The sequence below is a fragment of the Schistocerca serialis genome, chromosome 2, assembly GCF_023864345.2.
Source record: "Schistocerca serialis cubense isolate TAMUIC-IGC-003099 chromosome 2, iqSchSeri2.2, whole genome shotgun sequence".
Lineage (NCBI taxonomy): Eukaryota > Metazoa > Arthropoda > Insecta > Orthoptera > Acrididae > Schistocerca > Schistocerca serialis.
The window spans coordinates 38,510,621-38,582,709 of record NC_064639.1 but is presented as its reverse complement, the minus strand read 5'-3'; the positions used below and the strand labels follow the sequence as shown (position 1 = coordinate 38,582,709).

At 44.8% G+C, this 72,089-nt stretch overlaps 1 protein-coding gene across 1 annotated transcript; it reads right to left on the bottom strand.

Moving 5' to 3' along the window:
* Positions 1 to 49,828: 49,828 nt before the first annotated feature.
* LOC126455424 (uncharacterized) lies at positions 49,829 to 70,261 on the bottom strand. Its single transcript, XM_050091174.1, has 2 exons — positions 69,442 to 70,261; positions 49,829 to 50,025 (listed from the first exon to the last, which is right to left on the bottom strand). The coding sequence occupies exons 1-2, from the start codon at positions 70,259 to 70,261 to the stop codon at positions 49,829 to 49,831; spliced, it is 1,017 nt and encodes a 338-aa protein (XP_049947131.1).
* Between the last annotated feature and the right edge of the window lie 1,828 nt (positions 70,262 to 72,089).

The window sequence follows — 72,089 nt, the reverse complement described above, 5'->3', positions numbered from 1 at the left end:
ACAAAACATTAAAACATATTCGTGTTCAGGTGCTTTACACAGAAATACATCATGGACAAAACATTTAAACAAAGCAAATAAAATCATTTGTAGTAACTTTACGTATGACTAGTGAACAAGAATCAATACAGAGTACATGAAAAAAAAATTAAAACTTTTTTTTACATAAGTGATGTCATTGTTTGTCGAGCTATATATAATCATCGTCGGTAGACTCTACTCTTTTGCTGGTCAGGTACACTGAAATGGTAGGTTTTTGTGACATGGAGACACCGCGTTTCAGACGGGGGGAACACTTTGTTTTGACAAGGTGGGACTGGCATGAAACTGAATGTGACCTTACACGACTACAGACGTTTCAGCCTGTACTCGACGCCAAGAGGAGCTAATGCACTAGTGTTTCGAGTGCATACTGCGTTCTAATGGTTCAGGAATGATGGTAGATCAACCCAGATGGAACCAGTATACAGTCTGCTGCAAATATTCTGGGTTATTATGGCTGTTGCTCCCGTCGGTGGGTTGGTGCGGGAGACAAGAGGATGATGTCGAGGGTGTGGTGTCAGGAGGCGGCACGAGACCAGCGCTGTTGAAGAACCTCATTATTTTGGAGACTACGTCAGAGAATGAAGCATAATGTGACTGTGTATGCATTTAACAGTCCTTATCTTTTTCTTTCGCTGTGGTTGCTTAATTTTGTTTTTCTATACATAGACATCTTCTTTTGTTTGTACTCTTCTGTGCTTGTGCCTTGAACCTTTTCTCTTCAGTTTCTTCGTTTCTTGTGTCTTCAAAAATCTTCTTACTTGTGCTTTTCATAGCCTTCTGATCTTGTTCTGCTCTAAGATTGATTATCAGGTGGTCCTACTCTTAGTTGACAGTTGGTTAGGGCTACCTCCCAAGTACAAATGTTTTTAAATATCTTGTGCCGATGTGTGGCGGCAATAGCTACTGCGGAAGAGTTGTGTTCTAGTGTCGTCACGCCTTGAACAGTGGCTAGAACTATATGATTTTGTTTTGGATGGCAGTGACACAAATCGTGCTCGTCTCCTGGTACTCGCAATAGCACCTGTCTCCCCACGCAGTGAATCTCAGCTGGGGCCTACGTCATGGGGTAGTTTTCCGCCCGACCAGTTTCATATACAGCTCTGGGTACCTGCTTCCAAGAGCCTGGATCTGCAGGCGCCATCGCCTCGGCAGGTTGCTCGCTGTCAAACGTGACCTCTTGGGTCAGGCCTGCTGTGCGTATGCCCTTTCCTTCCCCTCTAGCACTTCAAGCTCCCACCAGATGTTGGCCCCCTAAGCGGCACGCGCCAGCAAACACCATAACGTAAGAAAATGGTATATTATGTGATCAAAACGTGGCTGAAAACGACTTCGTGGCGCCCTCCATCGGTAATGCTGGAATTCAACATGGTGTTGGCCCACCCTTAGCCTTAATGTCAGCTTCCACTCTCGCAGGCATATGTTCAATGAAGTGCTGAAAGTTCCATAAAATTTCGAGGGTGCACACGCAGAAATTCAGCTTCTTCTTCTAATATTTCGACTGAATACCATCCAACCATCTTCAGAGTGAACCGAGGTGTTCAACGCTCCAGCACTTGCTCCGTTCTCTTTCACCCGAGGATCGAACCACTGCGTATGCAGCCGAAGATACACAAGGCGCCAGAGACGTTGATAGGCGGCAAGTAGGTGTAACAAATGCATGGGAATTAAATCTATGGCTGCGCAGTCGATTTACATGGTGATATCGATGTGTCAAGGAGAACTGCACCGTCGCGACTTCTTTGAGATTCAATTGCAGAAATTGCCGGGTTCCATCATCTATCCAATCTGAAGCCGATATCTCTATTAATTACATTCTTCACCAACCGAAATTTAATTGCTTCTTTCACGCCAGAAATTTTATGGAACAATCTTTACGCCGCGAAAACTTGAAGATGCACATCAGGTGCTGGAAGGTTTCTTGGGGAATTGGCAGCCCATTCTTCACGGAGTCCTGCACTTAGGAGAGGTATCGATGTCGGTCGGTGCATGGGACGAAGTCGGTGTTCCAAAACATCCGAAAGGTGTTCTTTAGGATTCAGGTCAGGGCTCTACGCAAAGTCAGTCCATTACAGGGACTTTATTGTCGTGTAACCACTCCGCCACAGGCCGTGCATTATGGACAGGTGCTCTATCGAGTTGAAAGATGCAATCGCCATTCCCCAATTTCTATTCAGCAGTGGGAAGCAAGGAAGTGCTTAAAACATCATAGCAGGCCTGCGCTGTGGTAGTGCCAAGCAAAACAACAAGGGGTAGGAGCCCCCTCAATGGAAAAAGACGACCACACCATAACACCACCGCCTCCGAATTTCACTGTTGGTATTATACACGCTGGCAGATGACGTTCACCGGGTATTCGCCATACCCCACACCCTGCCATCAGATCGCTACATTATGTACCGTGATTCATCATTCTATATAACGTTTTTACACTGTTCAATTGTCCAATGTTTACGCTCCTTACACCAAGCGAGGCGTCGTTTGGCATTTAGCGGCGTGGTGTGTGGCTTATGAGCAGCCGCTCGACCATGAAATCCAAGTTTTCTCACCTCCCGCCTAAGTGTCATAGTACTTGCAATGGATTCTGATGCAGTTTGGATAGATGTCTGCCTATTACACATTACGACCCTCTTCAGCTGTCGGCGGTCTCTGTCAGTCAACAGACGAGGTCGGCCTATACGCTTCTGTGCTGTACGTGTTCCTTCACGTTTCCACTTCACTATCACATCGGAAACAATGGACCTAGGGATGTTCAGGAGTGTGGAAATCTCGTGTACAGACGTATGACACATGTACACCCAGTCACCTGACCACGTACGAAGTCCGTGACGTTCGCGGATCGCCCCATTCTGCTGTCTCACGATGTCTAATGACGTACGTTTCTGGGGGTGTCCGGATAGATTTGATCACATAGTGTAAATGTATCGAGAAGAGAGACCGTACGCTGTTGGTTTAACTGGTTCATGTGAACGACAACAGTTGCAGTGCTACATTGATACAATATCGTCGACTGGCAATTCTGAGGACAGGCTCGATGTCATTAAAGAAGATGATAATGAAATTTGGAAACACAGCTGAGCTTTGTGTGGCTCCTGAAAGACGAAGGCGTCCTATCTCTGTGGAAGTTATTGAAATTTTCAAATGTGTGTGAAATCCTAAGGGACCAAACTGCTTAGGTCATCGGTTCCTAGACTTACACACTACTTAAACTAATTTAAACTAACGTGTGCTATGAACAACACCCACACATATGCCCGAGGGAGGACTCGAACCTCCGTCGGGAGGTAGTCCTATCGCTCGTGCAGTGTCGCAGGAATTTTCCATCCCACGGTTGTTGTTGTGGTCTTCAGTCCTGAGACTGGTTTGATGCAGCTCTCCATGCTACCCTATCCTGTGCAAGCTTCTTCATCTCCCAGTACTTACTGCATCCTACATCCTTCTGAATCTGCTTAGTGTATTCATCTCTTGGTCTCCCTCTATGATTTTTACCCTCCACGCTGCCCTCCAATGCTAAATTTGTGATCCCTTGATGCTTCATAACACGTCCTACCAATCGGTCCCTTCTTCTAGTCAACTTGTGCCACAAACTCCTCTTCTCCCCAATTCTATTCAATACCTCATTAGTTAAGTGATCTACCCATCTAATCTTCAGCATTCTTCTGTAGCACCACATTTCGAAAGCTTCTATTCTCTCACTGTCCAAACTATTTATCGTCCATGTTTCACTTCCATACATGGCTACACTTCATACAAATACTTTCAGAAAAAACTTCCTGACACTTAAATCTGTACTCGATATTAACAAATTTCTCTTCTCCAGAAACGCTTTCCTTGCCATTGCCAGTCTACATTTTACTCGTATATCTTCTCTACTTCACGGTACGGAAAGTTTTCTGATCTATTTTATACTGTTATCCGTACAATATCCAGACGGTGCATTAACTGAAACCTCACGATCGTCAGCAACTCTTACTCTTCGGCGTCTGGCATGGAGTGCAAGTTGAGGGCCTACAGCCGGACGCTAATCTGTGGAGGGACGAGGAACATATTACAGTACAAGGTGCAGTAAATACACAGAACTGCCGAATTTCAGGCACTGCAAAACTGAGTCTTGTGCACGAAGAACCACTGCACTCACCTTGTGTGACTGGTGCGGATTCACATCACCTTTGTTCTCGGTCCGTTCTTCTTTGAAGAGAATGCACCCAGAGAGCCTGTCAGGTGTACTGTGACGTCTTCACATTATCGAGACCTCCGGAAACAGCATGTGATTCCTGCTTTGAAACAGCTTAACTGAGTGGAAACCTCTGGTTTCAGGCAAGACAGGGCAAAACCTCAAGTCGCTCCTCCAATGAAAGATCTGCTTAACTCAGCCTTCGAGAAACTTATTATCTCCACAGGTTTACCGGTTACATGGTCTGCTAGATCACCTGATCTGAATCCATGTCAGTTTTCGCTCTGCGGATACCTAGAAGAACGCGTTTACTAACGACACTTCGGTCTATCTGATATGAAGACGTTTATACAGGAACACGTTGCTCGGAATCAATCGGAGCTGCTCCATGGAACTCCTACGTCGTTTTACGAGTGCAGCATCTAGCCGATGTCTCCAGTGTTCTTACTGAACAAACTGTGTAAGCATTTGTTAATAATAAAATCAACATTAAGTCTTTTTCACCTGTCTGACCTTTTCTGTCCACATCTAGTTCCAATTTCATTACATGTGGAAACATTTCTATAGGAACTGCTTTATTTATTAATTTTTTTACTTACTTAAACTGAAATGTCTTAATATAATTCTGAAACTGCTGAGTGAAATTGAATTCAAGTGAACCTGCTTAAACTGCTGAGTCAAACTGAACATATTGCCTCTTTGCTTGTCTTCACCATTTCAACGTAGACCTAGAGAAATTTCCCTGACAATACAGCTCAAAGTTATTCTACTCATTTATGACCCACAATATACAGCGATACACAGTCTGGCTGCTCAAATAATTAACACAAAAGAATGGCCCTGAATTAGGAGAAATCTTAACAATAACCCATACATTTCATAAGTCACTTATCTCACGGAAAATCTTCATTACACGAACTACAGCGATGCAGCAAGCACCAATACAGCCAGCTAAATAAAAGATTCTAACTACTGTAGGATCTAACTACTAATAGGCATGTTGTTAGCAAAGGAAAGATTTTGTTGCTGAGCAAACAATGTATTTAGCAGATTTTACCATAATAATGTGACAACCAGTTCAAAAATTATGTAATCGGACGTGAAATCCAGTTCCAAAAAATTATATAATCGACAATCATTTTAAATCTCTATGACGGACGCGACCAGACCGTCCACTCGCGCTAACACTTCAGACCTCTAACCTCCATCGCTGCTAACTATAAACTTCCAGCTGTCATCACAGCTGGCTATTCACTCCTAAACTGCCGTTACCGGTGGCTGTTCACATCCAACTGCGAGTCCGAAAAGCCACAGAGTCTCTTACAGAGGGCGCACAGAGCTGTCAGAGTTATTAATGCAGTTAAATGCAACAGTGTTTTAGAAATTAATTTTTGATTTATTTATCTAATTACTTTAAAGAAGCGAGATTATATCCTCATGAATTATTCGTTGTAGGTACATGAGGTCTAGTTCGTCTTGGTGTGGCTGTGGTTGTTCCTTCCTGTTACCGCTTCACAATGACATCACAAGCTTCAGAAGGGTTGAAGTTTCCTAGATGGATCTGTCACTTAGGCGACATCCACCGACTAATCCACGTTCGAAGTCACTGAGTTGTACTGATCCATACACTCTGCTGTGACTGCTTCGCTACTGGCAGCACAGTAATTTCTGTTTTGTTTCATACTGGCGGGCTCGCCTCTCGTGATATCTAGTAGTCAGTATTGCAATCCGGACACTTTTGATCAGACGAGGTGTGTGTACCACGGAACTCCTCGAACTGTTCCAGAAGAGTTTTTGTCTCATCCGACGCTTACGAAAGTGTACTTAATGGCTGAAATGGCTCTGAGCACTATGGGACTTAACTTCTGAGGTCATCAGTGCCCTAGAACTTAGAACTACTTAAACCTACCTAACCTAAGGACATCACACACACCCATGCCCGAGGCAGGATTCGAACCAGTGACTGTAGTGGTCGCGCGGTTCCAGACTGTAGCGCCTAGAACCGCTCGGCCACCATGGCCGGCGAAAGTGTACTAACCTTAAACTGCTTTCAAACAGTTCTAGTATGACTGGTGAGTTATGAAATGATGTACATAATTATTTTGTTTAGCATGCTCATCGTATCGGACACAGGGTATTATCACCGATTGTTATAAATTTGTTTAAACATCAGCTCCACTTGAAGAAAACTACCATTGTGACACAGCCGTTTTTGACGAAAACAGTTATGATAGTAAATACTGGAGCTGCTATTTAATTAAGGCGCAATTTTTGTCTGATGTGTTCAGTTACGTTTGCATGTGAATCTGGTAGACGAAAGACAGATCATACAAGAAGGTTTTGCCTATCCTTGATAGCCGCGCACACATTATTTTATATGTAGACCCAATTTATAGTTCAGTAACCTCATGTTTCCTCTCTGTTGCTGTTGATTTCCCTTTCGAAAAATAATTTTGTTCTAAATATTTCACCGCTACCAACAGTATTTCATGAATATTTCTAATTTGTCCAAAAGGATTAAGCAAAACTTCGAATAAGTTCTTTAAGAACTCGTGGGTTGTTATGTAAAATACGTTTGTCTCCAAACTGGGGACGTCCATTTTGTCCATAGGAAAGAATTTAAAAACTATGAGCTTGAGTGTAGTGTTACATATATTTGTCTTTATTTCTAACGCTATCCTTACTAATGCTGTATATCAGCCACTTCATAGACGGTATGTAGAATGTGCACGGTAACTACCACACACACACACACACATACACACACACACACACACACACACACACACACACACACCAGCGTCATCCAGTTAAAATGCGGAGCCAGCGACGGCCACGTGCGTTGCGTGTCGCTGGAGCGCATCATAATATTCTATGACGAACGCCCATCGCTCGAAGAGCAGATCGTTGGCTGAGATAACACACACGAATTAAGGGACACAATTCCCCAAGCTGTCCTAGATGACACGTGCGACTTGAAACGGCACGTAGCGTGACGGAAATGACGGATAACCCCTGGCAACACATGCGTTCACGCATCGCTGACGCACAGTGGAAGCGAAACAGTAGTTGATGCTTTGAATAATTTATTCCTTGAAATGGTACGCTCATTTGAAAACTGTGTTTGTTTAAAGCCTGTAAACATGGTGTTAAAACATACACAAACTAACGAGAGTACTATGGCGGCCCGTATTATGTTGTCTCGTTGGAGGACGGTTTGACATCCAGCGTTTCTTTACAACGATCTGGAAATTGAGCAATTGGGAAAGTTCAGGGGGGATTTTCTACTTCCAGCGTTTAGAATTGAAATCCCTAATCACTGTATTGGGTGGACAAGGAAAGCATGGAAGGGCAAACCTACACGAACAGCGTCATTTGTCGTTTGAATGTTTACATTTATTTAACCACCACATAATAGCATGAATAAATAAATAAAATAATCACAAATAATTATGAGTGATAAGGTAAGGCTAATTAGTGGCTTACAGCAATAATCGACTATAAGAAATGATTTTTACCTCAACAAACATCAAAACACAATACCAGAATAAATATAAAACAGTATTTTTTTAATCAAACACGCTGTTAACATACAAGAGGGCAAACACACTGCTAAAACCAGCATAGAACCTACTGAAAGTCTTGTCAAGTAGCAAAACAGCAATATAGGTTAAGGTTATCCACACGCGAGGCAAGTACAAGCCAAGTTTCAGCTGAAACCAGTAATTGTGGTTAAATGATTTGAAAATATTCACGAAACATAATAATCGAGACAGTACCTTGGGTTTAATCATGTTTAGGAAAAACATAGCTACCCGAAGTTCATAACAATGACAATGCAAGCATATTCTAAAGGAGATGCACAACTTTAAGTAAAACTTTAAATAAGGTTCCATAGATCGGAACATTCAGTAATATAGGTAATATTAACTTAAAATTTATTAGGAGGCAGCGTCAACAAGTGGGCTAAGGCAATTGTGGAGCCACCTCAAAGGCAGTCAAGCGGTGCATAACAGCAACAAGCCCCTACAGCTTAGAGCCACTGAAAAACTGGTCGCGATGCTCAGGAGACTAAGTAGGTTATAAACGCACTATTAGCAGACATCTCATGGTCCTGGAAATATCCAGTGGGGCTCCCAGCACGCAGTTGCCCACAGCATGGAATATCAAAGCTGCACAAATTATCGGGCGCGGACAGAAAATCGCCTTACTCAGCTGAGTGTCGTAACTCTGACTTCACGAATTAACCAAGTCTTGACATAAACAGAACTAAAGGCCGACTAACCCACTATGTCCGAAACTCGACCCGTGATGTCCTCTAGTCTGCTGTCACTTGCTGCATGGCTCTTACTGTCTCACCAACGGTGCCGAAGATCTACTTTAGGACTCGCTCTGTCTACGATAATCAGCGACAAGCTACAATCCATCTCGCTGCCAATAGTAGCGTCAGTGAAAAACGCAGACGAAATCGAATGTGTGCCGCCCAAGGCTCGAGGGCCGAGGGAAACTTTCCAAAACCCTTAGCAATAAACGAGGGATTGGTGTTAGTTTTAAATTGTGCCTGGGAAAATATTTCACAGACAAAATTTCGAATCTATACAATCATTCGTTCTGCAGAATCACCATTCTTGCGATGTAATCCAATAAGGCACAATAAATCGAAACTAAACGGTTAGGATTAACTACGAATGTCTATTTGTGTTGCTTCTATAACATCTGTCTATGTGATCAGGTCAGTGCTTCGTCACACCGAATTAGGACGGTTGCAGCGAGACAAATTACACATGAGTTATGCAGTTCATCAGCTCGTCAGCTTGCACACTCACCCTTACTTCCCACTAAAGATCACGTCCCTATCATGTGATCATAACCGTTACACAAGGGCTCCCTAGATAGTGTCCTAGTTGTGACCATCCATAAAACAAAAATTTTTACAATCTCTTTCTCTGTCGCTGCTGTCCGCCTCTGCAACAAACTGCCGTTTTGCACAATCCAGTACCTTGTTATAATTTACAAGAAGCTAGAGCACTTACTTTCGTGAACATCATAACTTTCCCCAGTGAAGTTAATACATACGAAAGTTGGAACTTACACACTGTCAACTATATACACACATCAAAAACTGTTTTGTATCACCTCGGTTCCGCGAGTTCCGGAACCTATACAGAAAATTGGAATAGATATCAACATAAAAATCATTTCCGCTCCTTTTTATTGCTCACTAAAACCACAGATTGTATGTTATAAGGCCATACAGCCACCTCCTTCAGAGGTGGTGCTCCAGATTGCTGCGCACACCGTTACCTCTAATACCCAGTAGCACGTCCTCTTCCACTGATGTACGCCTTTATTCGTCGTTGCATTATATCCACAAGTTCATCGAGGATCTGTTGGTCCCGATTGTCCCACTCCTCAACGGTGATGCAGCGTAGATCCCTCAGAGTGGTTGGTGGCTCACGTCGTCGATAAACAGCCCTTTTCAATCCATCCCAGGCATGTTCGATAGGGTTTATGCCTGGAGAACATACCGGCCACTCTGAAGAAAGTGACTAACAAGATGTGCACGATGGGGGCGCGAAATATCGTCCATGAAGGCGAATACCTCGCGAATATGCTGCCGATGTTGTTCCACTATTGGTCGGAGGATGGCATTCACATATCGTACACCCGTTACGGCGCCTTCCATTACCACCAGCGACGTACGTCGACCCCACATAATACCATCCCAAAAGAGCAGGGAACCTCCGCCTTGCTGCACTCGCTGGACAGTGTGTCTAAAGCGTTCAGCCTGACCGGGTTGCTTCCAAACACGTCTCCGACGATTGTCTGGTTGAAGGCACCGGCGCCACTCATCGGTGAAGAGAACATGATGCCAATCCTGAGCAGTCCATTCGGCATGTTGTTGGGCCCATCTGTACTGCGCTGCATGGTGTCGTGGTTGCAAAGATGGAATTCACCATCGGCGTAGGGAGTGAAGCTGGCCATCATGCAGTCTATTGCGCACAGTTTGAGTCGTAACATGACGTCCTGTGGCTGCACGAAAAGCATTATTTAACATGGTGGCGTTGCTGTCAGGGTTCCTCCGAGTCATAAACCGTAGGTAGCGGTCATCCATTGCAGTAGTAGTCCTTTGGCGGCCTGAGAGAGGCATGTCATCTACAGTTTCTGTCTCTCTCTATCTCCTTCATGTCCGAACAAGGACGTTGGTTCACTCCGAGACGCCTGGACACTTCCCTTGTTGAGAGCCGTTCCTGGCACAAAGTAACAATGCGGACGCAATCGAACCGCGGTATTGACCGTCTACGCGTGGTTGAACTACAGACAACACGAGCCGTGTACCTCCTTCCTGGTGGAATGACTGGAACTGATCGGCTGTCGGACCCTCTCCGTCTAATAGGCGTTGGTCATGCATGGTTGTTTACGTCTTTGGGCTGGGTTTAGTGACATCTCTGAATAGTCAAAGGGACTGTGTCTGTGATACAGTATCTACTCTCAACGTCTGCCTTCAGGAGTTCTGGGAACTGGGATGACGCAATGTTTTTTTTTTTGATGTGTGTATTTACAGCTTACACAAGATACATGGTGTTTCACTGCTTTACTGTCCTTCAGAGTAGGCAGCAGCATGACGTCTAACTCGTCCCCAGTGATGTGGAAGTCGTAGGGTAAGGTACCCTCAGCAGCGCCAGTAGCGTTGATAGTTCTAGTTCCAGCGAAGCGGTCCGTTGCGCGTCGGATCTCTATAACAACTCTGAAGCGAATGACATGAAGTTCATCATTCATCTTAGGAACCAAGTTCAAGTCACAAGCGCTTAGGTCCAGGGAATGTAGTGGGTGGTACAGCACTTTTCAGCACATCGATCGAACAAATGAGGCACAACTTGCGCCATATACGCCCGAGTATTGCTGTATCAGCTACCTGGCGCTTCGTGCAGGAAGTGTCCCCACTTCTTTCTCTCGGCTGGTCGCATGCTGTGTTCCAAAAATGAATAGCGTAATGAAGCAAGCGGCGACGAGTCCTTCCCTCTGTATGTAAGGTTGCCCTAATCTCCAGTGGCGTTACGGTTTGTACATGAATAATACCGATCCTATGCTTAGCTTCTTAGTTCCATTGATGTTAACTGCATATGAGACACTTTTTCAAATGTATTAATACTCTGTATTTTGTAGCCGGAGGATATTTTTACAACTATAAATTTCTAGGCTCACCTGTAAACCATTAAAAGATCACTGCAGATTCAGTTCGGCCAGTCTCTACTCTGTACGACGCGGTCTTTAGCATTGCTACAGTAAATTAATGACAGAGTTTTTCAACCAAACAGGAACCACAATAATTCATTTCCTTTTAGTGAAGCTGTCTGACGTGATATTAGCTTCGTTTATTTTATGACCTGACATTTTTAACTATGACGATCCAGCTACTACAGAAGACAAAAATTGGACATTTGATATTTCTTGTTATTTAATGTTATTTAATTATCTGATGAAATTTTAAATGCAACTACATGTAAGTAACACTAAGCGCGCCTGTTGTTGTTGTTGTGGTCTTCAGTCCTGAGACTGGTTTGATGCAGTTCTCCATGCTACTCTATCCTCTGCAAGCTTCTTCATCTACCAGTACCTACTGCAACCTACATCCTTCTGAATCTGCTTAGTGTATTCATCTCTTGGTCTCCCCCTACGATTTTTACCTTCCACGCTGCCCTCCAATACCAAATTGGTGATCGCTTGATGCCTGAGAACATGTCCTACCAACCGATCCCTTCTTCTGGTCAAGTTGTGCCACAAACTCCTCTTCTCCCCAATACTATTCAGTACCTCCTCATTAGTTATCTGATCTACCCATCTAATCTTCAGCATTCTTCTGTAGCACCACATTTCGAAAGCTTCTATTCTCTGCTTGTCCAAACTATTTACCGTCCATGTTTCACGTCCATACATGGCTACACTCCATACAAATACTTTCAGAAATGACTTCCTGACACTTAAATCTATACTCGATGTTAACAAATTTCTCTTCTTAAGAAACGCTTTCCTTGCAATTGCCATCCATTCCGTTCAACTGCTCTTCCAAGTCCTTTGCTGTCTCTGACAGAATTACAATGTCATCGGCGAACCTCAAAGTTTTTATTTCTTCTCCATGGATTTTAATACCTACTCCGAATTTTTCTTTTGTTTCCTTTACTGCTTGCTCAATATATAGATTGAACAACATCGGGGACAGGCTACAACCCTGTCTTACTCCATTCCCAACCACTGCTTCCCTTTCATGTCCCTCGACTCTTATAACTGCCATCTGGTTTCTGTACAAATTGTAAATAGCCTTTCGCTCCCTGTATTTTACCCCTGTCACCTTCAGAATTTGAAAGAGAGTATTCCAGTCAACATGGTCAAAAGCTTTCTCTAAGTCTACAAATGCTTGAAACGTAGGTTTGCCTTTCCCTAATCTTTCTTCTAAGATAAGTCGTAAGGTCAGTATTGCCTCACGTGTTCCAGTATTTCTACGGAATCCAAACTGATCTTCCCCGAGGTCGGCTTCTACTAGTTTTTCCATTCGTCTGTAAAGAATTCGCGTTAGTATTTTGCAGCTGTGGCTTATTAAACTGATTGTTCGGTAATTTTCACATCTGTCAACACCTGCTTTCTTTGGGATTGGAATTATTATATTCTTCTTGAAGTATGAGGGTATTTCGCCTGTTTCATACGTCTTGCTCACCAGATGGTAGAGTTTTGTCAGGACTGGCTCTCCCAAGGCCGTCAGTAGTTCCAATGGAATGTTGTCTACTCCGGGGGCCTTGTTTCGACTCAGGTCTTTCAGTGCTCTGTCAAACTCTTCACGCAGTATCGTATCTCCCATTTCATCTTCATCTACATTCTCTTCCACTTCCATAATATTGTCCTCAAGTACATCGCCCTTGTATAGACCCTCTATATACTCCTTCCACTTTTCTGGTTTCCCTTCTTTGCTTAGAACTGGGCTTCCATCTTAGCTCTTGATATTCATAGAAGTGTTTCTCTTTTCTCCAAAGGTCTCTTTAATTTTCCTGTAGGCAGTACCTATCTTACCCCTAGTGAGATATGCCTCTACATCCTTACATATGTCCTCTAGCCATCCCTGCTTTGCCATTTTGCACTTCCTGTCGATCTCATTTTTGAGACGTTTGTATTCCTTTTTGCCTGCTTCATTTACTGCATTTTTATATTTTCTCCTTTCATCAATTAAATTCGATATTTCTTGTGGCCCAAGGATTTCTACTAGTCCTCGTCTTTTTACCTACTTGATCCTCTGCTGCCTTCACTATTTCATCCCTCAGAGCTACCCATTCTTCTTCTACTGTACTTCTTTCCCTCATTCCTGTCAATTGTTCCCTTATGCTCTCCCTGAAACTCTGTACAACCTCTGGTTTAGTCAGTTTATCCAGGTCCCATCTCCTTAAATTCCCACCTTTTTGCAGTTTCTTCAGTTTTAATCTACAGGTCATAACCAATAGATTGTGGTCAGAGTCCGCATCTGCCCCTGGAAATGTCTTACAATTTAAAACCTGGTTCCTAAATCTGTCTTACCATTATATAATCTATCTGATACCTTTTAGTATCTCCAGGGTTCTTTCATGTATACAACCTTCTATCATGATTCTTAAACCAAGTGTTAGCTATGACAATACAGTTAATAAAACGAGAAAACTATACATACAAAAGGCGATAAGAAAGGGACATAAAAACAGAATAATCGGAGACAATGTGGATTAAATATATACTGACACGGATACTTCATTGTGGGACAGTTACAAAAGTCGACATAAAGTTAAAAAAATACACTTGGGGGGCTTGTGGAGCACATAAAATACACTGAAGTCACACGCACAAGTTAAAAGTTGGCCACCATATTAAAATATTCCAGAATAAAGACATTTTAAAACCACTGTAGCAGACGCAGCACACACGACGTAACTGCTAGGAGATGATGAGGGGAAAAGAGGGGAGAGGAAGGTGCAGCAGGGGAGGGCAACTAGAGGGGCTTGGATGAAAAGAAAAGCGGGTTTAGGGGTGCACCAAGGGGCAGGAGATGGGGGGAGAGGGGGGGGGGAGAAGGAAGGCAAGTCAGGAGGGAGTGGATAGACACAAAGGGGGTGCACTGGAAAGGGAAGGGGGTGGAAGAGGGGGGAAAATAGTTCAGGGAATGGGAAGATTAGGGCAGAGGGAGCCCTGAGGAGTGAGAGAGGTAAGGTTAGAGTTGGTAGGATGGGTGGATATCAGGGCGAAGCCCTTCATCTTGGAGGGGTAGGTGATGGAAGCTGCATTAGGAAAGGCAGTGGAGGGTGTGGAGATGGACAGGGCACTACAGTAAAGGCACAACAATGGACTAGGGACAGAGAGGATAGAAGACATAAGGGGGTGGGAACATTGATTTTGTGGATGATGTACAGGGTACTGATGTATTAGAGGAAAAGGAGAACATGTGGGAAGGGGATGAGATCATAGAGAATCTGCATGGGGGACAGGATGGTGGACGGGGCTGATCAAGGATTTGTAGGTGTGAAGGATGGTGACAGGATGCAATACCCATGTATGGCTGGACAGTAGTTTTAGGAGGCAGTGCCTATTGTGGACTTTGTGTTGGACCATAAAGAGATGGAGAGTCCATGTGAGTTGGGTTGATGATGAGGCCAAGCTATTTCAGGGTAGGAGTGAGGTGGATAGGACGAGAATAAATGGTGAGGTAAAAATCGTGGAGCCAGGAGGAATGGGTGGTAGGACATATGATTACTGCTAGGGTCTAGGAAGGGTTGATGTGAAGAAACCACTGTTTGCACCAGGTGGTGAACTGGTCGATGGAGGTTTGAAGGGTAGGTTGGAACCAATGAAGGGTAGGATAAAGGTCCAGGCAGGCAGTGTCATCAGCAAATTGGAGAAGGAGAACAGGCATAGGGATTTTGGGCATATCTCGAGTTTACAGGAGAGAGGGGAAAGGATGGAGCCTTGGGGCACACTGGTGGTGGGATAGAAACTATAGACGTTGGTACTGTTGATAGTGATATAGGAGGGACGACAGGAGAGGAAGGAAGCAACGAGATGGACGAAATTGATGGGAAGATCATAGGTATGGAGTTTAAATAGGAGCCCAAGTTACCAGACACAGTCATAGGTGATTAGGAGGTTGAAGGAAACAAAGATAGCAGAGTGACAGGAGTTAAGTTGGAGGGAAAGAACATAAGGTTAAGGAGCTGGTTGTCAACTGAGAAGAAGGGCCAGAAGCCACGCTGGGCAAGAGGAAGGAGGTAGTGATGGTTAAGGTGGTGATGAATACGGTGGGAGAGGATGGACTCGAAGACCTTACTGAACAAAGATGTGAGACAAATGGAGCATAAGAAAACGTGTCACGGGGGTGTTTGTTGGGTTTGGGGAACAGCAGGAAGTCTTCCACAGGTCAGGGTAAAAGCTGGAGAAGAGGCGGACATAATGCAGGGTAGCAAGGGCAGCCAGGAAGGAACGTGGGGATTCCTTGACGTAGGTGACACTATCATGACCAGGGGCAGTGTTGCATTTGGAATGAAGGACGAGTTCAGTGTCTTTTGCAGTAATGGGAACGTGTATGTCTGAGAGTCACAACTAATTCAAGTAGAGGTGTGTATATGTCTGGCACCAGTTCCAAAAATTCTTTGCTGTGAGGATGTTATGGATGTGTCACTATAATTGTTCGTGGCAGAGTAGTGTATCATAGTCACGGGTGCAGAGGAAGGAGTGGTGAGGCCTACAGGACTCATGGAGAAGAAGGATGGCCTGTGGAGGAACAGTAGGACAGTGAAGGTAGATTAGTTTGGTAGGAACTTGGGCCTCTATGGCGTCAGTGATGGTCTTCTGGAGGAAGAAAGAGGCATGGGTGATGTCAGTGGAATACTGAATGGTAAGGAGGTGGCTTTCGACCTGCGAGGCGATGGATTCCCGGTAGGTACCCCAGTTGGCATGGCAATAGTCATGAATGGACTTTGGAGGAGCAGCAGGGCAGAGGGCTGGAGTGATATGATGGGCTGAGGACATTGTGAGAAGGGCTGGAAGGTGGTCACTACCAGTGGGGTCGAAGATACACACAGCTATATGACCAAGGAGTTTGGGGGAAGTGAGGGCAACATCTTTGGGCAGATGTGCTGTAGGAGGGGAACAAGGGCACTGTGGAGGGTGGCAAGGAACAGATGCCACCCCCATAAGGTAGCAGTCACGTCTGTGGATGTTGAAGTTGGCAGCAGTCACGTAGGTGGAGAAGGTGCAATCAATATGGGAAATGAAGTTATAGGGGAGATGAGCTGTGGGAAGGACATAGATAGTGGCACAGGTGATGGTGAGGGAGGGAAAAAAGATGCTGAAGAGAAGGTGTTCGTTTGGGTCATTGAGTAGGAGTTGTAGCTGGACAAGGATATGCTTGAGGCAGCCAGTAGCAACCCTGCCTGATGCAAGGGGAAGGGGGTTGTCAATGCAGTGAAGGAGGTAGGGGGAGGTACAAATGGTGAAGTTGGAGAAATGCTTCATTAATGATGGAGTTGCCCTGGTGCTGGGACAGGGTATGCATTAAGATGTATTGTCGGCAGGGAGGGAGCAAATGTTTAAGTATAGGAGACGATAATGTTGGTGTGCCAGGAGGTGGGAAAGTGGGAGGGAGTGGAGAGAGGAGGAGAGAGGATTAAATGTGGTGATAGTATGTGGCATAGGTATTTAAACGGAAAACGGAGCAGTCAGCAAGGGAGATCTGCTGGAGGGTGTGGGGGTGTTGGAAGGGGTGGATATTCTGGAGGATGATGGTCAGTAACCGGATGATATCTGTGGCTGTAGGGGGGGGGGGGGGGTGTTGGAGGAAATTATTAGGGTGGATGGGTTAGGTGATAGGGTGGACGGGAACAGTGAGCTTGGGTTTGGTGGGAGTTAATTACAGAGCTTCTGCAGGGGGTAAGTTGAGCAATGGGGGCACTAGGGATACATTTAGGGATTTCGAGGGTGGGGTTATGAGCATCTAGGAATTTAAGATCAGGGTTGGGAAGGACAAAGATATACAGGGATATATGTGGGAAGAAGGGTGGTGTCCATGGGGGGATCAGAAGGAAGAGGGGCAGGCAGTAGCTTTTTGGAGCATGGGGTGGCAAGGCTGACACTTGGGTAACTAAGGGGCTTTTTCGTGGGGGTGTCATGGAGGAGGGATGAGGGCCTGGTGGGACTGGTTGGTGGTAGGAGGCAGGTCCCTTGCGTGAGGCAGAGGCTCTTGGAACGGAGGGCAGGTGCTCTATGGTGGCTACTGTGGTGTGGTAACTGGTGACTCTAGGGGAAGCCGGGGCAGTTGTATCAGGGCGAGTGGGGATTGGGGGAAAGTCTTCCTGATGAGTGGTAGGGGCGGGACAGCAGCAGGAGCATGAGAAGACACAGGAGCAGCATGCAAGTGAGGATACAGGGATGGGGAGGAGAAAGACGGAGGGGGGGGGAGTGTGTGAGGAGGGGAGGTGGAGTAGATGGGTGAATTCCGGAGGAGGCATTCTAATATGTCATGGTGGGTACAGGGGGAGGCGAGTTGTATATGATGGCGGTAGTGGGGTGTACATGGCGGACTGTGCTGTGGGGAAAGAGAACGAAAACGGGGCAGCGGCGAGCATCACGCGGCGACGGCCACTGGGCGGCAGCAGCGGCGGCGGAGAGCACTGGGCGAGGATGCTACAAGCGGGAAGTGTGGTCCGTCTGTCAACTTGAATTCTGGCGGCTAATCTTCGTCACTCTTCGATGGCTCACTTGAAGATGACTGGCAGGTGCTGAGTCAAAATATCGTGCAATGAATTAAACGACGATCGGCTGCGAGACAGAAACTTTTTTGAGCATACATATGATGTACCAACGAAGGCAAACTGTCACGTAAATAACAAATGTGGAACTAAGTTGTAAAAATATAACAACATTGAAATATATTTGGGTCAAACTAGAAACAAGAGACTATATGTCGCCCAAGAGCGCCAAACTAATTTATTTAGAAAGAACACCATTTACAATTAATATACTGATAACTACACTGAAGAGCCAAATAAACTGGTACACTTGCCTAATATCGTGTAGAGCCACCACGAGCACGGAGAAGTGCCACAACACGATGTGTCATGGACTCGAGTGATGTCTGAAGTGGTGCTGGAGGGAGCTGACACCATGAATCCTACAGGGCTGTCCGTACATCCGTTAGAGTACAACGGGATGGAAATCTCTTCGGAACAGTACGTTGCAGGGGATCCCAGGTACGCTCAATAATGTTCATGTCTGGGGAACTTGGTTGTCAGCGAAGTGTGTAAACTTAGAAGAGTGTTCCTGGAGCCACTCTGTAGCAATTCTGAGCGCGTCGGGTATCGTATTGTCCTTCTGGAATAGCCGAAGTCGGTCGGAATGCACAATGGATATGTATGGATGCCAGTGATCAGACAGGAAGCTTACGTATGTGTCACCTGTCAGTGTCATATCTAGACGTATCAGAGGTCCAACATCGCTTCAACAGCACACGCCCCACACCATTACAGAGCCTCCACCAGCTTGAACAGTCCCCTGCTGACACGGAGCCTCCGTGGATTGACGAGATTGTCTCCATACTCGTGCACGTCTATCCGCTCGATACAATTTGAAACGAGACTCGTCCCACCAGGCAACATGTTTCCAGTCATCAACAGTCCAGTGTCGCTGTCGACGGGCCCAGGCGAGGCGTAAAGCCATATATAGTACAGTCGTCAAGGGTATACCAGTGAGCCTTCGGCTCCAAAAGCCCATATCGATGATGTTTCGTTTAGTGGTTCACACGCTGACATCTGTTGATGGCCTAGCATTGAAATCTGCAACAGTTTGCGTAATGGTTGCACTACTGTAACTTTGAACGAGTCTCTTCAGCCCTCGTTGGTCCCATTCTTGCAGGATCTTTTTCCGGCTGCAGTTTTGAAGTTTTACCAGATTCCTGAAGTACACGGTACACTTGTGAAATGATCATATGGGAAAATCCCCACTTCTTTGCCACCTCGGAGATCCGTGTTCGATCGCTCGTGCGCCGACTATAACACCACGTTCAAACTCACTTAAATGTCGATAACATGCCATTGTACCAGCAGTAACCGATCTAACAACTGTGCCAAACACTTGTTGTTTTATAAAGGCGTTGGCGACCACAACCTATATATTCCGCCTGTTTACATATGAAGGGCTTTTTTCAGTAGTGGTACGAGTCCATTTTTGTTCATTTAGAGATACAGAGTCCTAAATTTAAATGAGCGCTGAAAAATCTGCAGTTGAGATACCAGAAATATTCAAGCATGTGGCTGAGCTAGAGATGAACCTTTCTTTCTGTTTGTTTGGATCATTAATTTCAGAAACATTATAGGCAGAAAAGTGGAGTTAATGGACTTGTACCACTACTGAAATAAGCCCTTCATATCTCTGTATGATTGTGCCTGCCTATATCAGTTTCTTTGGTGCTTCAGTGCACTAGGATATTGATGATGATGTTTGGTTTGTGGGTCGCTCAACTGCGTTGTCATCAACGCCCGTACAAAGTCCCAGATTTAAACAGTCCAATATTTTTATACATAGTCCTACCTACCCACTGTCACAGATTATGATGAGAATGATGAAATGATGAGGACAACACAAGCACCCAGTTCCCTGGCAGAGAAAATCCCCAACCCGGCCGGGAATCGAACCCTGGACCTCTTGATCCAGAGTCAACAACACAATGTATTATGGCGTAAATATTTCTGTATTTACGGAATTTATAAAGTCAGAAATGATGGAATTTGTTAAATATAAAGAATACTTTAACGTGCATTCACACGAGAGCCACTGGATATTATCAATTGTTTCTACATAATTAAATCATAAAATTTATTGTTAAAGACAAACGCTTTAAACAAGGTTATGCTGCCGTCATTTTATCTTATTGAACTTGTTAAAAAGTGCCATGTATACTAGTGGAGTGCCTTGGGTGCTTTGATTCATGTAACGTAACACAGCATTTTTATAACAGATTCCATATCATCAGATGATTGCAGCATTAAACTGTTGCAACCTGTCATCTTGGAACAATAAAATTTTCTACAGTGCGATCATAGAGTACAAACTACGTCCTTCATTTTCAACCATATAGATCACCACACACCTGTCTATCTTGTTATTTCATAGCAATTGCAGACAAATGTTTAGTCTCTTAAAGCAAATGAATCATTGTACTTCACTGCTACGTCAAGTCGTAAATGTATTTCCAGACTAGCGCTGGTGCCATTCTGCAATACATCAGATCTCCGACGACGACAGGGAGAAACTGCCATACAGACAAGGTGGAGGCAGGTCTTGCACACTGCACGCACGCGCCTACATTAAGCGACGACACACGGCAACAACACATTATTGTCTCAGAAGTGCTGTAGCAGTTCTTTTTCCACGTGTTTGTTGCTCGTTTTTGTCGGTGTTAAGAAACTTCCTTAAAACTGAATGCCGGACTGAGACTCGAAATCGGGACCTTTGCCTTTCGTGGGCAAGTGCTCGACTTTTTTGATGGTATTACAAAATGTGATTAACAATTTCTTTACATATATACATACATAATCTGAAAGGATAACTATAAACCAGAAGGACGTCAAATTAATATTGTGATAATTAGTAAGCTTTGGAAGATAAACATACGTCAGAAATTAAAAAAATACGGTAAAATTACGTTAAAAAGAAATACTTCTCCAACTATGCTTCAAATTCCAATGAATACCTTTCACAGATTAAAGAAAATCCTAGTTCACATATAACATTTAAGCAAAGTTAAATTTCGGTGACAACCATTGCTTTGTAATACCACAAATAATATTTCTGTATTACTTGAAGCTAGTAAACTGAACATTATTCTCGCATTACATAAAAAAAAAACACATATCACAATGGAGAATCGTATTTCCAATCGCCCCCGCTGTCTGTCCGGGTGTGTCTTCTCGTAAGTACACTGTAGGCACCGATTCTTATCTTCCCCTACCATGGACGTTCCAGCTATGCGGAGGCTCTTGAAACGCACTCCATAGAAAGTTAGAGAAATACTGTTGATGTTTCAGATTGTTGACGATCTTTAGACGTCGTTCCTGTAAAAAAGCCCAAAAGTCCATTACATTCTTTGGGCCATCTCTAAACAAATAGAGCACCGTCTGGCCTCGAAGCCACGTCACGGCATTCGTTTCGGTACGTGGGTAGTAAGTCCCGTCTGGGAAGAATATAATCCCTGGTTCAATGTTGTTTTGCCCCATTCGGAGAAAGAAAGCGATCATTCGTGTCGTCAGACACCACACTTCTGCCGAGGGGCCGCATATGAGGCGGTGTTCATCGTCGTCCAGAGTTTGGCAATGAGGGCACAATGGTGAATCTGTCATACGAACCGCACGGAGTCTGGATCGGATGACATTTTTACAATTAACTGTTAGGTACCACGTTGGACGTGTCTCTGTGTGTAAGGACACATTGTGTATCGATCGCCATACTACTTGCCAATTGATATCTTAATGCTTCCTCTCAGTAGGACCGCTGTGCTGTCCGGTCGTTGTTAGTATCCGATATGTGTCCCGCGCCGTTGCAGGTCTGGTTGCCGACAGAGCCGTTGATCGGTCTGACGTAGACCACACTGCTGGTGTAGAGCAGTGGATGCCAGTCATATCTTGTGTTTCAATTTTAATTTCTTGACGTATAAATCGGTCTATTTTAAATACCTTCGGTCGTGTAAATCCATTATTAAAGCTGACCTTGATAGTAGATTGTCGGTACGAATGAGCCATTCTAGTTCGAAAGCGCAAGCACTAGCGAAGGCTAACACGAAGGAAACAACCTTGTAAGCGCGAAGCACTGCGGCAGGGATGTAACCAAAAAAATTCAGCAAAGGACAGAAATAGAGCAATATAAATCAGTTACCAATGAAAAAAGTAGGCATTATGTGGAAGAGAAGGCGACACGGCTGTAGGAAAACATGTCAAGAAATCGAGTAAGAAATGATCGTTGGAAGGACTGATTTAGTGTATAGGAAATTCAAAACAACCTTCGGTTAAATAAAAAGTAAGGGCGGCAACATTAAGAATGGAATAGATAATTCTGTGCTAAATTCAGAGAAGAGAGAGCATAGGTAGAAATAGTACACTGAAGGCCTGTAAAGGGAGAGGATTTTTCTCATGACATATAGTTATATCAAGTATTGGAATCAGTATTTAAAAGAGCTTTGGAAGACTGAAATTCAAATAACGCGCAAGGGATAAATAATATACCATCCAAATTTCTAAAATCATTAGGGGCCGTGACAACAAAGCAACTGTTCGCGTTAGTGTGTAGAGTGTATGAGACTGGTGATATTCCATAAGACTTCCGGAAAACTAAATCATCCATACACTCCCTAAGATGGAAACGGCAGCTACCTGTGAGAATAGTCGCACAGCAGCTTAACAGCTCATGCACCCTAGCTACTGACATGAACTATATCCAGAGGAATGAAAAAAGGGATTATTTATTAGATGGCGAACAGTTTTGCTTTACGAAACGTAAAGGTACAAGAGAGGCAGTTCCGAAGTTGCGCTTCCTAGTAAGACTTAAGGAAAACCAAGACACGTTCATAGTATTTATCAACTTCGATAATGCGTTGATGAATATAAAGTGGTCCAAGATGTACGTGATTCTGAGAAAATTTCCTATAAGCTGTAGGAAAAGACGAGTAATATACAGTGCATGCAATAACCAAGAGAGAACAACAACACAGGAGGACCAAGAGCGAAGTGCTGGGATTACAAAGGGTGTAAGACAGGGACGCAGTCTCTCAACACTACTGTTCAGTCTACGCATCGAAGAGCCAATGACGGAAATAAAAGAAATATTCAAGAGTGGCGTTTAAACTTAGGAAGAAAAGCTATCAATGATAAGGTTAGCTGATGACATTGATACCCTCAATGAAAGCGGGGACCAATGCAGGACCCGCTGAGTGGAATGAAGAGGCTAATGAGTACAAAATAGCGATTGCAGTAAACCGCAAAATAACGAAAGTTGTAAGGAGCAGCAGGATTAGTGACGAACTTGGCATTAAAATTGGAAACCATACAGTAGACGAAAGTACGGAATTATGCTAACGTGTACGCAAAATAACATGTGACAAACGGAGTGAGAAGTACGTTGAAGGCAGCCAAGACAAAGATGACATTCCTGTCCAAAATAAGTCTACCGCATCAAACACTCTCCTTAATTTGAGGAACAAATTTATGAAAACATACAGCTGTAGCACAGCATTGTACGGTAGTGAGTCATGAACTGTGTGGAAGTCGCAAAAGAAGAAAATCGAAATTTTTGAGATCTAGTTCTGCAGAAGGATTTTGAAAACTGAGTGGACGGATGCGATAAAGCGTGAGGAGGCTCTCAGCAGAATAGTCGAAGAAAGGTAAAACCTGTAGAGGAGTACAGAGAGTAGAATGCATCCAACAAGTAACTGAGAACATAGCGTACAAATGATACTCTGAGTTAAAGAGTTGACTCCACACGCTCCACATCCTCTCCCAATGAAACTTTAATCGCCTCCACTTACCCACCCATGGAATCTGCCATGATATATACCCGTCCTACCAGATCTTGGAGAACTCACTCCTCTTCCCCTTGTCAGGGCTCCCTTCCTCTCCTATCCACCCAGAATCTAAGCCTAGTCTGGAACTGCAGCCCCCCTCACTGTTCTAAATCTCTCCTCCAAGCATCCGACCACACGAACCCCTCCTATGCATTACCCTGATAGCTACGGTCCAATACCATCCCATCCCTGACAGTCTGCAGCCTTTCATCACTTCACTCTGCTATGTATCTATTTTAACCAGTCAACAAGAGGGCTTTTTACCTTATAACTTATGCTACTGTCCATGTGTATTAAATATTGTGCGAAATATTAACTTATGCAACTGACTTTCTGCCTCTTTATTGTGGGAAAGATTTCTTCTTGTGCCTCCATATTCAGTTTTGTAATCGCTCCTACAATTTTTAACATCATGTAGCTGAAGAGCGGCGAAATGTATCCGCCGAAATAACAATAAATGAAAATAAAATCCCGGAGTGGACGAATGCGTAGGCGTGTAAATTTTTATGTATGTATATTTCATATTTCATTTTGTTTGCTTCTTGAAGTTGTCATATATTTTAGTATTTTGTTTGTACCACCAGGCAGTTTGATAATGCCCAAACAGGCGAAATTAGCTGGCCACTAAATAATGAAATAAAATGATTATTTCAAAATAATGCACGCTAAGCAGTAAATGAACTTTTCCGTGTAACACGAGAAGCTGAGCGATGGCTGGATACAGGGGGCATAAGGAAATGTCTGTTGGAACGTTACAAGAAAAATAATATTTGTTGACAGTATAGGAACAATTTAAAACGGTCTAACAGAGACAATATGAAACACAGAATTAGCAAGCTCCATGCTAACACAAACCTAAAAACAGTCTATTTTACTATTTACCTCACGTCTTTGCCGTCATATTTTAACACTGCTTAGCTTTTGTGTACCATACCTGTGATATCACCTCAGCTGTTGATACTAACGCAATGCATGCATAATAAACTGCTTTATCGAAACACCGTTGGATATAAAATTGTTTATGTTATTAATACTTCGCAAAATATGTCTGAAAATAACTGATTTTTTTCTGATGGAATGGTATACTAACTCTTTGAACATAGTCTTCAACAACAACAATAGCGAATGTACGATATTTCTTAATGGGCCCCTTTTCTTTGATTGGGGCGCAAAGTAAAATCAGACTTGCAATCAATCGTAACCAGACAACAGAGCAGTGCAAGCGACAGCTTGTGTGCGTAACAAAGGATACTGCATACTAGATGGACACGTCGATTTGTTATATTTACAATAATAAGCCGTCTCAGTTACGACATCACCTTCGATAGAAACTTATTTCGAGGCTAAATACAAGCTGAAGTTGTTCGCACCTAAACTCCAGAATGCACTATGGTCAAGAAATGCTATACGGCGAGCAGTAACTGCACAACTGACATGTGACATGAATGTACTGTAATGTGTTTACTGCTCACTGCTTACTGATTACATATCTGTGCTTCATTCAAAAGACAGGAAGTTTTTTGCTGTATTAGAACTGGAACAGGTGGATCAGTGAAGTCAGTAAAAGTCGTTTTTTATTATGAACAACACATTGACATGACCAGTAATAACGGTGGAATAGTATAACTTTGAAAATTGACATTTACTTTCTCCTCTAGAGTGTTCTGGTATTATGTTGTTAATTGGAAAGTAATTCTAAGCTGTTCAGACGTTTGTGCAGTAACGTTAACGTTACGTAACAAAAGTATTAATGCAATGTCCTCATCATATAGTAAAGGTGGTTAGTTAATTTCTTAGAGCAAGTTGTTGTTACTGTGGCACTGAACGGTAACAGAAAAAGTTATCGCTTAAGAAAAATATAGTATTACTTATTTACCTGAATGGTCCAGTCGCTAAGTTCACGGTTAGTTGACGTTTAAAGTCTTCCAAAATTAATGTGAAATAGTCAAGATAACTACTGCTAACATTGCCCTTTGAATGACATCAGTAATGTTGGTTGTACACGTGATATAATTCCACTAAAGTAATAAAACTTCATGACAGATTCTGTAAATGAATTTAAGTAAAGGTAGAAAGACAATTCTCAATTTTATAACTTCAAGACTGTAGACCGAATCACTTAACAAACAGTTTTCAGATGGAGAAGTCACAAAGTGAACTTGTTCTGATTCTCATCCCAGTATTGAACACAAGCAACCTGGTTTACATATGTGTCCTAGCCAAATGCGTGATGTCTAAGGTAAGGAGTACATAGTGTGTAAAGTGTTTTATTAGAATGACGCAACTTAGCATACACTAAACACTTCGGAACAATACTATCGCTTGTTTAACAGTTTAGTCCGGTTTAGATCACGGTTAACCATATTATAAACCAAAATTCATTAAAATATCATTCAAAAACATGTGGAGTTGTCTGTACTATTTCGAGCAATGAGATTTTTTCGAGGCACCTGATACCAAATGCAGTTTCCTTCGTAGTGTTCACTCGGAAACTGATTGAGATGGACGTACATTCACTAACAGAAGCACTTCCTGTCGCATTTGACCCTGTCCGCCATTGACAAGCCGTCACACTCGTTTCAGATCCCTGTCGGTTAGATACGAATTAACATGTTAAACCCTCCACTTCTTTCGAAACTGAACATGAGTGTTTATACAAGATTATGAACCTGGTGTCTGCTCTGAAGTACACCATAGACATTGGAAATGACACATTAATAACGCAATGAGACTGTTATAATGAAGTTTCGTTGCTGCCAAAACTTCCGCAAAGTGCAACCAAGAGGGGAGACAGGGTTACTAGGAAGTAATACATCTGACATTTGACTTAGAACAGTGACTGCAAATCTCCTACTAAAATGCTTCAAGTGTAGTAAGCTGCTCCTTAAAGGTTCAATTTGTGCAGGACAAATACTGTATATCTGTCATTCGAATAAACAATTACGGCGATACAGCCAGTGATCTCTTCAGTACACTGGGCACGAACTCTTACGGGAATCGGCGAAATGCCGAAAGTAGTGAGGGTAATGGACAAACGGAACTACGTTAGTAGTGTGTGGATATGTTGAGAATTTGGATCTGACAGGAGGCATGCACTTGCAATGAACACTGTGCCCGAATGGCTTAACACTTTGCTGACCAGTGGTGTCGTGCGCGAAATAGCGGTCAATGGCCTGCGACACCACAGTGGTGTCATGAGCATAGTATCTTGCAGTGGCCGGTGACACCACAGTGGTGTCACGTGTATAGTATCACTCAGTGACCAACGACACTATTGTGGTGTCGTGTGCATAGTATTGCGCAGTGGCCGGCTACACCACAGTGGTGTCGTGAGCATAGTATCGCGCAGTGGCAGGCGAAACCACAGTTGTGTCGTGTGCATAGTATCGCGCAGTGGCTGACGACACCACAGTGATGTCGTGTGCATAATATCGCTCAGTGGCCAGCGACACCAAATTGGTGTCGTGAGCATAGTATCGTGCAGTGGCCGGTAGCAACACTTTATTCTGTTGGTGTTTTGATTAGGTAACAATAAGTTACACACGTAAACAAGTTTTTTGTTTTTATAAATACTTGTGCACTTTCATCACGGCAGACGAAAGAGACGATACGATTATTTACGATGAATGCGCGGACGTCTTGTCTGTTGTTCCAGACAACTTTGCAGATTGGGAAGAAGACATTGGATGAAAGTGAAGCAGAATCGTCAAAAGATAGAGAAATACGTCCAAGAAGAATTCGGTGAACGATACGGTTGCCAAATGATTTGGATGAATCAGACGAAGAAGACAGACTATGATTTACTGAGGACCAATAACAAATTAGAAGGATCTCCGAGCCCACATATATTTCCCAAATATACACAGAGCGTCGTGGATATTGTAGAATTATATATTGGAAACGATCTATCGTATTAGCAACGAAACCAACAGGTGTTACTGACAAAATTTCAATAGAAGGAAACAGGATAAAGAAAAATGCCATATTTGTAGACGTGTCGTGACCCGAACTTAAAAAAATGGTTTGGGCTTGCAATCCTTGTGGGAATTGTAAAAAAGAGCAAGGATCGATCATTACTGGTCAACGAATCCGTTGATAGACACACACTGATATTTCGCAAAACGATGTCCCACAACCGATTCAGACAAATATTATCATTTTTACACTTTTCCGTTAACAACAATAAACCGGATAATGCCGACCGGCTTTCCAAAGTGCAATTCGTAATTGATTATTTTTCCAAAAAGTTTAAAGAAACGCTTAATCCTAAGTCGAAACATCTGAACTGATGAAGGAATGATACCATGCCATGGATAGTTAAATTTTAAAGCTTACAATCCTTCGAAAATTCCGAAATATGGAATACTCTTTCAGATGCTGTGAGATACGAGTACAGGATACATTTCCTCATTCAGGATATATTCTGCCGCTGGATAGCCTTTAGCACAAACAGTGATGGAGCTGCTGACACCTTCTTATGGAAAGTGGCAACATCTCTGCATGGATAATTATTGTAACTGTGTAGAACTGTCAGAGAAGTTACTTGAAAGGAAAATCCGAGTTTGTGGAACGATACGGAAAACAGAGGATTGCCAGAAAAATTAAAGTGTGCAAAAGTCAATGTGTTTGAAGCTTGTCATCAACGGAAAGGTGACAAGCGGCAGGCGACCAGCCAAGTAATCCGAATTAGCACTGCCGGTGCCAAGCGAATAAATTTGTACGAGACGTGCCGACGGCAAGGTGATAATAGTCAGTTGGCCCTTGGCTCTGGTGAGGCGCGCACGCCTTGTTTGCTTCTCGCCCATTGTACTTAGTTTCGCGTAGCGGCTTGTCTCAGAGTCCGACTTGGTCGACCATCATGGCGTTTTCTTACCACAAAGCCACAATTAAATTAGTTTTTCCTTTGGATCACGAACGACTGAAGGCGTATGAGGTACGACCTTTTATACGGGATGAAATGCGTCTCACTCCACAATATGTTCTCGGAATTCGTTTTTCGATCCCCATTACTACTGTGTACATAAAGCTGGCGTATGACACGCCGTGCTTGGTGACAGACATGTACACAACTCAACACCACGCTCCCAGTAAACTCTTCCAAGTATTGGTCTGCTTTCCATCGCCTTACTGGGAACCGCCCTACCTCACAGTACCCTCTCTTCCTTGATGACCGTCCCTTTCCTGACAACCTCAGTAAGGCCAACCACTTTGCCTCCCACCTATCTGATGTTTTTTCCATCCCAGATGATACCCAATTTCATTATTCCCTCTTCATTGATGTCATCGACCATACGGATACCTCTGTTCCTCCCCTTGCTACTAGCTTCCAGTACTTGGGCCACACACCACCATCTGAACTTAACACTCCCATCACTACACAGGACATCAGCCGCACACTCCACACTAAACACAACACTTCTCTTAGGCACGACTGCGTCACCTACCGCCACCTCAAACACTGCCCTCCCTCCTTCCTTGCAGTCCTTGCCACCCTCTACAATATAATCATTCAAGATATATTCTGCCACTGGATAACCTTTAGCTAAATCAGTGATGGAGCTACTGACACCTTCTACCCTGACCTGTGGGGAACCTCCCATATCCTGGTGTTCTCCAAACCCAACAAGCTTCCATCTGATGCCTCTTCCTATCGTCCTATATGTCTCACCTCAGTGTTCAGAAAGCTCTTGGAGCCCATCCTTAGCCAGTGCACCCATGACCACCTCTACTGACACCACCTCCTCCCCAACAACCAATGTGACTTTCGACCTTCCTTCTCTTCCAATGACCAACTCCTACGCCTCACTCATCTCCTCTTCCTCCAGCTTAACTCCCATCACTCCACCATTTTTGTCTCCCTCGTCCTTGAAAAGGCCTACGACCGTGCCTGGCATCCAGGTCTCCTGTTTAAACTCCAGACCTTCGCCCTTCCTATCAACTATGTCCTTCTGATTGCCTCCTTCCTCTCCCGCCGCCCCTCCTATGTTACCATCCATAATGCATATTCCCACACCTTCTACCCCTCTATGGGTGTGTCCCAGGGCTCGTCCTCTCCTCTCTTCTCTACCTCCTGTACATGGCAGATATGCCCCAACCCCCCCACCCCCCACCCCCCCTCCAGTACACCTCCTGCAGTATGCCGATGACACTGCATTCCTTGTCCTTGCTCCTACCCTCCAACGGTCCCAACGCCTTCTCCAGGATCACCTTGAACTTTTGCCACATGGTGTAACCAGTGGCTCCCGAAAATCAATCCTTTCAAGACCCAGGCAATCATTTCCCTCACCATTTTCGTCCATCCTATCCGCCTCTCCCCACCCTCACCTACCTAGACCTCACTATTGACTGTCACTGCACCTGGATCCCTCATCTGTATCCAATCCAAAGCCTACATCTGCCTCCGACTCCTCAAACTCCTCTCTGGCCAGACATGGTAATTGAATCCCTCTACCGTCCTCCACACCTACAAATCCTTAATCCATCCCATCTTCTGTTATGTGAGTCCCGCCTGGATATCCACCCCACACAAATTCTGTAAGTCCCTCCAGATCCTCGAGTGCCATGCACTCTGCCTCGCCTTCAGTATAAGCCTCCCATTCACCACATGGATTCTCTATGACCTGATTCCTTTCCCCCATCTGCTTCTTTTCCTCAAATATATCTGTGACCTTTACACCTCCTGCTGCCTTGATCCCCCTCATCACCTGGTTGCTCCTCACAACCCCTTGCCCTCTGCCGTGCCTTCTCCACTGTGTCCCCCCTAGCCTTCACCTCTACACCCTTTATGTCCTTTCCCAAGGTGGCTTCCGTCGACTCCCCCTCCCAGATGATGCCACCTCTCCCTCCATTTATCCCTACAATCAATGATCCTCACCTCCTGCTCACTTCCTCTGTCCTTTTCCCAGGCTCCTTCTTGCCCCCCTTCCATCCTGTTTTTCCAACCTACCCTCTCTCTGCCTCCCTTCTCTCCCCAGATTCCTTTTTGCTCTCCCCTCCACTGCCTTTCCCACTCCTTCTGGCGCCCACCCAGCCCTCCACCCTTCCATTGTCCCCTCCCTCCATTGGCCCCCATTTCTTCTTTTCCTCTCCTCCCCCCCTCCCCCCCCCCCCCCCATCTGCCACTGTGTAACCCGTATAGTGCTCTTTTAAGTGAGTGTTCAGTTTTATGCGTCCCCTCTCAGTGTTCCAAACAGTCACCATACTGTCACTAGTTGTGTTTTTTATCTCGTGCGAACAGAAACCAGACTGTCACCTTATTTTTGAAATTTTGGCTGTCTACTTATTGTGTGTCTTCATCCATATCTTCACCGCAGTGTTTTTATATTTTAAATTCCCCAACCTTCCGCCATTTTACAGTTTTTTATAATGTCACCGTTTTATCGCCTATTTTCTTGTTTGTTTATATTCTCATTATGTTTTTTTAACTTTTCTGTAGGCTGTAGAGCGGCATATTGCGCTGCTGCCAGAGCGCCCCTCATCCCTCGGGGGGGGGGGGGGGGAGGGGGGGGGGGGGGGAATCGAAACGCAGTAAAGGAAATACAAAAGGCGAATGACGAGCTCTTCGCCGATGTTGTGCGACGCCACGCTAATGCTCTCAAGTTCCCATACTGTAACAGACATATAGGGATTCTTGTGGCTGATCATGCTGGTTTTGCCCTTCGAACTTTGTCGGTTTTTGAACTCCCGTTTGAAGTATCTTCGGACGTTGTGGTGGCCGCCTTTAAATCTTACGGCAACGTCGTCAGTCACGTGGCTGTAACGTGGAAGACGTTCGAAACGTACCGTGACCTCAGTGCTGTCCGTCAGAGAAAAATTGAACAAGGGAAACACGTGCCTCCCTACTTGGTTATTGCCGGCTGCAGGGTTGTCGTCATGTACGATGGCCAGCCGCGAACTGTTCAGGTTGTGGCCGGGAAGGCCGCGTCCGTTCTGAATGTCTCCTACGTAGACTGGTTCTGACGCTGAACGAAGACGTCGCTCTTCCTGTGGCTCCCTCTGCGTTACCTCTACTTCTTCCTTACGCCTCTGGGGTTGTGCTGCCTGCTGCGACTCCTCTGAATCAATCGGTACCGGCGTCGACTACTCTCGACGACACGATGGACGTTTCGCCTATCTCTCTCCTACATTTCTGCCTGAGGCAATACAAATGAACGACGACCGGCAGCAGGAACAAGCTATCTGTCCCGACACCCCGGTTGTTGATGAAGGAACTAACTGCCATCTGGCCACATGTCGGACGACAGCCGCCCGCCATCCGACAGCATGTTTGAAAGTGACGGTAGCCACGGAAATGGAAGAGAGTACCCCTTCTGATGACTGCCTCCATCAGACGTCTGCACAAGATGATGACCCTGCTACAGATGGTGCCCTGTCCTCTGACGCCCTGACACCTGACGACGCGACGTCTTTCCCCACCTCCATCGCACAGTCAGCTTCCACCTCCGGACACCGACCTTGCCCCGCTTGCGTCTGATGCGGTTGCCTCCCTTTCTGTGTGTGATGCCGCCTGTGGGCGCACCTCTGATAGTATTTCACTGAACCAGCCAGGTGAAACGTCAGCCTCCTGAGCGGAAGACGTCGATGCTGACGATGAACATTCTAGAGTTGTACAAAGGGATGAACCCTCCTTGGTGGGACCACCGCCCTCCGTGGCAGTGTTGTGCCCTTCAGTGGGTGCCTAAATTGAGAGTCTCCGCTGCTTCCCCGTGTTCGTATCGCCCGTCATCCCGGCGACGGCAGCTCGCCACACTTGTCGCTCACGTTTAGCTGCGTCAGGGTCCTCAATCCAGAATGAGATTTTCACTCTGCAGCGGAGTGTGCGCTGATATGAAACTTCTTGGCAAATAAAAACTGTGTGTCGGACCGAGACTCGAACTCGGGACCTTTGCCTTTCGCGGGCAAGTGCTCTACCATCTGCGCTACCCAAGCGCGACTCACGCCCCGTCCTCACAGCTTTACTTCTGCCAATATCCCGTCGCAGGAGAGCTTCTGTGAAGTTTGGAAGGTAGGAGACGAGATACTGGCAGAAGTAAAGCTGTGAGGACGGGGCGTGAGTCGTGATTGGGTAGCTCAGATGGTAGAACACTTGCCCGCGAAAGGCAAAGGTCCCGAGTTCGAGTCCCGGTCCGGCACACAGCTTTTATCTGCCAGAAAGTTTCAGGATCCTCAATATCTATGCGCCATTGACATTCCACCTTGTTTTCAGAGACAATCACATCTCCCTTCCTGGGTCGGCAGGGGTGACCAACTGCAGCCAGGCACCCAAGGACCAACTACCACGTCGCTCTCCGTGCGCGGCACTGGTGACAATTCTCCAGCACCTCCGCCTTGTGGATTCTTGGGAGCACGTTCATGGCGATCGTCTGCGGTTTACGCATTTCACTAGCCTTTCTTCCAGCCGACTCGATCGTGTTTTCATCTTCAGCGATATTGTCAGTGGGGTGCAGGCTACTGAAAATGGTTCAAATGACTCTGGGCACTACGTGACTTAACTTCTTAGGTCATCAGTCCCCTAGAACTTGGAACTACTTAAACCTAACTAACCTAAGTGTTGTGACTTGGCAAGACAGCCAAGCCACTATGAGAGGAAGCCGAGAGCCACGCGATTAAGCTCACGCAGGCTGACGTGAGGTCTGGAACAGTTAAAGGAATAGAGACTAGCAAAAAAGGTACGTAGCTTCTGGAATACTTAACTTTAATCCATTAATGGTGAACATCGGTCTTACGGTACATGCATCACAAGATAAATAGCAAATGATAATGGCGCCTTGCTAGGTCGTAGCAAATGACGTAGCTGAAGGCTATGCTAACTATCGTCTCGGCAAATGAGAGCGTAATTTGTCAGTGAACCATCGATAGCAAAGTCGGCTGTACAACTGGGGCGAGTGCTAGGAAGTCTCTCTAGACCTGCCGTGTGGCGGCGCTCGGTCTGCAATCACTGATAGTGGCGACACGCGGGTCCGACGTATACTAACGGACCGCGGCCGATTTAAAGGCTACCACCTAGCAAGTGTGGTGTCTGGCGGTGACACCACACTAAGGACATCACACACATCCATGCCCGAGGCAGGATTCGAACCTGCGACCGTAGCCGTCGCTCGGTGGCTACTGAAGTCTGGCCCTTTGCGTTCTCTGACCATGACGCATATATATGTGGCATCAGTCTCTGCTGCCAAAGGGCGTGGCGCGGCTGTGTACTAAGCAAACTTACTTCACCGGACTGCCGGCATATCATCGAGACCACGTGGGCAGCTTGTCGTCGGCGCCGTTATGCCTGCAGTCTACCAGTCTGACGTGTCTTGGTGGGTGCTCTGTGCAAAGCCTGCCCTCCGTAAGGTCTTGATTGGTTACGTAAGGGAGGTTGCGGTGTGGCGGCGACGGACTCAAGAATTTTGTTTCACCATTCTCCGGGAATGTACTATGATGTCGTAATTGCCAGGGCCATAGACGATAGTGAAACGTGCCAGGACACAGCTCACATCCTCTCTGATCATTACCTTAAAGGAGCTATGGTCAGGACGCGCACACACGATGGGTTAGTGAAAAAGCGTCCATCTACGTATCATGTCATAGCGAATCGACGCCACCGTCGGAGGAATTTGATTAATGTTCTTACGACCGATGGTAGGCAGCGTTTTGATACCCAACAGGATGTCGGGTGTGCCCTCCATGCACATTACGTTATGCTGTCCTCTGAACATCCTCAACACCCTGCCAACATTAGAAGACTAATGTCTGTATCTTGTTCATAACCTCTATCGTACTCAATCAACAACTGTTTTAAATATTAAAAATTATTGTGCTTACATGGATAACATAGTGTCGGGCAGGCAATTTCGAACGTTTCTTCTGATGTAACTTGTTTTTTGTTGACATACTCCGAATAAGCAAGAAGGGAAGAAGTGATGTGAAAAGCATGCTTTCGTAATCCATTCAGTTCCACTTTTATTGTATTTGTATCTATAGCAAATGAAGCTGGAGCTCCGAAACCAATGCTTATTTGCTTACTGGTAGTGATTCTCCTTCGTTACATTTTCCGCTTTCAGCTCGTATGCATTTCATTTTTAATGTGTACCTCCATGCATAATAGAGTTCTTGTTTTATTAGATTGTCAGTGCATCAGTTTCACTGTAGTTTACGCATCTTCTCACTTTGAGGTCTTAACTGTGATTCGTATTTCAGTGGGTGACCAATATTAGCAGTTTACAAGGCAAAAAACGATATAATTTTTTAAACAACTTCCAGCGTTGTGCTTACTTCTATAAATGTGATTAAGGGAATGGTCTCAAACGTTTAGACTCCCGTAAAATGGATATTTTGCTTTAACATGAGTGTAAGTCATTTTTTTAGTAACTAAGGCCTAACCTGCGTACCATACAGGCCTATCTTTCCAGTGGTAGCCTATTTGCTTCTTTACCGGCAATACTTCTCGCCAGAAACTCTGTCAGTTTTTTAGGAGTAAATAAACATATCGCAATTGGAATGTACATTTACTTCGATTCTCTGGTTAATTTTACTTTTTAATTTCATTTTGAGGTTTTCAAAGTGCAGAAGTCTATTAGCATATTTTCTGATATACCAATAGTTAGTTTGGTAGTTTCATGGCCCACGTATCATTTACACAATAAATGTTGCTAATGTTGAACGAGTCATTTTATATTAACATCCATTTTTTTGTATATGCTTCCATGCTGATCATTTATTAGATTCTTTCTTATTTTTTAATTAAAAATTGTTAGTCAGTAATTCCTAGTCATAACAGATAACTTCTGCAGAGGAGGAGAAGTTATCTCAAATGCTTATATCCCAGTAAAGTGGATATTTTGCTTTAACATGCATGTAAGTCAACATTACAATAATAGATAACTTCTGGGAATAGGAGCAGTTGTCAAATGGAAACATTTTCAGTTTAGTTTCAGATTTTACTTTGCTGCCTGTCAGACATTTTTTATATCACTTGGTAAGTGATCAAAACTTTTGGTTGCAGCATTGTGAATCCCTGTTCGTGCTACAGACAACCTTAAAGTGGCATAAAGAATTTAATATTTTTCTCCTGGTATTGTAATTATGTATATCCTTGTTCTTGTTGAAGTGCAGTGGACTATTTAAAAAAAATTCACTCGTCGAGCAGCAGGCAGGAATGACAAAAAGAGTGCTCATATGAGTTTTCGACTAACCCTGCTTCGGGAAGGAAGCAAACCGCACTCACACATACTAGGGCCTTCAAATGAAACCCGGTCAATAGCGTAAAGAAACGGTGACAATTTTATTAACTCAAAAATGTAGTTACACACAGTACACATACTCAAAAATGGTCGCCAAAACTGCTGGCACATTTATCCCATTGCGACACTAGGCGGTCGATTCCACCATTGAGGAAGCTAGTAGGCTGCTGTCGGATCCAGGCTTGGACCCAATCCCATACTTCGTCGTCCGTTGCGGATCGATGTCCGCGAATAGCTTGTTTTAGAGGTCCAAGCACAAGAAAGTCGGGATCGAAACTGCTGCCATTCGTCTTCAAGGCATTGGCCGTGAGTGGGCGAGCATTATCATACAGGATGATAACGCCATTAGAAAATGTGGCGGTACGCCACTTAACGTGATAAAAATGATGTTAAATAACTTCGAAAAGATACCAAAACTGACGTCGTAACGAAATATGGTACTGTGTGAACTTTCAAAGATATAAATATTATCTCTTCTCAGAGAAATAACAAAGACTCCGTAATCAATTAATACGATCTGAGAATGTAACGGCAATCTTTGTGTTTTTGCAAAAACATTCCTTCTCTTCCCTTTTTTGTAGTGTAAGAAGCCATTTTGTGACGAGGCATGAAAAGTATAATTTTCATGTAGTATTTAGCGTAAATATAATCAAATATTACTTAAAAGTGTTGTCAATTTTTATATACAACACCTCCTATATTTATGAAGTGGTGAAATTAATTTCTTTATGCAAATTCTATAGATGAACGTTGGTGCAGAGGTCAGGGCCGTTGTTCTAAATGATAACGACCCAGAGTCGTAACAAATACCTTAATATTCTCTAGTTTTGACAAATAAAAACAAATGTAGGAGATTTCTCTTGATTAGCGGTTCTACCTTTGCAACAATAAAAGTAATCAATATTTCCAATATCGAATCATATTTGAGTACACTGAGTTCAGTAAATTTTTTCGGTCCTCGCTTAACGACATCGCGAGAATCTCCTTAGTCTTGCATTATCCGAAAAGAAAAAATATAAGTAAAAATCAACTTTAACACCAAATACAGTCATATCGCTGGAATTTAGTTACATATTGGACCACAAGTTTAAGGCCCTGAGATAGAAAACGTTGTATGCTTACGCCATACACCCTGAGACAGAAATACCAGTATGCTTTAATCGTTCGCATAACTTCGAGTTATACATTGTCATGTGTGTGTCGTGGCTTCTTATACTATAAAAAACACAGTGTCGGGCAGATTACCTGAAAGAAGCACCACAACTGAGTCACTGATGTAAATAATTTTCCATTTGTGATGCAGGCACAACTTTAACTTGTCATAATACATAAAAACCAATACATAAAGCACCGCCAAAACAACATGCCTCGGCGTTTCGTCTTGATGGTTCTGTGAAGTGGCTTCATAGAACTAGGCATTAATGGTGGATACCCGTTCCAGGAACTAGACAAGCAGTGGGCACTTGTGGTCAAAAAAGGACATCATGATCTTACCACAACGGATCTGCACGGCCTTTGATTTCTTTGGAGGTGGTGAAGTCGCATGTCTCCACTGCTTTCTCTGAAGCTTGCTTTCCGGTTCAAAATGTTGACACCATGTTTTGTAACCTGTGACAATACGCGACAGAAAGCCGTATGCCTCCTCATGATAACGTTGCACGCTACGGTCGCGGGTTCGAATCCTGCCTCGGGCATGGATGAGTGTGACGTCCTTAGGTTAGTTAGGTTTAAGTAGTTCTAAGTTCTAGGGGACTGATGAGCACAGCAGTTAAGTCCTATAGTGCTCAGAGCCATTTGAACCATTTGACAACGTTGCAGATGACTCAAAGATAACGCCATTCGAGTACGGCGCTGTTCGGCGGTCAGTTGGTGGGGAACCCACTGCGCACAGATTTTTCGAAAGTTCAAGTGTTGATGCATTGTTGTGTGGGCAGTGTCCACGCTAATACCCAGTAACCGATGGATCTCGTCCACGGTGGTTCTGTGGTTGTCCAAGACCGAAGCATTAACTTCCGCAACCATTTCCGGTGAAATAACACAATGAGCCTGTCCAGGACGAGCATCGTCTTGCAGCGACTCTCGACCCTGAAGGAATCGTTTGCGCCATTTCTCAACACTTGAACGGCTCGGACTGTACTCACCGTACACGGCCTTCATCTGTCTTAACATTTCACGGCCTCCAACTCCCTCCGCCGCCAAAAATAGAATCACTGCTCGTTGGTCCTGCTTATTCGCCTGCATGTTCGGTAGTGGCCGATACCTCGTGTGACCACCTTCTCTTCGAAGTGAAACCACACTGGCGCTGTGCAACATCAAACGGTGCGCACGCGTCAGTCTCTCTACCAGTAGATGGCGCCACCATACCTGTAGTTACGTGGGGCCACCTTACGTGTAAGGCGAACGTAGACGCTCTGTCTAGGTTTCATTTGAATGAACCTCTTACATACAATCAAACACACACACACACAAATGACTGCTGTCTCCGGTTGTTCTAACCATAATCTTTTTTAAGGAACGAATAAATGTGAAGTATGAATAATTATCGGCGAGTGGGATTTAAGTTATAGGATGCTTCACCAACAACCATAGCAATCAGGTAGCCGTGTGTCGTGCGGGGATGAGGGCGTTGATACAGTGTGGCTCGGATGTCGGTGTGTTTGTGGTTTGGAAGGCAGCAAAAAGTAAACAGCGGAACCGTAATTCATGTTGTTGTTGTTGTGGTCTTCAGTCCTGAGACTGGTTTGATGCAGCTCTCCATGCTACTCTATCCTGTGCAAGCTTCTTCATCTCCCAGTACCTACTGCAACCTACATCCTTCTGAATCTGCTTAGTGTATTCATCTCTTGGTCTCCCTCTACGATTTTAACCCTCCACGCTGCCCTCCAATGCTAAATTTGTGATCTCTTGATGCCTCAAAACATGTCCTACCAACCGATCCCTTCTTCTAGTCAAGTTGTGCCACAAACTTCTCTTCTCCCCAATCCTATTCAATACCTCCTCATTAGTTACGTGATCTACCCACCTTATCTTCAGCATTCTTCTGTAGCACCACATTTCGAAAGCTTCTATTCTCTTCTTGTACAAACTAGTTATCGTCCATGTTTCGCTTCCATACATGGCTACATTCCATACAAATACTTTCAGAAACGACTTCCTGACACTTAAATCTATTCTCGATGTTCATGCCCCTCGACTCTTATAATTGCCATCTGGTTTCTGTACAAATTGTAAATAGCCTTTCGCTCCCTGTATTTTACCCCTGCCACCTTCAGAATTTGAAAGAGAGTATTCCAGTTAACATTATCAAAAGCATTTTCTAAGTCTACAAATGCTAGAAACGTAGGTTTGCCTTTTCTTAGTCTTTCTTTTAAGATAAGTCGTAAGGTTAGTATTACCTCACGTGTTCCAACATTTCTACGGAATCCAAACTGATCTTCCCCGAGGTCCACATCTACCAGTTTTTCCATTCGTCTGTAAAGAATTCGTGTTAGTATTTTGCAGCTGTGACTTATTAAACTGATAGTTCGGTAATTTTCACATCTGTCAACACCTGCTTTCTTTGGGATTGGAATTATTATATTCTTCTTGAAGTCTGAGGGAATTTCGCCTGTCTCATACATCTTGCTCACCAGATGGTAGAGTTTTGTCATGATTGGCTCTCCCAAGGCCACCAGTAGTTCTAATGGAATGTTGTCTACTCCCGGGGCCTTGTTTCGACTCAGGTCTTTGAGTGCCCTGTCAAACTCTTCACGCAGTATCTTATCTCCCATTTCGTCTTCATCTACATCCTCTTCCATTTCCATAATATTGTCCTCAAGTACATCGCCCTTGTATAAACCCTCTATATACTCCTTCCACCTTTCTGCCTTCCCTTCTTTGCTTAGAACTGGGTTGCCATCTGAGCTCTTGATATTCATACAAGTGGTTCTCTTCTCTCCAAAGGTCTCTTTAATTTTCCTGTAGGCAGTATCTGTCTTACCCCTAGTGAGACAAGCCTCTACATCCTTATATTTGTCCTCTAGCCATGCCTGCTTAGCCATTTTGCACTTCCTGTCGATCTCATTTTTGAGACGTTTGTATTCCTTTTGCCTGCTTCATTCACTGCATTTTTATATTTTCTCCTTTCATCAATTAAATTCAATATTTTTTTCTGTTACCCAAGGATTCCTATTAGCCCTCGTCTTTTTACCTACTTGATCGTCTGCTGCCTTCTCTACTTCATCCCTCAGAGCTACCCATTCTGCTTCTACTGTATTTCTTTCCCCCATTCCTGTCAATTGTTCGCTAATGCTCTCCCTGAAACTCTGTACAACCTCTGGTTCTTTCAGTTTATCCAGGTCCCATCTCCTTAAATTCCCACCCTTTTTCAGTTTCTTCAGTTTCAATCTGCAGTTCATAACCAATAGATTGTGGTCAGAATCCACATCTGCCCCTGGAAATGTCTTACAATTTAAAACCTGGTTCCTAAATCTCTGTCTTACCATTATATAATCTATCTGATACCTTTTAGTATCTCCAGGATTCTTCCAGGTATACAACCTTCTTTTATGATTCTTGAACCAAGTGTTAGTTATGATTAAGTTATGCTCTGTGCAAAATTCTACAAGGCGGCTTCCTCTTTCATTTCTTCCCCCCAATCCATATTCACCTACTATGTTTCCTTCTCTCCCTTTTCCTACTGACGAATTCCAGTCACCCATGACTATTAAATTTTCGTCTCCCTTCACTACCTGAATAATTTCTTTTATCTCGTCACACATTTCATCAATTTCTTCATCATCTGCAGAGCTAGTTGGCATATAAACTTGTACTACTGTAGTAGGCATGGGCTTTGTGTCTATCTTGGCCACAATAATGCGTTCACTGTGCTGTTTGTAGTAGCTAACCCGCACTCCTATTTTCTTATTCATTATTAAACCTACCCCTGCATTACCCCTATTTGATTTTGTATTTATAACCCTGTAATCACCTGACCAGAAGTCTTGTGCCTCCTGCCACCGAACTTCACTAATTCCCACTATATCTAACTTTAACCTATCCATTTCCCTTTTTAAATTTTCTAACCTACATGCCCGATTAAGAGATCTGACATTCCACGCTCCGATCTGTAGAACGCCAGTTTTCTTTCTCCTGATAACGACGTCCTCTTGAGTAGTCCCCGCCCGGAGATCCGAATGGGGGACTATATTACCTCCGGAATATTTTACCCAAGAGGATGCCATCATCATTTAATCATACAGTAAAGCTGCATGTCCTCGGGAAAAATTACGGCTGTAGTTTCCCCTTGCTTTCAGCCGTTCGCAGTACCAGCACAGCAAGGCTGTTTTGGTTAATGTTACAAGGCCAGATCAGTCAATCATCCAGACTGTTGCCCCTGCAACTACTGAAAAGGCTGCTGCCCCTCTTCAGGAACCACATGTTTGTCTGGCCTCTAAACAGATACCCCTCCGTTGTGGTTGCACCTACGGTACGGCCATCTGTATCGCTGAGGCACGCAAGCCTCCCCACCAACGGCAAGGTCCATGGTTCATGGACATGTATACAGAAGAAACTATTGCATGAACGGCTCCACTTACGAATGAAATGTGATTCGTCTAAAACCTTACATAGATCAGTAAACCCGTAAACGACGCAAGCTGGCATTTTTAATGAAACAACTACGTCTCCGCACAATAAAAGCACACGATCCTATTTGGGATACGACTACAAAAGTCTATATATATTCCCAACGGTCAAAACCGGTCACGGGCACATCAGATTGACATCACGGGGAAGTATGACCGCGGTGAGCCATGAAAGTATAAATGCGTTGAACCTAATGTTCTGGGCTATTTAAGATAGCGGACGTCTGTTTCAAGCCCACGTCTGCCACTCTGCGCATCTGCAATAACATCTCTGCGTCGGCCGCCACTCAGGGATGCTGGCGTAGTCTAACATGTACAGTCGCGGCGTTCACTTTTGTGAAAATTGTTCAGTCCGACAGTCGATGCGGCACTAACGCCCTAAGAGGCGAGGAACCATCCGCAAAATTGAAGTTCCTTTTTAATTACTTTTCCAGTTAATCAAGGACATATTCATTACATTTTTGCTTTACAGCAGTAGTAAATTATCAACAGACATGAATGATCATAAAATACGTGTAAAAACAGCCAGTCTTCCTAATTCAGTGACATAAGCTACAACTACATGACGAAAAAATACTTTCGAGTGTATGTATAACTGCAGCTTACTCCGCTGAAAACAAGAGAATATAAACACTTATTTCATGCAAAACCTAAAAAAAAGTTATGTCTTCTTCTTGTTGTTGCTGGAATTTATTGCGCTACAGACGCTCCAGTTTATAAAAACCATTATACTGACCAATATAAACAATTACTACTCGCTTTCGCTTTTACAAGATCTCCCCGAACTCAATAGTGTAACTTGCTTGTCGCTTGGCGCTCTGCAATCGCGTTGGGTAACAAATAAGAGGCGGAGTGTCACGACTTGTATGTTGGACTGTGGGTGTTGTTCGCAGACAGACAGTCCACATTGTATAATCGAGAAGTGAGCCACGGCTGGGAAAGCGGCATGGGAAAAGTTTTGGAAACTTGTATTTATTACGGAAACTTATTTTAGAATATGAACTGAGATATATGTACTGCGAGAGAGACACATTTTCTTGGTTGATGACTTCATAATAAGGTAATAATAAATTTTACTTGCCTTAATTAGGTGACGGGAAAGGCGAATTCTACCAATCCAGCCTTTTGTAATCTACTTTGAACATATATATTTTGTAATAATAGTTTCAACACGACACTACTGAACAAACAACTTTAATGTATTTTCATAGTTTGTCATTTCACTGCAATTCTTGATTATAATTTACAAAAGTGATACGATTTTTCTAAATTTCCAATAAACTTTTTAAAGGAATGAGTATTATCGTAATTTACCTCGTAATCATCCATTTGTAAATATTTGCCATTCATTAGATAAAGTCACACAATTGCAGTTTAAAATGCAGACGCATTACGTGGACTCACTGCACACGAATTTCAGCTGTAGTTAGTTTGCCGCTCAGTAAGTAAGACATGCCTTTTTAGTAGCTTTCAATAGCAGCAGCAGAGCACCTTCCCGAGCGTTCTTCATTGCGAAAGGTAAAGCAAAAGAGAGAAAAAAGAAATTACATTTTAGATTCCAAGGGACTTACTTTCACACGAACAGAAATCAGTTAACGTTTTGTCAAATTTCGTGTCGGGGAAGAAAACAAGTATGAAATAGTGTGTTACGATTTATGAATAGAACTTCGGTAGAATCCGGATTCCTTTATTAGGCGACTCAGTACGCTATCTTGGACACGCAATCAAATTAGATTCTGTTTCCTTTTACAGTCTACAATAAACGCAGCTTCGCAAATAACCTTTCAGGCAATCCAAGCAAAGCGATTTCCAGTGAAAGGTGAATAAATAGAAACTATCAGTAAAACTTATTATAAATTTTTAAAGAACCATTCAATATGTTATTCTGTGGTTATAATTAAACTTTCCCTATCTAAACACATTATAACGCGGAAAGTAATTGCCGTACAAGTACCAAACTTGGTAGCGTTTTTTGTTAGGGAAGTGAAGAAGTATGAAACAGAGTGTTACGATTTGTAAAGGGACCTTTGCTAGAAACTGGATTCCTTTATTAGGCCACTCAGTACGCTATCTTGGACATCATGCAATCAAATTAGCTTCTGTTTCGTTTCATTGTCAACAATAAACGCAGCTTCCCAAATTACCTTTCAGGCAATCCAAGCAAAGCGATTTGCAGTGAAAAATGAATAAATACAAACTATCAGTAAAACTTATAATAAAATTTTAAAGAACCTTTTAATATGTTATTCTGTGGTTATAATCAAATTTTCCCTATTTAAACACGTTATAACGCAGAAAGTAATTCCGTACGAGTACCAAACTTGGTAGCATTAATGTACAGAGTATGGGGTATATGATTTTCATGCATCACAGCGACACCGTCCAGTTTCAACTATGGCCACCAGCTGCCGTGATCAGTCATTGTGATTCATACTCTCACACACCTCACCAGTCGCAGTGGACTTATTGATGTGTCAACATGAATTTGGACGAAATTAGCAGGGCATTATTGGTGAAGCTCTATTATCAAAACAACAGTAACGCTGCAGCTGCACTTCGAGAATATCACCCGCTGAAAGGGTTACGGAAGCTCCACGTGCTGTGCGGAGGATGTGAAACATGTTCAAATCAACTGGAGAACTGGGCATCACTCTGGGGAGAGGCCGATGACCGGCTGCACCACTGGTGGTTGATGAAATCGCTGTTTCTGTGGTAGACAACGCTGAGCGCAATTCCTTATCGTCAGGCTGTGCGCTTGCTGTATCACGACAGTTGAACATCCCGTGGTCCGTTGTACAGAAGGTACTTCGAAACATTCTGAAATGGTATCCGTACAAGAGCTATATTGTTCAACAGTTTGGACAGCAGGACGCACAACGACGTATTGACTTCGGTCTCAAATTTCTCGCAAGGATTGAAGTTGACGAGGGCTGGCGCTGGATCACCCTATGGACAGAGGAAGCTCATTTTCTCTAAAGGGTGAGGTGAACACACAGAACTGCCGACTGTGGAGATCTTCACCTCCAGTCACTGCGCATGAAATTCCTCTGTTTGGTGAACGTGTCAACGAATTGTGTGGCTTCACGGCTACGTTCTTCGTTGGCCCACTCTTTTTTGGACAGGTTGGTGCTCAAGGACCAAAGATATGCACTGTGACTGGCAAGCGTTACTGCGACATGCTTCGCCAGCATGTCGTACCCGCGATACAGAAGAGAGACGCGCAGAATTCGACAGTTTTCATGCAAGATGAGGCCACACCGCACGTCGCTCGTGAAGTTCACCAGCTTCTCTGAAACACATTTGGAAACGACCGAATTATCAGCCGACCGTTTCCAAATGCTTGGCCGGGACGATCACCTGATCTCACTCACTCCATGTTGTTTCTGCTTACGGGGCTATACCTGAAGGACAGGGTTTACGAGGGGAACACTCACACATGTGCTGATATGAAGTGCAGCGTATCAACAGAGGTAGCCAGCACACCTGCGGACTAGCTTCGTTGTGCTGAGCAGATGGGCGCCGTATTGAGGCCCTTTTGTAGCAGCAATGGTACCGACTTGTAATCGTATGGTGTCTCGTAGCAGCACAATGAAAGTGTTTCAATTGTACTGATTCTGCATTATTTCTCTTCCCCATGTCACTGACATAAATGCTACCAAGTTTGGTACTCGTACGGTAATTAGCTTCTGTGTTTTAATGTGTTAAACAGGGAAAGTTGAACTACGAGGTTCACTCCAAAAGAAATGCACACTGTTTTTGTAAAAATATAGTTTTCATTACGCATGTGTGAAAGTTTTACAGTGTGTAGATACATCCTTCCCACTTGTTTTCAAACTTAGTTCAACCTGTTCCTGTGAGTGGCGCCGTCACAACATGTCTTCTAAATGGCTGCTACACTTGACGTTCGTCAGAAGCAACGTGCTGTCAAAAAATTCCTGTGCTCTGAAAACGAGACATTGGGAAACATGCACAAGAGGTTGAAAAGGTGTACGGAGATGCTGGTGTCGATCGCAGTACAGTTAGCAAGGAGGTTACGTGATGTGTACATAGTTCCTCGTAATCAGCGCGTACACAACTTTCCCACTAGAGGGCGCCCCGCTAAGCACAACTGCGCAGGCGCAGCGCTCGTCCGTCTCCGCACTACGAGATGGCGCTTTGTTAGAGACGGGCCAAATTCTGCTTCCGCCGATCCGAGTATTAATATGTAATGGAGCCAGTGATATTGCTGCTAACGTGAACCTTTTCTCACACTTGCGCAGTGATACCTGAACGCGCGAGGTATTACAACGAGTGTACAGACCTGCAATTAGTCAGTCTGCATTAGTCTGCATTAGTCTATAGTCAAGTTTCAGTTTGCGCCTAATGCGATTATCATATTACTGTACATAGCCATGAAGAGAAATGTATAGACACTTTGTCAAGTATCAGAGATATGTGAGAATAAGATTAACGTACCAAGACCAAAGGAAATAGCATCCAGAACCAAGTTAAGTTATTTTTATGCTTGTTATTATTTTAACAAATGTGTGTGAAAATTAATCAAGTTCTGTTTAAAGTTGGTCACTGTCAATCTGCTACTCTAAGCGTGCAAGTGACATTTCTATCGTCTGACCTAACGGCAGAAGATAAACACGCCACGATATGACCACGAGACATATTGCTGACACTCGCCTACTTCGTTAGAGCGACAAGTCAAATAATCTGATGGTGTGTGTACCGAAGGAGTTGCAGCTGAGCAGCGGACCCGCGCCCACCTCTGGTGAAGCGCGCTACCTGCTCTAGGCGTGAAGAAGAGCTGCGAAGCCGTGCTCTGCCTGTGACGCGACGCTAGCGCAAATTGTCGTGTGTCGTTTTTACGACTCTGCAAATTGTCGTGTTATCTAGCGTCACAGCATGGGCAGAAAAGCACAGAAGAAGAAGACAGTCGCTGAGAAGAAGCCGCCGACGCCGCAACCCAGCAGGAATGCGGATCGGAAGCGTGAAGAATTTCATGTACCTGGGCCCCCTCTGTACATCCAGTGGACTAGAGGGTCATGGACTGAGATATATGATGTTACAGGCAGCTGCTGCAGCGAAGAGTTTGGCGTCGAGTCACTTGACTCAGGCGCCATCATACAACTAGAGGCAGCGAATGCGGCCGACCACCGCGCACTGAAGAGCGCCGTGGCCGCCCACATTGTGGATCCACCCAGCATGGAGAAGACGACGGCGCCAAGGCAGCGCGAGAAGCAATCCGAGGCCCTGATCAGGGGGCTGCCTCGGATTATCGACGAGGAGACAGTCCAGCAAGGGCTGACACAAGCAGGATTCCGGGGTGCAACTATCAAGCTGGACAGCCGGACGAACAGGCAGAGGCCGCAGTTGTTCATCGTCGCAGTGGGTACTGCGACGGACAGCGGCGACATCTTCGGGTTAAGGAAGCTCCTAGGCTTCCCTGTGACAGCAGAAGCTCTCCCCCCCGGGCACGAACCCTAAGCCACAGTGCTTCAGGTGCCATGCCGAGGGGCACGTGGCCAAATACTGCCGCAACTCACCACGATGCTGGCGCGCACGACACCCGCGACTGTGACAGAAGAAGAGAAGCAGCGCCCACCTGTGCTCGCTGCGGCGGCTCACACGTGGCCAACTGGCGTGGCTGCCCGGCTTTTACCGGTGGTGGCTGCGCCGGCGAGAAGGCACAACCTGAGGGACGACGACGAGGGCGCCGCAAGCGCCGCCGTAAGAAGACTGAGCCGGAAGGCGAGAAGACTGCTCCCACTGCCAACAGGTGGCCGGAGTATCGCACCAGTGAGAGTGGGGCGGTGGACCGGCCGCCGACGGCGACCGAGCGGGCGCCGCGAGTGCAGGAGATGCGTGCCATGCCGGCGGCCGCGGCGGAGGAGGCGATTGCGGCCTTCAAAGCCGCCACGGAAGAGGACAGGCCGGCCTTCGAGGCCACCCTGACCGCAGAGACGACGGAGGCATGCCACCTGCTGCGGCAGCTGCGCTCGCAGATGGCCCGAGACATCCGGGCAGACGCAGCAGGCAGAGAAGAGACGTCAGCCGCCGCTCCCCCGACGCAGCAGCCGGCGGCAGGACACACCGCGGCGGACACTCCGAGGAGGAAGAAGACGGAACGCGCCGCACCGACACCGAAGCCCATCGGCTCCGAGCAGCTCGGCTCCGAAGAGTGGACAATCACGGCGATGAGGACGCTCAAGGACCTGGGCTACGTCATCCACAACACGGGGAAGACGCAGCCACGGCCCTCACTCAGCCTCTCCGCACGGCCGACGAGCGAGAAGTGGTGCCGCTACGCGGTCACTCGTCTCCGAGCACTTGGCTACGACGCACGCCCGCCAGAAGCCGATGGACGACCTGGGCCCTAGACCGCGGCATGTCACCACTGACAACGCGGCAGGGGCTCACTCAGTGCTGCAGCACCGTCTAGGACTGATCTCTTATGACGAAACTTGGCATGACACGGTATCCGATTGCATGATACACGCTTTTTAACATAACCTATCCTTGCATGACATATCGTAGTCAGCAAGACATCCGCTACTGCTCTTACTACCTGACCTAACTATCGCAGAGGTTTTTTTCCCTTGGCGCTTGCGTTGGCACTTTTTTCCCTCTGCCCTTAGAAACCGCTATCCTTCGTTCGATTTTCGACCCAATCTGTCTCCAGATGAGCTCGTATAAATGGCTAATCTTAGCCAGACGTACGCAAACATCGCAGTACCGACATCCTGCGACACCTCACATTACTGAATACTAACCCTTATGCAGAGATGGCAGTAGACCCTTTTGTGTTGGCCATCATGACGGTGTGGGCGTGGAGGGGCTCCACCTCTTAAAAAAAAAAAGTACCGAAGGTCTTACTGTACGCACACCACACGTGATGAAAGCGGGCACGGCAAAATTGACGATTGTCCCCGCAGCGGCAGGCCTCGTACTGCACACACTCCAGACAATGTGCAGAGATTTAACGAATTGGTGACTGCTGACAGACGCATAACAGTGAACGAATTGTCACTCTACTTTGGGATAGGGGAAGCAAGTGTTGGCAGAATACTGAAAGTGTTGGCGTTAAAAAATGTTTGTGTCAGGTGGGTTCCCAGGATGTTTACATGGCACACAAAGAAACAAGAAAAACGATATGCTGCGAACTTTTGGAACAGTACAAGAAAGATGGAGATGAATTTCTTGGAAGAATTGTGACAGGTGATGAAACATGGCTCCATCATTCTTGACCAGAGACGAAGAGGCAATCAATGTAGTGGCATCATACAAATTCACCCAAGAAAAAAATATTCAAAACCACACCTTCTGCTGGAAAAGTGCTACGGTGTTTTTCGATTCTGAAGGACCCTTGTTTGTGGAGATCATGCCAAGTGAAACCACCATAAATACGGATGCATATGTGACGACACTGAAGAAACTTCAAGCTCGACTGAGTCGTGTTCGACCACATCGGCAAAAGCAGGATGTTTTGCTGTTGCACGACAACGCACGGCCACATGTCAGTCAAAATGCCATGGAAGCGATCACAAAACTCGGATGGACAACACTGAAACACCCGCCTTACATTCCTGACATGGCTCCATGTGACTATCATTTCTTTGGGAAACTGAAAGACACTCTTCGTGGAACAAGGTTTGAAGATCATGACTGCCTTGTGCACGCTGCCAAACAGTGGTTCCAACAGGTGGGTCCAGAATTTTACCGTGCGGGCATACAGGCGCTGGTTGCAAGATGGCGCAAGGGAGTTGAGAGGGATGGAAATTATGTGGAGAAATGAATATATTGTTGCTAAAGGATGTATCTACACACTGTAGAACTTTCAAACAAGTAGAATGAAAGATGCATTTAATTTTTTTTTTTTTTTTTTTTTTTTTTTTTTTTTTTTTTTTTTTTGAGTGACCGTCATATAACCACCCGGTACAAGTGATATGTCAAAGATTTTATCGTATTTATGTGGAATTGTAAAATAATCTTAACTAATGTTTTTATTTTTGCAATTTTAATTGTCTTTTGTCAGTCTATATGTTGCTGTGTTTGTAGTGAGTTGTTGGCAGAATGGTTCAATGAACGCTGGCCAAATAAACAGAGAAAGGGATTCGACACGGTAACGTCTGTAAATGGTCAGTTGAGTTTCACTGGCTGCCGCCTAGCGGTGGCAGCCCTGCACGGCCTCCGAGGCGAGGAACTGCACCAGGATGATGGTGTAGGTGACGACGGTGCCGGCCAGCGCGGTCAGCAGGCGGCCGTCCAGGGAGAAGAGCGGGCCGCCGCTGAAGGCCGCCGGCTGCCGCCGCGACAGCCGCGCCAGGTTGCGCAGCTCGCGCACGCGCTCCTCGCTGCCGTCTGCAGGTCAACAATAAACAGCGGTAACCACAGGGTGGCGATTGTCGAACTATATAAGAAGAAAAACGTAAATTACGCTGAAGCGCGAAAAAACCTGGCATAGACACGCGTATTCAAATACAGAGATATGTAAACAGCCAGAAGACGGCGATTTGGCCGGCAACGGCTATTTAAGGCAAGTGTCTGGCACAGTTGTTTGATCGTTTACTGCTGCTACAATGGCAGGCCATCAAGATTTAAGTGAGTTTGATCGTGATGTTGTAGTCGGCACACGAACGATGGGATACAGCATCTCCGAGGCAGCGTGTACCGGGAATATCACGAATCCGGTAAAACATCAAGTCTGCGACATCACTGCGGGTGGAAAACGTGCTGTAGGAATGGTACCAACGTGACAGAAATGCAATTCTTCCGCAAATTGATGGAGATTTCAGTGCTGGGACATCAACAAGTGTCAGCTTGCGAACCACTCAACGAAACATCTTCGATATGGGCTTTCAGAGCCTAACACCCACTACTGCACCCTTGGTGACTGCAGGACACGAAGCTTTACGCAGCCGGCCGAAGTGGCCGTGCGGTTAAAGGCGCTGCAGTCTGGAACCGCAAGACCGCTACGGTCGCAGGTTCGAATCCTGCCTCGGGCATGGATGTTTGTGATGTTCTTAGGTTAGTTAGGTTTAAGTAGTTCTAAGTTCTAGGGGACTAATGACCTCAGCAGTTGAGTCCCATAGTGCTCAGAGCCATTTGAACCATTTTTGAAGCTTTACGCTTCGCCTGGGTCCGGCAACACCGACATTGGAATGTTGATGTCTGGAAACATGTTGTCTGGTCGAACGAATCTCGTTTTAAATTGTATCGAGCGGATAGACGTGTACGGATATGGAGACAACAGGGGACTGTTCAAGCTGGTGGAGACTTCGTAATGGTGAGGGGCGCGTGCAGTTGTAGTGGTAAGGGAACCCTGACGTCTGTGACAGGTGACACATGCTAACCATCCTGTCTGGTCACCTGCATCCATTCATGTCCATTGTGCATTCCGGCGGACTTGGGCAATTTCAGCAGGACAAAGCGACACGCCACAAGTTCACAATTCCTACAGAGAGGCTCCAGGGCACTCTTTTGAGATTAAACAGTTCCGCTGGCCTTGCAACGTGCTGTTCAGAAGAGATCTCCACCTCCTCGTACTCTTACGGATTTATGGACAGCCTTGCAGGATTCATTGTGTCAGTTCCCTCCAGAACTACTTCAGACGTTAGTCGAGTCCATGCCACCTCGTGTTGCGGCACTTCTGCGTGCTCGCGGGGGCCCTACACGATATTAGGCAGGAGTACCAGTTTCTTCGGCTCTTCAGTGAAATTCTCATCATGCCTCGCCGCCTACCGTGCAGTTTGAATATCCTAACGCGACCCGTTCTGAAGCTATGACGATTTCATATCATCTAGTTCAATCATAGAAATGAAAAATTTTTTTGAAAAATTTTTTTCCTATGATACCTAACATTTATAGACTTTTACTAGCGGAATCCAAATCTAGCCTTAGTTTTTTTGTATGACCCATAATTTTCAAGCAGTATGCTTTTTATTATATAGTACAAAAATCCTATGCTATACAGTAAACGGGGAAATCAATGAAACCCCTTGTTACAACATAAGCATGATTTGTATTTACAGTAAGCTACTTAAAACAATGATATGTGTTAATGGAGATTTCACTTGTCAGCTGGAAATGGTTTGTATTTTCTTTCTCTTTATTTCTTTGCAGCTTCTTGTGTAGCTTTTTCTATGATGAGTCGCTTGCTTAACTTCTCGCTGAAGTGACCAACGGTAGTCCCCCATCATGTTGGTGTTCCAGCGGCCTTGGTAGCGTTTTTCCATCACTTTAATTTCTTGGTGAAAACACTCTCCTTGCTCCTCACTAACATCTCCCATATTGTCTGGGAAGTAATCAAGATAACTGTTCAAAAAGTGAACTTTCAGGCTGATTAAACATCCTAAATCTCTAACATTGTAGCTATAATAGAAACATATTACGGGTCTTTTTCGGGTCCTAAGAACTTCGTAACGACTTGATTGAATGACACCCATGCTTCTTTCTCATTTAAGGTCATTGTGGATTCAATGTTAACATCAAACATCAATTTTCTAATGTCAGATACGACAAAGACGCCTTCTTTTAGTTTAGCTTCTGAAAGATGAGGAAACGTTTGGCAGAGATACTTATAACATGGTCCGTCTGTAGGCAAAGCCTTTACAAACTGTTTCATTAGGCCTAACCTTATATGTAGAGGTGGCAGGAGTACGTTTTTGGATATACAAGGTTTTTGCGTTGAATGTTCTTCTCACCAATTTTTAATGACTCCCTCACAGGCCTGTTCTTTCTGCACCAGTGTTGATCCATAGCCCTACTGTTCTATTCACACAAGAAAATTGGAAATTTAGTAACGCCACCTTGCTGATCAATGATCATGCATGTTACCTTTAGATCACCACATATCATCCAACCATGAGCAGAATAGCCTATTTTATTTAGCACTATTTCTGCGTTTTCATAGCTTTATTTCATATGTACAGAATGTCCAACAGGTATAGATGCATACTTATTACCATTGTGTAATAAAACACCCGTTAAACTAGTTTTGGATGAATCAATAAAGAGCCTCCAGTCTTCCGTTTTGTATTCAATACCAAACTCATTCATCAGACTGGGAATGTCTGAGCAGTACACTAAATCATCTTCTTCTTGAAAAATCTTGGAAAACTGCTGCTCTCTCTCTCTCTCTCCATACATTTATATGCTGGTTCCAACTGCCAATAAGTTCTTTTTTTTAATCTAGAGCCAACCAATTCAGCTTTTTCTTTCGTTAAACCCAGATACCTAACCAAATCGTTAAGTTCGGTCTGAGTAAACAATCTTGGCTCTAGACTTTCTGTATTACAATGGAATTCATCGTCATCTGGTTCATCTAAATCAGATTGTACATCAGAAAATACTTGTGTTGGAAAAGAATTTAAATCATTTGGAGGTTCATGAACCGGCAAATCTACACCATGCCCTACTGGTTGAATGGCAGACGGAAGTTATTGCCTTCTTGTTTTTCGAACTATGACAAGCAATATCAACACTGCAAAAGTAGCAATAATTGGAATGATTTCTTGGCTCCCTCTGTATCATAGGAACAGGAAATCTAAAAGCTTTTTTCTCCTTTTTCGACAATTTTCTCAGATCTTCATCACATACATAACATACCTTATGCAGCGCCCAAGATTTATCTTGATCACCAAGTTTAGATCCAAGGTATGATAGATAAACCTTTTTCACAAAGTCTCTAACGTTTCTTTGATGTTTTTTAATCACAAAATCACCACAAATATAACAAAACCTGTCAGAAGAATTTTTACAAGTACAATTAGACATTGTGCTGAGCACATGTACAGGAAACGGAAAAGTGAGCTTAAGTTGACAGTAAACAAAACACCATCTGTTAACACAAAAATAGAATCGACCTTTTTTGCCAACAAATGTTTCTCAGCAGTGCTACCAACGTCATCTATATTCATTACACCTCCTTTTAAAATTATTTTAAGTATATAAAAGCTGTTAAATTCTTTAAAAAATCGCTTAATTTAATGGAGAACGGACCCGCAAAATTACATACTAATGTCTTTAACATCGGTTCGGTGCAAAATATTTGAATATATTCCCAGTTCGAATTTAATAAATTTTCCTGAGAGGGAAAAGCTTCTCTCCACAAATCAGCACCGTTTTAGAAAGGAAGGTCCTATGAAGCTCTGACTGCCCTTTTCTCTCAATGAGGCCCTGCAAAACATGGATGAAGGGCAACAGGTGGACTCTATAGTCCTGGATTTCCGTAAAGCGTTTGACACGGAGCCACACTGCAGATTGTTAACGAAGGTACAAGCATATGGAAAAGGCTCCCAGGTATGTGAGTGGCTCGGAGACATCTTAAGTATCCAATGTGTTGTCCTCGATAAAGAGTGTTCATCTGAGACAAGGGTATCGTCAGGAATGCCCCAGTGCAGCGTGACAGGACTCCTGTTATTTCCTAAACACATAAAGGACACAGTGCACAGGGCAGGCAGCAGTCTCCGGCTGTTTGCAGATTCTGCTGTGGTCTATGGGAAAGCGTCGCCGCTGAGCCACTGTCGGAGATGACTTAGAGAAAATTTCTAGTTGGTGTGATGAATGGCAGCTGTTGAAGTTATTAATGCGTATAAGCAGGAAAAACAATCCAAAATTGTCGAATGCAGTATTAGTAGTGTGGTCCTTGACACAGTTACGTAGATGAAACAAGTAGGCGTAACGTTACAAAGCAACATGAAGTGGAACGAGCGTGTAATGATTATAGTAGGGAAGGTGAACGGTCGACTTCCGGTTTATTGGGAGAATTACAGGAAAGTTTGATTAATCTGTAGAGGACACTAGTACAACCCATTGTTGAGTACTGTTCGGGTGTTTGAAATTCGCAGCAGGTTGGATTAAGGAGGACATCGAAGCAGTTCAGAGGCGGGCTGCTAGATTTGTTGCCAGTGGGTGCGAACAAAACGCAAGTATTACGGAAACTCTTGGGGAACTCAAATGGGAATCTTTGGAGGGAAGGCGACATTATTTTCGAGGAACATTGCTGGGAAAATTTAGAAGACCAGGATTTGAAGCTGACTGCTGAATGATTCAACTCCCGTCAACGTACGTTTCGCGTAAGGACCATGAACTTAAGATTAGAGAGATTAGGGTTCGTAAGGTGGCATACAGACAGTCGTTTTTCCCTCGCTCTATTTTAGAGTGGAACAGAGAAGGATATGAGTAGCAGTGGTACAGGGTACCCTCCACCACGCACCATACGGTATATTACCGAACATGTGTGTAGATGCAGATGTAGATGTCGCCATATCTGATCACGAAATCCGTTCAGAGATCTATGCATCGCTCTAGCTCCAACACAATATAAATTTTCTTCTCAATTCTCCCCTTGCTTCTTCTTCCTTTTCCATCAGCTGGCTTCAGGATGCACTTCCCACTTTCCCACAAAATCTTCTGCCACTAGGTTTCTTGTGCCTTTCTCAAATCAACAAATACCCCTTTTTTCATCGATCCCTACTCCCTAACAAACCCCTGTCACGTCTCAAGTCGTGTACCAGCACTATAAATATCGAACAGCAATGGAAACTTTATTTGTGTAAAGTTCCGCTTTTAGGCTCTAGACTGGCAATCGACCGACCGCCGTGTCGTCCTCTGCCAATAATGTCCCTGGATACGCACGTGGTCTTCACTTCGCTCTCCCGGTCTTTGTCGGGTTTCTTGACCTTGGAACAGCTTGTTCTCAGGCAGCTCCTCAATTGGCATCAGGAGGCCGAGTGCACAGTGTGCCAGTCCTCCCACGAGGAAAATTCCCTGGCAGTACTGGGGATCGATCCCAGGTCCCCCGCATGGCAGCCAGCCATGCTCAACACTCAGCCACAGAAGCGGACTTCCGCTACGTAACCATGAAAAAATCTACTTTTGTCTCTCAACAGAAAAGCAAAAGAGGTCTCAAAAGTTTGAGTAGTAAGTCATACGTATTTTAGCATTTTTATCTTTAAACTTCCTTTTGGACTGGCACTCGAACATGTAAACTTGCCTTTTGCAGGCATCTCAGAGTCTGCCGCACATATCACGTGTGCCAGAAAATTTCAAAGCAATGCACACTCCATTGCTAAGTGGAAAACCCATTCCGGCACTTATTTATATTTTAAATCTTGCTGGCTGGAAAGCAAGTGTTACCGCTGACAGCCCCCTCCTCCTGACGTGTGTGCTGCGAAGACGGTGAAATAACGATTCACGAACAAAATGATGACGCAAGCGTTTTTGTTATAAAATAGCTTCTCCTAAAAATTGTTGTCTGCTGAACGTAGAGTTAGATGTCTCAGAGCGCCCGATCTGCAGAAAATGCGATATGTGCTTCGTCCTCTTAACCAAGTTTCTTGACAACTTTTGCTTTGCGTTAGTGGCGTGCGTGTGCGCTTTTCCGTATTGCAGGAGCCCCAAAACATGTCCTCAGGGTCCTTTATCTTCAGCGACAAGCATCAGTCTTGGTAGCTGTAGGAGTATCACTCCCTTTAGATAACCAGTAGGTACTGTACGGCGTGTTACTTGCTTCTCGGGCGCAGACATTCCTTTTATTCTTGATTCAGATCTCTCTCTCTCTCTCTTCTTTGCCACAGAAGTAATGTATGTAGTTGGCTAGCCGACAGCTACGATCTCAAACAATTTTTCACTCATTATAAATAGGTAAGTATAATCAATTTTCACCTGCACGAATAGTGAATGGTCGCAGTTCTTTAATTGCCGAGATACAGCTAGCAACGTTTTTGTGATGGAACTCTGGTACCTTCTGCCCCTATATGTGCTGATCTATAAGAGCGAAATTATGCAATGTAATAGAATGACTGGGGATTTCTGTCCTGTTGTTACATCCGTTAGAGAGGCGAGCTTCGGGGAACTTCATTCGACTCTGCGTAAAGCGTGACTTAAACGTCACATACCGCTTGTTTCGGTGGCACCAGTTCCCGTACAGACTGAATAAAATAATCACTACACACTCGGCTGCCATATGACTCATAAATGATCTCTGGTAATCGAATTCAAATTATAAAATGCTCCTGTTGTGCTAATCAGAAAAAAATACACGAAGGACCCAGAAGGGGAGGTAGAAACCGAATAAAACTTCACAGTTAGAGAGGGTACGTAGTGTTAATTCTCTGGTTACGAAATTCTGTGAAATTTACAATGAACATGGCAGTATGTGCACAGTACAACTTTGCAACTACTATGGTCTGGATACATGAATTGATTCGTTGGGGAGGGGTGTCAGAAAATCGGCGTATCCTCTCCTGAGGCAACCTGGGACACGGCTATTGTCTGTCGTAACTGGTCCTTGTCATCTTGGGGACGGAGTTGACTACTGCACGCATGTTCTATCGAGCGCAGATCTTGCCATCTTGTTGGCCACGAGAGTATCTCTACATCACGCAGATATTTCATGGAGAGACGTGCCATTCGTGAACGAGCATTGTTGACTTGAAAACTAGCATCACGATACTGTCACGTAAGAGCTAATACATGGCTACCAGCTGTAACCTGAAGTCACACCCGATGGCGGCCCGCACCTTGATGCAAGGAGTAACAGCACTGTGCCTTCTGTAAAAGATTTCACGAATTAGATCCCTCCTCTGATCACCGCCATGCTCACCGACGATGGACATATGGGGTCGTGCAGAAGCGCGATTCGTCGCTGAACACAATGCGACGTCAGGCAACAGCAGTCCGACCTTTACGGTCGTGGCACCACTCGAAACGCACCAGTTTTCGTTGTGGTACAAACGACAGCCAACGCAATTGACAGTAATTCCCTATTCCGACTGCTGCTAGTCTCCGACCACTGATGCTCAATGACACACAATGTTGCACAAAAGCTGTTACTTGTTCTGGGATGGGTGGCACAAATGCGAAGGGGTTACAATGTGCTATATAACAACATGTAAAGCAGTCTTGGTGTGATCGGCTGGTTGACTGAAACCTTACCAACGAGTATTGACTGCTCTCCCGTACCTATGAGATCCAATATCGGGCCGCAATTACATAGGAATACACCACAAATCTGGATACTGCAGAATTTGACTAGGCGGGCAAATACAGACTCAGAAAGAGCCCCATTTCGAACTGACGGGTGTTCATAACACTGTTTCACACAGGTACACAGCATTTTCATATCCTTCGCAGGGATAAGTCAACGTCTGACGCTCTTCTCGTTCCTTATAATCGCTACTGCCCCTTTTAAGGGTACAAGATAAAGGTACTATCATTCTACCTGTCACAGATAATTGCTACTCCAGTTATTTTTACATCTGCCGATGATGTGAACGTGTATGAAGGTACCGCCCATTCACGTCTTGTAAGGCAATGTATAATTCATCTATTCTTACCTCTCGACATTACTGGACTGAAATACCGAATTAACACTGAACCTTCAGATGTCTGGTGCACGGACTGTACGAGGGTTGCCCACAAAATAATTCACCGCATTTTTTTTCTGCCGAAAACAATGCTAAAAATGCGAAACTTAACGTATGTATTATTTGAAGTCGCCTGAGTGAGCGCGACAAGTTTCTGTCACTTCCGGCAGATAGCGTAGCTGCAGGACAGTTTCAAAATTGCGTCAGTAGGTAATGTAAGTTACAGGCAACATGCCGTCATTGAAGTTCTCACTCTAGAGAAAGAAACTGTGGGGAATATTCGCAAACGCTTGTGCAAAGTCTATGGAGCATCTGCTGTCAACAGAAGTACAGTTGGTCGCCAGTCATCGAGGGTGAGGTCATCACAAGGCGGTTCGGCGGAGCTCCACGATTTGCAGCGGTCAGGGAGACCACCCACGGCTGTCACACCTGACATGTTGCTACGATGTGACGTTGTCATTCGCCATTAAAGGACGCCATTCGTGGAAGACATTTTGAGGACGATGAGGAGGTGATTCCCACAGTGAAGCACAGGCTCCGACACCAGGGTAAGGACTGGTACCGACGGGGCGTACACGCCCTTGTTTCGCGCTGAAGGAAGGCCATAGAACGGGATGGAGATTACGTGGAAAAATAGGGTGTGTAGATAAAACACCGTTCTTTCGTGTGTGTAATTCCCATTATGTTCAATTTAGAACTGTTGAAGAAAAAACTGCGGCGGATTACTTCCAGGGCAACCCTCGTGTGCCAGCAATACCATCAGGAAAATTTACTGAGAATCCCTGTCACAACCGATTGTGTAATTTGATAAAACAAATTTTGTGCTACGATGTAAAAGACAAATATCAAATTTCAGTTAGGGAACATTGGTCCAAAAAGGACAGAATCAAAAGTTATGAACATAAATGAGAACATTTCAAAAACAAGCGTTCGCTGAACATTCACCAAAGCACACACAAAGGGGCAGCAGTGATCCAGAGTAGGATCAAGAATGAAACACCTCAGCGACCTGGGTCGACTTGTTTCATTACTGCACTACCGCCCCACTCGCCGGCCTTCTGTTTTCTTCCAAAGTGTAGCACTTATAACAGGCTACACTGCTTAGCTCACTGCCGTATATACAGGGCTATTACAAATGATTGAAGCGATTTCATAAATTCACTGTAGCTCCATTCATTGACATATGGTCACGACACACTACAGATACGTAGAAAAACTGATAAAGTTTTGTTCGGCTGAAGCCGCCAGAGCGCTCGAGAGCGCAGTGAGACAAAATGGCGACAGGAGCCGAGAAAGCGTATGTCGTGCTTGAAATGCACTCACATCAGTCAGTCATAACAGTGCAACGACACTTCAGGACGAAGTTCAACAAAGATCCACCAACTGCTAACTCCATTCAGCGATGGTATGCGCAGTTTAAAGATTCTGGATGCCTCTGTAAGGGGAGTTCAACGGGTCGGCCTGCAGTGAGCGAAGAAACGGTTGAACGCGTGCGGGCAAGTTTCACGCGTAGCCTGCGGATGTCGACGAACAAAGCAAGCAGGGAGCTAAACGTACCACAGCCGACGGTTTGGAAAATCTTACGGAAAAGGCTAAAGCAGAAGCTTTACCGTTTACAATTGCTACAAGCCCTGACACCCGATGACAAAGTCAAACGCTTTGAATTTTCGGCGCGGTTGCAACAGCTCATGGAAGAGGATGCGTTCAGTGCGAAACTTGTTTTCAGTCATGAAGCAACATTTTTTCTTAATGGTGAAGTGAACAGACACAATGTGCGAATCTGTGCGGTATAGAATCCTCACGCATTCGTGCAGCTAATTCGCAATTCACCAAAAGTTAACGTGTTTTGTGCAATCTCACGGTTTAAAGTTTACGGCCCCTTTTTCTTCTGCAAAAAAAACGTTACAGGACACGTGTATCTGGACATGCTGGAAAATTGGCTCATGCCACAACTGGAGACCGACAGCGCCGACTTCATCTTTCAACAGGATGGTGCTCCACCGCACTTCCACCATGATGTTCGGCATTTCTTAAACAGGAGACTGGAAAACCGATGGATCGGTCGTGGTGGAGATCATGATCAGCAATTCATGTCATGGCCTCCACGCTCTCCCGACTTAAGCCCATGCGATTTCTTTCTGTGGGGTTATGTGAAAGATTCAGTGTTTAAACCTCCTCTACCAAGAAACGTGCCAGAACTGCGAGCTCGCGTTAACGATGCTTTCGAACTCATTGATGGGGACATGCTGCGCCGAGTGTGGGAGGAACTTGATTATCGGCTTGATGTCTGCCGAATCACTAAAGGGGCACATATCGAACATTTGTGAATGCCTAAAAAACCTTTTTGAGTTTTTGTATGTGTGTGCAAAGCATTGTGAAAATATCTCAAATAATAAAGTTATTGTAGAGCTGTGAAATCGCTTCAATCATTTGTAATAACCCTGTATACACATGTAGCCATATGTGGTACGCCTGGAGGAGCTCAAGGACTCTGACCTGAGAGAGCCAATCGGGCGCTTATCACGAATTTCAGTTAGCGAGGGCACTGACTGCCGGAAGTGACATGACTGTGAATTTAGGTTTGGCTTAGAACGGACGCAGATACGCCGTTTCATTATGCTCCGACACTTATTTGCATGAGATTGCCATACGCTCTTGAGATAAACCACGTCTCCACGAATGGTTCACTTAACGTTTCTTCCAGGATCTGCTACTTTTTATTTATTTCCGAGTTAATTTCTCACGTTACCTGCTTATTTAGACTGTATAGCAACAAGGAATTCCTTTGTGGTAGGCTCGGAAACATTGGTCCGTGTGAATAAAGATATACATCCGTGCTTCTTACGGCCGCGAGCCTTTGTGAAAATCAATCCCTCTCTCTCATAACTATTAATGGGCGGGTTATGAGACTGTGTAGTAAAGTTACGAATTTGACGGCTTCTGTATAACGTTTGAGACGGTTTTCAGTGGTTAATTTTTCACTGCCTATCATGTAATCAAAGTATTTATGTCACATCGACTTCGCAAAAGTACAGGGGGTGGACAAAAATACGGAAACTTCAAAAACACGAGGCACTGCCATGTCTAATGCAGCACAGAAAAACTATTGGCATTCAAAACAGCTTTCAGTCCTGTCTGAATGGACACACATAGGCCCTGTATGATTTCAATGAAATCTTATACCATTCTTCCAGGAAATTAGCGGCAAGTATAAGTAACAATGATGAAGGTGAATAGCGATCACCCTAGCTTCTCCCCAAAGTAAACCAGAAAGGCTCAACAACACTGAGATATGGTAACTATGGTTACCAGGGGAAACGCGGAAATTTATCCTCGTGCTCACGAAATAAGGCGATGCGAGCTGTGTGAACAGGGGCCCTCATGTCTTGTAATAGAGCATCACAATTGGGGAGCAAACATTGTACATGGTATGGACGTGAGCAGCCTTATTGGTCACATACTCCCTGGCAGTAACGCGACTTCGCCGAGTAATCATGAAACCCATGGAATACCACGATCATCACCGAAGAACCCAATGTTTCGCTATTGTGGCGTAAATTCGGTCGTAAGTTGGAAACACTGTGAAACAAGACTCATCCGACCAAATGACTTTCTTCCACTGCTCCATCGTTCAGGTTTTACGGCTTCGGCGCCAAGTTTGTCTATTACGGGTATTGGCATCACTGGTGAGTACATTTGGAATACCAGCTCGCCACGTAATTCCTAGGTTATGGCGCTCCGTTCATGTTGTTTGGTGCTGACAGGATTCGTGAGTGCGACATTCACTTCTGCAGTAACTTTTGCAACTGCTGTTCTCGTAGTTTTCACCACAGTCTTCTTCAATAACTGTCCGTCACGATCACTCAACACACACCTCGGTGCGCATTGTGACTTAGCGAGTGGTGTTTTCCCGCTTTCCTTGCATGCATTATAAATCTTCGATACGTTCCTCTTGAAACACAAAACACTACGGCTATCATTCTTCCAGGATCACCCGCCACACGAGCTACAACAATTTCCCTACCTTCGATTTCACTTAGCTAGGACAAAATTCACTCACAACTATACAACACTGCTGTAAGCGTGATTGACACTTACAGTGTATTGAGAACATTACACAGGGGTCGTTCGTGGTCAGATACAAAAGCGCAGCCTGCAGGTTTGGCTACCATCTGCACCATCTGCATTTACGTCAAGCATGAGGTGTTTCCATACTTTCGTCAGTACCCTGTATTAGTATTTATCTATACGCCATATTAAACTTTTCTTTTGTGTACGCTTTTGCTACAAGTAATGCACACACTTTTTACCGCCTTGCTCTATTTCGAATAATATTTTCAGCTCCACAGTAAGTTGCAGTTGGTCGCTGAATGCAGTTCCGCCAGCAGCCAAGCTACACTGAAGCGCCTAAGAAACTGCCACAGGCCTGCGTATTCAAGTACAGATATGTAAACATGCAGAATACGTTGCTGCGGTCGGCAACGCCTATATAAGACAACAAATGTCTGGCGCAGTTGTTAGATCGGTTACTGTTGCTACAATGGCAGGTTATCAAGATTTACGTGAGTTTGGACGTGGTGTTACAGTAGGTGCACGAGCGATGGTACACAGCATTTCGGAGGTAGCGATGAAGTGGGGATTTTCCCGCAAGACCATTTCACGAGTGGATAGCGAATATCAGGAATCCGGTACAACATCAAATCTCCGACATCGATGTGGCCAGAAAAATATCGTGCAAGAGAGGGACCAACGACGACTGAAGAGAATTGTTCAACGTCACAGAAGTGCAACCCTTCCGCAAATTAATGTACATTTCAATGCTGTACCAACAAAAAGTGTCAGCGCGCGAACCATTCAACGAAACATAATCGATATGGGCTTTCGGAGCCGAGTGGCCACTCGTGAACCCTCGATGACTGTATGGCACAAAGCTTTACGCCTGGCCTGGGCACATAAACACCAAATTGGACTGTTGATCACTGGAAACATGTTGCCTGGTCGGACGAGTCTCGTTTCAAATTGTATCGAGCGGACGGACATGCACGGGTATGGAGACAACCTCATGAGTCCATGGACCCTGTATGTCATCAAGAGACTGTTCAAGCTGGTGGGGGCTCTTTAATAGTGTGGGGCGTGTGCAGTTGAATTGATAAGGGACCCCTGATACGTCTAGATACGACTCTGACAGGTAACACGTACGTAAGCATCCTGTCTGATCACCTGCATCCATTCAGGTCCAGGTCAATTGCGCATTCCGATGGACTTGGGCAATTACAGCAGGACAATGCGGTACCCCACACGCTCAGGATTGCTACATGGTGGCTCCAGGAACACTCGTCTGAGTTTAATCCCTTATTTTGGCTACTAAACTCCCCAGACATGAGCATTATTGAGCATATCTTTGATGCCTTGCAACGTGCTGTTTAGAAGAGATCTCCAGCCCCTCGTACTCTTACGGATTGGTGGACAGTGTCATAGTGTCATTTCCCTCCAGCACTACTTCAAACAATAGCCGAGTCCATGCCACGTCGTCTTGCGGCACTTCTGTGTGCTCGCGGGGCCCTACTCGATGTTAGCAAGGAGTACCAGTTCCTTTGGCTCTCTAGTGCAAAAGGACGCGGGAGCATTGTCAGTAACAGCAGGACAGGACGGTCAGGAACATTCTGTGACGTCGAAACTGGACCAGTCATCGGATATGACCTGAGCAACAAATGTATGAGGGACATTTCAATCCTTCGACAGTTCCCTAAGTCGACTGGCCGTGATGGAATTGTCTACTGGAAATGCGAAGGGACAATCACAGCTAAACAAAGACCAGGAAGACCTCATATACTGACGGACTGGGATTTTCGAGCATTGCGCACAGTCGTTGCAAAAAAGTGAATGAATTCATCTCAAGGAGGACTCGTGAGTTCCAGTGTGACAACAACAGTTCAGTTAGCACAATGACTGTGCGTGTGGAGTTAAAAAGGATGGGATAGAATGGCCGACCAGCTGTAGTCGGTGCTAACTGACCCCTGATGTAATGTAAAGAGTGACACCACTGGACAGCGGATCACTGGAAGCGAGGGGTTTGGAATGATGAATCAAGCTATCGTTGTGGTAATCTGTTTGAAAGGTTTGCTTTTGACGAACGACTGGAGAAGGTTACTTTCTGTCATGTACAGTGACAACTCGGCTGTACAGAGGAGGTGGTGTGCTTCATAAAACGCTGAATACGAAAGGATGTCAACACATTTTCCGGCATTGTGCACAGTCCGCAGTAGAGGAACAGTTCGGGGATATGACTGCCTCAGCAGGAAAATGCACTCTGTCATAAAGCAGCATCTTCGAGGCATTGCTCTGGGGACAATAACATTCCTGACATGGACTGGCCTGACCAGTAACTCGACATCAACCGAATGGAACGAATTTGGGATGAATCAGAACGTCGACTTCTGGTTTCGGATATTGAGGAAGAATGGGCTCCCATTACTCCACAGGTATGCAGAAACCTCATTGAAAGGGTCCTCAGTAGAGTTCAAGCTGTCATGAACATGAAGGGTGGACACAAGCCGTGCTGACGTCCCCTAGTAGTTGTGCGGATACCTTTGGACACATACTGTACGTGTATATGCGGGGTATAAGAAATCGGTTGCGTCAAACAAATTGTAGAGTGTCTCGGGAAAGAAATGGGGATAGGAATCTGTCTTCAGGAATGTCATCTATCCTCGCTACGGGATGTGGAAGCTAAAGGGGTTTAATCTTTATAGACCACTCCTTCGACAGAAAATGTGACTTTTTACACTGGCAGATCGGAGCGTCTCACAATGGGCCTACGATCGCTGATAGCGACTGACTGTCAAAATCTCCACTGCAGAAGATTAGGATAGCCGTCGCTTAGGCAGGTGTACGTCGCTGTAGTTTCTACACTCTTCACAACGTGGTTGGATGACATTTCTGTACATACCACTGTCGTTTTCTTATTCTCTGTTTATCTAAAATGTGTATAATTTTCGGCAAATATTCCAGAATAATTCCTGAAAAAGTAATGGTATTGCGAACTACTAGCTGGAAGTATTGAATGAAGATTTGACATCGTGGTCATTGGTAAACGAAAAACAGTAATGAGAGAAGCCTCTAGGCACTTACCTAAATAAGGCAGTATTAATTCCGAAATACTTACACCATAGCAACAGTATATTAATGTTCGTAGGTAATTTGAACATAAAAATGTCCGCTTTTATAACGCGCTGGACTTAAGGGTTCCCTGGATACTGGAGGGGGTTGCTCTATTTGACAGCCCGGAAATCTACTCCAAACATAATTAGTATTTCTATGACCAGATACAGTGTGGGACAACTTATACCAAATGAGTATTTCTAGGAAAAGTTACAGAGCGTATGAAAACCTAGGTCATAAGATAAAAAAAAAAGTTATGCAACAGATTGTCATGTTACTTGAGGTCCTACGTATTGGCTGTACAGGCTGCAGATTAGGAAAGATATGTTACTCTTTGTATTTATTTGATGCAATCACATGGGTATATAACGCGGTAACGTGTTTTGAGTTTCCTGTAGTCATCTCCAGACCGCCAATAGTTAGAAAAAGGACACAAAAGTTATTATAGAATGTATGAAATACACTGGAGTCCAAAATTAAAGCAAGAAAAGGCTATTTCTCCGTCCTGTGTCTATTTCACGATATAATCATACCAACTGTCAACCAGATGTCCGGACGATCGTGTTCTGCACGGAAGATGCCATTCTGGTCAACGGACAACCATGCCAACGATGACGACATGGCATATATGAAACGATGTAGTGTTTGGTGGGTTGCGCCACAGTCACTATGTGCACATCACAGATGGTGCAGTATCGCACTGAGAAGATTCCTACCAGACTCTCTGCGGTGGAGAGCCATAGAAAGAAAGGAATCAGGACACTTGCAAACTGATTTGGCCCCTCTGGTTTAATGTGAATTGTGTTGTTTCTCGCATGTGGCGACAGTTTATAGAAACCGATACTGCGTCCAGAAGACCAGGGAAGGGCCGACCACGTGTGACTTCAGAAGAGAGGACCGATATTTGACTGTAAGGGTACTACAATAACGCCTTAGTACTGCACAGCAACCGGAATATGAGCTCGCAATATCCACTGGACGTGTTGTATCGAGACAGACGGTCTGCAGGAGGCTTTGGCAGAGTGGCGACTACTGTTGGAGACATGCTGCATGTCTACCTCTGAGGCGTCTTCACAGAAGGGAACGTCTGGAGTAGAGTCATCAACAAGCCACCTAGACGGTCGAAGAGTAGGCCTATGTTGTCTTCACGTATGAGTCCCGATTTGATCTGGAGAGTGAATTCGCATCTGGAGTTGACGTGGTACACGATTTCAGGAACCAAAATATTGTGGAAAGAGACCGATATCTAGGTGGATCCCTAATAATGCTGGCGGGGATTATGTTGACAACTCGAATACCTCTTCATGAAACTGTACGGCTGAATCGGAAAAGTTTAACTGCTGTCAGATATCGTGACAAGATCTTGGGACCTCATTTGCGGTTGTGCGAGGTGCTATGGGCCCGGACTTCGTATTGGTGGACGGTAATGCTCCACCTCATAGAGCACGGGTGGTCGATGTTTTCCTGGAAACGGAAGGTATTGCACGCATGGCGTGGCCTGGTCGCTCTCCTGATCTGAATACCATCGAGCATGGCAGTGATGCACTATGCCGGCGGCAACCGCCAACCCCTCTCCAAGACAGCGAGCAGTTCTGCAGGGAGAATGGGCGTTATTGCCTCAACATGAGATTGATGACATCATCCACAGCATGCCCCGTAGCTGGCAGGCCTGTATTGCTGCCAGAGGTGGTCACACATCATACTGAGCAACATTAACCAGTTGTCGGAATGTGTGTGCAAATACGTTAAGTAAGAAAAAACGAAGAATATCTTCGTTTACCGTTATGCATGTTGCAGTCGTTTACGTTCTATATTCTTTACATCGTTTCTACTTTGCGATCAACTGTTTACGCTGTTTTGTGGCAACATTAACACAAACTTTCAAAATTTCCGTTGGTTACTTTAATTTTGGACACTAGCGTATGACAATAACTACGTAGGGATGGAAAAGAATAGAACCATACCTAATGGAACATACTGCGAACCGCATCTGTTGCATTGTCAACAATACTGGAGGTGACAGGAGGTAGAGGTCGAGATTTTGTAGGCGGAATGAATTTGTCTTTATCACATGTATCTATTCACAAAAGCAATAGCTACTTCCGCAACTAGTTTCGTTGGAGCATCAAGGCACAAGTTTTTAAAATTTGTAAAATTCATTCCCGGGTTCGGTTCCCGGCGGGGTCAGGGATTTTCTCTGCCTCGTGATGGCTGGGTGTTGTGTGCCGTCCTTAGGTTAGTTAGGTTTAAGTAGTTCTAAGTTCTAGGGGACTTATGACCACAGCAGTTGAGTCCCATAGCGCTCAGAGCCATTTGAACCATTTGTAAAATTCAAAGAAAAGTTAAAAAAACTGTTTTAAATATGTGAGTTTGTAAAGATGGGGCATTAGGCATAGTGGAACGGTGGAAGTGGTTCATAGGTAGCTGACGATGTCGGTGCATTAAACGAGGATATTGTAGGAGTAATAATTAAGTATACAAAGCTGTTTCACAGAGGAGGACTGCACTGTAGTTCCCTCTCTAGATTGTCGCACAGGTGACAAAATGGTAAATATAGAAATAGAAGACATAGGGATAGAGAAACAATTAAAATCGCTCAAAAGAGGAAAGTCTGCTGAACCTGATGGGATACCATTTCGATTTTACACAGAGTACGCGAAGGAACTTGCCCCCCTTCTTGCAGCGGTGTACCGTAGGTCTCTATAAGAGCATAGCGTTCCAAAGGATTGGAAAAGGGCACAGGTCATCTCCATTTTCAAGAAGGGACGTCGAACAGATGTGCAGAACTATAGACCTGTAGCTCTAATGTCGATCTGTTGTAGAATTTTGGAACACGTATTATGTTCGAGTATAATGACTTTTCTGGAGACTAGAAATCTACTCTGTAGGAATCAGCATGAGTTTCGAAAAAGACGATCGCGTGAAACCCAGCTCGCGCTATTCGTCGACGAGACTAAGAGGGCCATAGACACGGGTTCCCAGGTAGATGGCGTGTTTCTTGACTTCTTCAAGGCGATCTATACAGTTCCCCACAGACGTTTAATGAACAAAGTAATAGCATATGGACTATCAGACCAATTGTGTGATTGGATTGAAGAGTTTCTAGATAACAGAACGCAGCATGCCATTCTCAATGGAGAGAAGTCTTCCGAAGTAAGAGTGATTTCAGGTGTGCCACAGGGAAGTGTCGTAGGACCGTTGCTATTCACAATATACATAAATGACCTTGTGGATAACATCGGAAGTTCACTGAGGCTTTTTGAAGATGATACTGTGGTATATCGAGAGGTTGTAACAATAGAAACTTGTACTGGAATGCAGGAGGATCTGCATCGAATTGACGCATGGTGCAAGGAATGCCAGTTGAATCTCAATGTAGACATGTGTAATGTGCTGCGAATACATAGAAAGGAAGATCCTTTATCATTTAGCTACAATATAGCAGGTCAGCAACTGGAAGCAGTTAATTCCTAAGTTATCTGTGAGTAGGCATTAGGAGTGATTTAAAATGGAATCATCATATAAAGTTGATCGTCGGTAAAGCAGATGCCAGACTGAGATTCATTGGAAGAATCCTAAGGAAATGCAATCCGAAAACAAAGGAAGTAGGTTACAGTACACTTGTTCGCCCACTGCTTGAATACTGCTCACCGGTGTGGGATCCTTACCAGATAGGGTTGATAGAAGAGATAGAGAAGATCCAACGGAAAGCAACGCGCTTCGTTACACGATCATTTAGTAATCGCGAAATCGTTACGGAGATGATAGATAAACTCCGCGGAAGACTTTGCAGGAGAGACGCTCAGTAGCTCGGTACGGGCTTTTGTTGAAGTTTCGAGAACATACCTTCACCGAGGAGTCAAGCAGTATATTGCTCCCTCCTACGTATATCTCGCGAAGAGACCATGAGGATAAAATCAGAGAGATTAGAGCCCACACAGAGGCACACCGACAATCCTTCTTTCCACGAACAATACGAGACTGGAATAGAAGGGAGAGCCGATAGATGTACTCAAAGTACCCTCCGACACACATCGTCAGGTGGCTTGCGGAGTATGGATGTAGATGTAGAAGTGTAGTAAAGAGGAAAAATACGTAGTTGCATATAAATTCGTTGGTAGAAATGAAGACTAGCTGCACGCTACGGTCGGTTACCAGTCATAACTGTCAGCGCACCATTTCGTCACACCAGGAAACACGCTGGCAAATAGTAAGTTAAGAATATTCCAGGAAGACAATCACTCACTCGCTCTGTGGAACAGAAGGATGTCCTCGGCCAGCTGCGTGGTTCTCTTCGCCTGGGACACTGCTGATTCGCAGGCTGTGGCCAAGCAGACGATCCTTGCCACGGCGAACACGATGAACGACTGGTCGACCAGTGTCTCGACTTCTAGCACGGCTGCCGAGGAGACGGTAATGAGCAGGTAGAACGCAAGTCCAGTTATCAACAGGAAGTCCTGGACAACAATGGCGACGATGGAGACAGCGTACATGTCATTCACCGAAGAAGCCGCGTGCGTGAGCACCTTGTATATAATTTCGAAATATAGGCATTGTCGATGAAGCGTATGGTGGCCGATTACGGACGTGTGTCGTTGTGTCACCGTCCGTTTAGTGGCACAGAACGGCCACGTTTCATTCGGTTCTTCCCAGATATCGGAACTGGCACCAAAAGTGCTTATCAGCGCTTCGTTCAGTAAGCAAAATCTGTGACGTAGCAGCGTCACCAGTGTCGCAAACTGCGCAGCAGTCACCGTCGCCACGACGCTGGCGAGACTGAAGAGCACATAATCGCCCTTATACAGAGTCTTGTAGACGGCTAGCGAGCCGTGGTACAGCGCCGTTAGGGACGCGGCCAGCGCGGAGTAGAAGAGAGTGCTGCGGTGGAGGCGGGGCCGGTCTGCGCCGAGCAGCTGGTCAACCACCTCGAGGGCGGCGAGGGCGCGCGCGAAGGCGTCGCGACGCCCGACCAGGGCGGCCAGCAGGCAGGCGACGCCCCCGCAGGAGCAGGCGACCGCGCCGACCAGCGCTGGGGCGAAGAAGGACTGGCACGCCGCCCCCCGCATGATGCGCCAAAACCCGCAGATCGCCGCCCCCGCCTGCCAAGCCAGCAGCGCGAGGAACGCCGAACAGTAGCCGCGGGAGGCGGCCCGCAGCCAGCGCCGCCCCCGGGGGTGGGCCGGCGCCGCCCCGACCGCCAGCGACAGCACCCGCAGCGGCCACAGCGCCGCCTCCAGCGCGCCGTCCGCACGGACCACGCCCTGCCACCTCCCGGCAAACGCCCAGTCCATGACGGCTATCAGCACTGCCGCACTACTGCTTGTCACGCCGCCTCCATGCCCGCGGGCAGTCCTAGATAAGATCGTCATATTTTGCTATCCTTATCTTCCACGAAATCGCTTCAGGCGTCTCGTGACTTTGCTGTAGTTAACAGGCTCATAACCGTAATTATTAAAGACCGCTCCTGTTGCTGATAAGTAATTCATGGTCGATTTTGGCCTCCACACACGGCCCGTTTTGATCTGAAATTGTCATTGGTAATATTTAATATCATGCATACAGTCCGCGGCTCGTGATCTTGCGGTAGCGTTCTCGCTTCCCGCGCACGAGGTCCCGGGTTCGATTCCGGCTGGTTCATGGATTTTCTCTGCCTCGAGATGACTGGGTCTTGTGTGTCTTTCATCATCATTTCATCCTAATTCACTAGCCGAACCGCCCCGCGAGGGGTCTCCCGGCCACCAATGCCATACGCTCATTATTATGAATACATACAAATTTTACATGACAATAAATGAACAAAAATGTACATCTTACACTCTGCTTTTGTGAAGTAACGTAAAATATTCTAAAGGTCTGGTGGATTTAAGAGTTATACGCTCAACGTTACCTTGAGAAAAATAGGCGTATCATAATTATAAAAACTGTATAATTCGGCCCATTAAAAGTACTGGTATGTTACCAATAGTCAGGTAAAAGTAATTATTAGATTTAATAAAAATCTAAAGTAGTTACAGTGGACCTTGCGACCAGATAGAGACTAAAGTTGAGTCCTCCAAACCTAATAGAAAACGAATCTCTCAGTACTCGAGGTATTTTAACTCGCCTCTCTGTTCGTCTACACAACCTCACAGCTCCTCAAAAATTTTAATACTTGCACCGAAATATTTATTTCATTTATACAGCTAATCAGATCTCATTACGGCCATTACGCCCTCTCTTCAATCGCACCAGGTTTTCTCACATACAGTATATTTGTAATACCATAACTTCCTAAAAAATTATTGTAAGACGACAGATAGTATTAGATTGATCTGGGTGTCTGAAGTGGCTATGTGAGTAAATAATGCAGACCATGAACTAAGAAAGTTAATGTTGATAGTACTTGTACTACCTCAGTTGTTGACACTAATACTAATAATAGTAACAATAATAATGACAACAACAACAATAATTATAGTGGCAGATATGAAAAGAATTTAGAGATGAGAAAGATAAATGTTTTGTGATAGAGCGAGTTCTGGGGAAACGAAATTCATGGAGATTGCACCAGCTAACAATTCTGGGTAAACAGGAAGATCTGGTTGGGAACAGAAAAGGGATAACGAGTGCACACAGTAACAATGGTAATTTTTATTGTTTCTCTGGTAGACATATCACTAACTTATGAAGCTGGAGATGTTATTCAGTTCTCCAATGTGATGCGGGGGGTTATTGCAGAGTCGGTTTCCTGCTTCTGAGAAGGACTTAGAGAAGTTGGTTTAACGATGGAGTGGGACAGGAAGGATTTTGCTCTGAGGGTAACGGGTGTTTCTGCCATGTTGTTCAGACAAGAGAATTAAGGCAGAGGAGACATATGAGGGACATTGTCCGTTGATAAGACAGAGGTTGTGGAAA

What these genes read in the sequence shown, in the direction of transcription:
- LOC126455424 (XM_050091174.1), bottom strand. Translation starts at nt 70,261, where the DNA reads ATGCGGGGGGCGGCGTGCCAGTCCTTCTTCGCCCCAGCGCTGGTCGGC. An exon ending in CCTTCTGTTCCACAGAGCGA is followed by an intron (nt 50,026 to 69,441) that starts GTGAGTGATTGT and finishes GTTGACCTGCAG; the next exon opens with ACGGCAGCGAGGAGCGCGTG.